The sequence below is a fragment of the Botryllus schlosseri genome, chromosome 7, assembly GCF_051294905.1.
Source record: "Botryllus schlosseri isolate E-star chromosome 7, Bs_hap1, whole genome shotgun sequence".
Lineage (NCBI taxonomy): Eukaryota > Metazoa > Chordata > Ascidiacea > Stolidobranchia > Styelidae > Botryllus > Botryllus schlosseri.
The window spans coordinates 26339598-26411686 of NC_137242.1; the positions used below are offsets into that span (position 1 = coordinate 26339598).

A 72089-nucleotide genomic window follows, 5' to 3' on the forward strand; every position below is an offset into this window, starting at 1 on the left:
CTGATATCCGGATATAATTCTGCCGGTTAACCGGATAAAAAAGTATCGTTACTAATGCGTTTCGCGCTTTTTAGAAAGTTTCAATAAGTTGTATTCAGTACGAGAAGCGAGGCGAGAAGCGTCTGCACAATGTAACGCGGCGCGATCTCCTGCTGAGAAGATCGTTAAACAAGGTCATTGCCGCGCGCTCGGCTGTCGCCTCTAGCCTGATTTATCGCGTCTTCAACTAACCTATAGTTCCGGTGGATTGAGGAATCGCATCTGCAATAGGCCCTGTGCATTGTGCAGTGTGCACACTATTCCATCGCAGGCCTGTACAATCGCTTCTGAATTGGCTTGATGCTAACGATATTATCGCTGACCTACACAATCGCATCAGCAATAGACCTGCAAGTGTATTCTGATTAGCGATTGTGAGAGTGACATCGCGAAACTGAATGACATCGAATGTTCGCAAACATGTGCGTGCGTACAAGTGTAATTGATTTCCGCTGATACTTGGTTCGAAACCCTCATTTTATTTCAAACACCCCCCCCCCCCCTTAATTTTCGGCTGGCTGCGTGCCTGATCGCGTGAATTTCTCACGGAGGAATTAGAGCGAGGTTTCATGCCGGCATCAATTCCAGTATCAGCTACTCGTCCTATTAGTACCCCAAACCTAAACAGAAGAATGGTAGAAAGGAATATAAAGTTGAAGTTTCCGGGAAACGACCTACCGTAAACCGGGGTAACTTTGGACAATTTTCAACAATTCCGCTTTGTATCTCGGAAATGCTGGGGTGTAGGGGAGGCAAGTTTTGTGTTTTTTATGGGTCATGGAGCATAGATTAGAATTACCTAATCCAAAATCTTCATGGTCAAAAATAAGTACCTTATTTTTGTAAATTATCCGTGTCCAAAGTTATGACTGCATGTGGGGTAACTTTGGACAATGTATTTTTTTTTGTATGCCTTTACACTCAATTGTTTATGAAACCTCGTAAATGTGGCTTATTTGGTAAGAGTTGATGAGAGCAGTGGCTAAAACTGAAACAAAAAAGTATATGTCTGGCCTATTGCATGATTTTAACCTAATCCCCCCCCAAAAAAAAAATAAAAATAAATAAATAAATAAATAGGTAGTTTATGAAGGCTAATGGGCCCTTATTCATCTCTTATCTCAATTTTCCCTCATGCCTTCACCAATTGGGACTTATAAATAACGTATGGTGATAAGGGATATCCCATTGGCAGTGTCAGCAATCGACAGCGAACGTTAAACATGTTAACGTGATTTATTGCCGATTTCAAATATATTACTGTTCTTTAAAAGATACACTTTCCCTTTCCTATCTCCTCTGATGGATATATTTGTGGTCATTTACGATATACCATATTCAGCAGGCGCATCTTTAGGAGTATGTGATAAGTTTTTGAAGTAGCTTACACCAGATTACAATCTCTCAGCTTATTGCCTACCCATTTTTTCATATTTTGGCAAACTCTAATTTATTAACCTTCTCATTCTATTTTAAAACGCCATCAGGCCGGTAACAAGGAATACAGTCGACCATACACTTTGACACAGATGAAGCAGCCACTTTCCAGAGCTCTAAATATCACATTTCCCACTGTCCAAAGTTACCCCTTTCTGTTAAAATTTGACGGGGTAACTTTGGACATCACATTTTCGTGTATTGATCTAAGGGTGAGCCCACTGAGATTTTTGCCATGGATTAAGACTGCTTAGAGGTATCTGCTGCCAAGTTTTCAATCTATGAATCACATGCTATCTATGTTGGGTTGTAAGAAGTTTAATGGCCATTAATTTTGATCAAATTGACCCCCGCCATTAATTTATCAATGTTGGGTCAAGTTTATCTGGTAGTGAAATGAATCCACCTTCTATTGAGACTACTTGTGGTACTGTTGCCACATGAAAAAGAATTGGACATCCAGCGGCAACCCTTTTCCATCAATAACCATTTAAATCTTTTACTGCTTAGTGTCCAAAGTTACCCTTAAGTCCAAAGTTACCCCGGTTTGCGGTACCAACCTTTAGACTCTCTACGAAGCGCTGCTTACTATTCAGTCCACTTCTGTGGAAGCTGAATAAGCATTCAATGCATGTGAAAATTCTGGTCCCGGCTACAGGATGCCACAATTGATGCATTGTGTTTTATAAGGATGGCGTTGCAGAAGCAGTTAAACACTAAATCTGCGTGGTTTTTCTAGTATTCGCTCGTACTGCGCGTGTGCGTATAGGTCTACTCTACAATAACAGTAACGATTTTGCGATCAGTTTTTCATGCAGACCTCGTGAAATCGATTGTCTCACTTAGCAGTTATTATCCGGTTAACCGGTTAAAACAAATTCCAAATATCCGGATATATCCGTTATCCGGATAGTGAGAATTATTGATATCCGAACTAACCCTAGTTGTGGGTGCTAGCTGCTAGGCTAGGTTAGGGTCAAGGTTGAGGTAGGATATCCCGAGATTAGGGTTGGGAATATTGGCATCTTCACCCCCAACCCTAATATTAGGATATCCTAACCCCATCCTTGACCCCTAACCCACCCTTACATCCCCATCCCTTATCTTAGGTTAACCTAACCCACCCTCATCCCTAAGATATCCTAACATAACCCTAACCACTCTAATTTCCCCATCCAGAATCCTAGGATATCCTAACCTAACCCACCCTAATCCGCTCCCCCCATCCCTGATCTTAGTATAGTATATCCTAACCCCAACCTTGACCCTAACCCATGCAAATATCCCCCTCCCCATCCCTGATCTTACGATATCCTACCCTACCCTAATATCCTCCGCCCCGTCCCTAATATCTCCCGACCCTAATCTTAACTTATCCCAACCCTAACCCACCCTAATGCCCCCTTTCCCTAATATCCGTCCAGCCCACCCCAACGCGAAAAACAATTCATTTTGACGTTTATAAATTTTTCTGTTTATGTTCATGGGGAAACATCTATTGGTGTCATGGGGATCATTTTTTCGATGTGTGGGGAATAACGAAGAAGTGCCTTAAAAGGCATTACCCGAACAACCGGAATGGAATTGGTGGCAACGTCACGCAGGATTTTCTGTTTATTTGCCTAATTATTCTATACAGTAAAGCATTCATCACGCAGGATTTATTTTTAAAAAATGAACCGAGATTTCATATAGGAAGCAGGCATTGCTATTTATAGGCATGTGTCAAAATAGTTACGGGAATCTTTCAGAATTTTGTAGGCATTGGAATCAATATATTTAGACTCAAATTTATCGTATAAAACGTTTTATTCCGGCAATTTCATGAAATAAAAAAACGTCTGTGCACTCCGTGCCAGCAAACGATTTCAAATATTCAAGTCAAACGATGCTGGAAAGCGAAATAGCTCGAGGCAAAATGTCTGACTGTGCTTTACAGTATCTGCCAAAACTACCGACATACACACCGTGACAATATCCATATCTATTGATCATTATGAACTCAAAGAGGTTGCTGACACTTTTGGATCACAACCTTCACCAATCGACAGTAAGGAGTACCGGTAACCATGACTTCTATTTTCTATTTATTACGAAATTACATCCACCCTGCAATAAACGTTTCGGAAAGGTATTGAAACTAGAAGAATCATGATTTTTCCAACAGAAAAATGTCTATTCATTGTACTATATTCACAGATTATGGTTCTCATTTGCGGATGCAGGATTTTGACTACCATGATGTTAAATTTTAGGCCCTGTTTTTGAGATTTTTGTTATTCCTTGATGACCCAGAAGCTACAGTCTCAGTACCCCAGTTCAAGATGCACTGTTGTGCACACCGAATGCTTTTGTAGGTTTGAAATGCGACTTACTCTATGTAATTTTGAAAAATTACAAAAATTCCTAATTTCAAAAAGTCTGATTTTTTGTATTCTAACTATTTTAATTTCGGGATATGACTCCCTAAATGCCAATCACCCAATGTAACTATGTGCTCCTAATAAGGCTTAGTTTGTTGTCTGATCTGCGATAGAATTGCATCTCTTGGTAGGTAAAATAATATTTTATAGTCATAATGTGCCTTGGAGAGGGGGGGGGGGTAGGCTTCTGTCAAACCTGGCATGACTTCTGATTTTTACGCCATATCTGATTAGTTCAGAGATCCAAAAGTGACTTTTTGCTCAATGTTTCAAGTACCGTAACTCAATATTGTGTGAAGATCTGTCTCTCAAACCTTGCGACCTTTATTGATTGCTACTTCCAACTAAGATTTATGTAGTATGATTTCGTCTTGCTTCACCATTAGACCATTTAAAGACATCATTTGATCGCTTAATTTGCAAAAGTCATCAAGTGATGAGTCAGACTGTGTTTCTTTCCATTAATACCGATTCAGTGTTTAGTGCATATTGTAATTGAGACACACTTATCTACTTGGTCATGATCTTAATTTTACCGATAGTCAGCCAGACTTGTTGTAGTAGTGTTTTTCATACCACCACATATAATGGCTCCTTATGTCGCATCTTGATTGCGTCTGCTATGAAGGAGCCTTTTCTTGAGCTTCTGAATATACCTACAAGTGGTTTGTGCTTGGTGTTGATTAGATCTGTGGTCCCCTGCAATATAGTGATGAAAGAAGGGTTGGTGTGAGATGTTTAAAACTCAGATTTGGGTCATGCTCTTGACAGTTTGTTTTTAGCCCTTTCTGCATCAAAAACTGTCTTTTAAGTAGGCTAACAGTTTACGAGCTAGGCTACTCGAACAAGGGAAATCAGTTAACAAGAATACTGTATTACTACTGAAAAGCAGAAGTACTTTTCTTCCGATTACCTATGGCTTGGAGGGGGCGATGAAGATGTGTCAAGCTGAATAACGAGGCGATTAGTCAAATGAGCTTGGTAACCACTAATCTAGCTAGTTCCCTGCGTGCGGTATCTCTTCCCATAGTCAGCTTTCTGTGATGTGTAAGCATGTAAGACAGTTAGTGATTGATTCCACTGACTTCCTCGTCCAGTAATAGGTCTACCGGTAGCCTAATTGATGGAATGTTGATACAAAATTTAGAATGGAAATATTTGTTGCCTTTCTCACTTGGCTGACTTTACTTATATAAAACTTATGTTATGGTGAAATAGATCAGGAAATTTAAGTTATATCATGCCGTTCCAGTAATTAGATTTTTAGTAGCCTACTCATTTTTACAATACTTTTCATCATGTTTCTTGAGGCTTTCGTGGGCCGCCCAAAATGTCGTAGGGTGCTGTAATTTTCTCGTAGACCTCGCAGATCATTGGTTCTCAACGAGGGTTTAATGAGCCAGTCCCGTGTGTTCCACTGGAGGTCACGACACATGCTCCCCGTATAAATATGATTCGTCATAACACGCCTGTCTTGGCCATCTTTATGTGCAGGCAATTAATCACGGGTGATATGTAATCAAAATCAGTAATCTAATTGTGAATGTTGTTGTGGTACGTAGTATGTAGTGGTGAACGCAGGGGAGGTTGAAGTTCAAAATCGACACCCAGTCATTTTGAAATCCAGATTCCAGGTTGTAATGACTCGGATCAAGATTTTTGAATGTGTAACATGACTCGAATCGAGTCAATTTGTGCTTGAATTTGACTTGAACCAAGTCATATGACTCAAGACTAGGACAACCAAGAGAGATATTGCATTGCAACTTCGAAGAATAGTAAATGCACCAAATGATCGGTATTCATCAATCAGTCCTGATATCTGGAAAATAGGGCCAGAAACTGTTACGGGCTCAGGACCAATAAAAATATCGGTATTATGAATGCAAGCCATTCTATAGGCCTATCACTCGATAACCCTCTACTCACTGACTTGGACTCGTATTTGACTCGTTGGTGAATTAAAAATGACCCAAAGTGACTCGAGTGAAAACTTATAAAAATGGGATGGACTCGCGACTCGGAACATTGTGACTTGGTTACAAGCCTGCTAGATTCAATCACCAAAATTTATCAGCTCATTTGCAATTCAGTGATCGGTATCACGCACGCTGATCAGACTACTAAAAAGCTACTTAGCTACTGCAAATCTAGATAAATTCGGACTAACTACAAATACAGTTAGTTGACGGCAATATAAGTACCGTAAACCGGGGTAACTGTTGACTTGAGGGTAACTTTGGACTCTAAGCAGTAAAAGATTTAAATCGGTGATTCCCAACCGCGGCCCCCAACTAGCCTTCTTGTGGCCCCCACAAAAATATTGAGAAATCGACTTTTGCTTGGCTTGGAGTCTGGAATTTTCAATTAGGATTGCAGGAAAGTTTTGAGTAGACTGCTAAGATTACTTCACTGCTGTTTCAATGTAATGTGCGCTAACTTTTCTGTTGAACGAGCAGTACACTACAAAAAAAATTAGACAAATTTGGTCTCAAATTGATTTTTTACAAAAATAAGTCTTGAAGACCAATTAGTCTTACCAAGTACTTTATGTCTCAAAAGTAAGACAGAAATTGATCGAAAATAGTAGCAGTGCCTTGGGAGCATCCTTTTCAATGTTAGGGGTCTGAGCGAAGGGGAAGGATGAGAGAGACCAGAATTTGCAGTGTTGAGATGATACTGTACTCAGGAGTTTACAAGATATTCACTAGATATAGTTATCAAGGTACATGTCACTTACTACTCACATGTACTATTCAGATCAATATATATATGGTCGTCTGAGTCGAAAATAGCATTCATTGTGAGTGGGTAAAATGAGACCAAAAATACTGCACAATTCGTCTTAAAAACAAGACCAAAAAAACTAAAGCATCAAAAATAATCTCGATAAGCTAGCTGTGTCTGTGAAGTCCTTCGATAATTATTGTCCCATGGTCTCTCTCACTCTCCCCCTTCACTCAGAACCTAACATTGAAAAGGATGCCTCCAAAACAGTGCTTCTATTATCGATCAAGTTGGGTCTTACTTTTGAGACAGAAAGTAGGCTACTTGGTAACACTAATTGGTCTTCATGACTTTTTTTGCTAAAAAGACGATTTGAGACCAAATTTCTCTAATTTTATGCTCTTTGCCCATGTCAACTTTACGGTCTCATTTTCAAGACCACAAACCATGTTGTTTCTTGATTTGCAAAATCCGACTTGAAAACAAGACCAAAAATACTGACACATCAAAAACTGTATCAATAAGCTTGTTATGTCTTAGAGCTCCTGACCCATGTCAACTTTCTGGTCTCATTTTTAAGACCACAAATCATGTTGTTACTTGATTAGCGAAATCTGTCTTGAAAACAAGACCAAAAATACTGACACATCAGAAACTCAGAAACTGTCTCATTAAGCTAGTTATGTCTTAGAGCTCCTGACCCAAGTCAACTTTCCGGTCTCATTTTTAAGACCACAAATCATGTCGTTTCTTGATTAGCGAAATTTGTCTTAAAAATAAGACCAAAAATACTGACACATCAAAAACTGTCTTAATAAGCACAATATGTCTTATGAGATGCGTTTTATTAGTCTCATTTTTAAGACCAAATGATTGTGACAAATATATATGGTCTTAAACAGCTGAATCAGTCTCAATTTTAAGACCTCAATTCATCAGTGAGACTGAAATTGCTGAAAATGAGACCAGATCATCCTCATTTCTTAAATTTGAGACCAAATTTGTCTAATTTTTTTTGTAGTGTACCTATAGCCAAGTATAGATATATAGGTATTGACGACGGTAACTGCCGCATCCAAGCCCCCCAATTGGGGAAGCGAGCTCGAAGGGTGCCCAAAATTGTTTAGTGAACTAGCATAAATTATAGAGTATTTTATTATGTTTTATGCAACTTTTTCAAAAAAATTCGCCCAGCGCTCAATTTCAAATCTCGAAATACCTTAATGCAATTGCCGATTGTATTGACCGATTCAATCATGAATTATAAGAAAATTTCGCGCGATCAGTCGAGAGAAGCTGCGTAAAACGGACACCCGATTTAGATGATAAATAGAGGTAATCAGCCATCTGGCCTGACGGGGGGCTTGGGGGCTTCGAAGTTCGGGCATTAAAACTACTCGGCCAGGGCATTAAAACTACCCAGGAATAGCCGGCAAAGGTTGATTGTTCTGAACAACGGGAGCACGGCAACACAATGGCCAATGGCGTCAAGCGAATGATCGGAACAATGCCAATTTTCATATTTTGGTGACTATCTTGGGTTCCTCTCATTGCCCTGGTATTCGTGCGGCCCCGACCGTACTCTGAAATTCTAAATGTGGCCCTGCCACCGAAAAAAGGTTGGGAACCACTGATTTAAATGGTTATTCGTGGAATAGGGTTGCCGTTGGATGTCCAATTCCTTTTCATGAGGCAACAATACCACAAGTAGTCTCATTAAAAGGTGGATTCATTTCACTACCAGATAAACTTGACCCAACATTGATAAATTAATGGTGAGGGTCAATTTCATCGTAATTGATGACCATTAAAATTCATACAGCCAAACATAGATATAGCTTGTGATTCATAGGTTCGTAACTTGGCAGCAGATACCTCTAAGTAGTCTTAATCCATGACAAACATTTCAGTGGGCTTACCCTTGAATCAATACAAGAAAATCTGATGTCCAAAGTTACCCTGTCAAATTTTGTCGGAACGGGGTAAATTTGGACACTGGAAAATGTGATATTCAGAGCTCTGGAAAGTGGCTGCTTCATCTGTTTCCAAGTGTATCGCCAACTCTATTCGCTATGACCGGCATGATGGCTTTTTAAAATGAAACGAGAAGGTTAATAAATTCAGAGTTTGTCACGCGCTTAATGTTTGCTGTCAATTGCTGACACCGGACACAGATAATTCACAAAAATAAGGTACTTATTTATGACCATGAAGATTTTGGATTAGTTAATTCTAACATTTGCTCCATGACTCCAGAATAACACAAAACTTGCGTCCCCTACAGCACACCCTAGCATTTCCAAGTTACAAAGCGGAATTGTTGAAAATCGTCCAAAGTTACCCCGGTTTACGGTAGTGTTTTTTTAAGTCGTTCTAGTGATGGATTTCAAGAATTGAGTACCGGTACTTCGGATTCTAGTTCTAGATGCCGATTTTAAAAGTAGGCTAATTGGCTTGCCTGCTGGTAGTTTCAGTTCTATTTGTGCATTAAAAATAGGTATATGCCGCTGTTTGGCGTGAATCGTGATAATGTTGTTCTGTTGTGCGATGTCCTTGCTGAGGACCAGCAGTGACGTAGCGGAAGGTTGGTTGGTTGTAATGGTGGAAACGGTCCCATTTTCGCTGCTTCGATGCCGATAAAATATTTTAATTGAATATAGTTGGTTGCGTTATAGTTAGTGAGTGGCGGTTTTTGAAAGATCGTTACTCAGGGTTGCCATACAGTCCTTAGTTCTAAGATTTGTCCTTATTTTGAAAGACCATATGTCTTGAAAAACTCTACTGTCCTTATTTTTAGGAAATGTCCTTGTTCTCGACTTGCGTCCTTATTTTGTCGTATTTTCAACAACTACAGAACTTTGATCGTTTCCCTCTGGTATCGGTGCTGCATAATATTCTCAAATTATGCTTTTGAGTCGTGATTTTATGACCATAAATGAAAGCAACTCCCGCGGTGCACAAGCACATACCACAGTATTTGACTTCTAAGTGGTGAGATAGCTGGAATGGCAATGAATGGTATAGCAGTTTCCCTGTACCAAACTATCCCGGCTAACATCATTTAGCACTGCTGTTTAGTCTACAGCAGAATAAGCTGTGCGGAAGGCTGCATTTAATGTGTGGTGAATAGTTAGCAGTGCAGTCGACACTTGGTTTAAAAAATAGTAAAGCTATAAATCATTGATAAATTTATCTAAGTTTGTACATATAGTTTTAGCTACTAATAATGCTAAATCTGATTAGCTAAAAGGAGCAAGCATAAAAATGTTATTCGTGACGACTATGAGAGTGAGAGTGAATTCAAAAGTATCAAACGAAACTTGAAGCGTGAGTGTTTTGCCCATTACAATATTTGCAATTGTGACATTAACCTGGAGCCCATAGGAAAGACCGGTATTTCAACTCACTTAGAGTATGTACAAAAGCGTTTTTTATTGCGAATCTAATTTTTCGACTGTCCTTATTTTTGAGTCCATGTCGATGGCAACCCTGTCGCTAGTGATAGTTCTAGTTGCACATTTTAAAAATACAGTAGTTTGCACAAGGCTGACACTGCTGCCATTCGGCTCAACAAGACAATGGCTCTTTCTGAGGTGAAAACCAGGGATATATATCCTTGGGTGAAGCATTTTTAACTGGTCTCTGAAAGAGAATATCTGAGTTCCAATCTAAGTTATGTTTACGTGCAGTCGTTACCAAGGGTTTTTACGTCTAACATGCTGCCAGAGTTTGTTTTTTGACAACTTTGACTAGCAACAGATGCATCATTTATTTCAACAGCAATTGAAGTACAGCAGGTCATTGCATCTCAACCTTTTTTCCTCTAGCGCCCCTTTTCAAAAGTTGCCCTGCACTAACGCAGGATTGTCATAAAAACAATGGCTAAGAGGCTGGGGCGTAATAGCACTTCGTCAGACACCAACCCCAAAGCTAGTCTTGACCCCGTTTATAGGATGATAAACCAAGCTTCTGGCGGGCTTCGTTCCCAAGACCCCTCCGTCGTGAGACTTGGATGGTCACCAAAGTTTATGTGGCCTGATCCTGCCAATCGCGAAAATTTTCAACAATACTTGAATCGGTCAAGAATAAATCGCTATAAATTTTTATCCTCACAGCCCAGGTAATCAAATTTACTGGTAGCGCTTAGTGAGGTGTGTTGTCTTGGAAAATGCAGGGCACATAATTAATAATTGAACATATTCGGGCGGGCCCGTAGGTACAATTACTTCATTGCATGTTTTTATTTTGTGACTTCCTGTCCTATGTGCAGCAGTGTTGGGATCAAGTCACTACCTTCGAGTCATTCCGAGTCATTGCACATTTTGACCCGAGTCAGATCAAGTCAATCGATTTTCAAGGGTGACTCGAGTCAAGTCAAGTCACTCGATTTTTAAAGATGACTCGAGTCAAGTCGAGTCAAGTCAAGTCACGAGTAAAGTCACAATTCAAGTCAAGTTGCCTTTTCGAAGTATGAGGCATGATTACGTCATTGCATTTTGCTAAGTTCTGAAATACAGATTGAGTGGTCATTGATTCTGAACCGAGATGAACGAATATATAATTAAATGCAAGAAGGCGTTGTATTGCTCACATATACGTAGAACTGTTAAAATTGAGAAACGAATTGCTAAGATGCAATACATTACCCATTGACATATTGATAAGATAAAATTCGAGCCTGCGCCAAATGTTTGAGGAGTATATAACCATATTCGAGTTAAATCCCAATAAAACAAGAGGTTTGGCTAAAGTAAGAACAGAGAACAGAAATGGATATTTTGGTATTAAATTATTTTACTATTAATTTACAACAACGTCTAGCTGTAAGCTTCGATCACTTCGTTTGTGACCGATTTATTTATGAGAGAACAATGGAGGCTCAGCAAAACACACGATCATTGAATGATTGGTCGGTCTCACGGGTTACATGAGCGTTTCACGGACAATCCAAACATATGGAAGATACAGTGATTTTTATCGACACCGATTACTTGATGACTTGAAATTGACTCGTGAATTTTGCTCCGAGTCACGAGTCAATCCTCTTTTCTGAAGCCTCGAGTCAAGTCAAGTCAAGTCATTTTAGCAAAGTGACTCGAGTCAAGTCAAGTCAGACGAAAAAGGTGACTCGAGTCTGACTCGAGTTGAGTCAAGTCATGACTCGAGTCATCCCAACACCGATGTATAGTCCAAAGATATTGAAATCACATAAACGCCCTATAGCCTACTATAAGAACACACAATTAAAATTGGTATTACTTCACTGGCAAATAATTTTTCTCTGGCAGATGTTATTTGTTCTGTGGGGTTCAAACTCCCACTGCAGGATTATTCGACACGAGCCATGTAAGCACCTATGAACTATTAGACACATTCAAATCCAAGTTTACGTTCTACAGGGGAATACTTCTCGGTTGCGTTTTCCCTCCGACGATCTTTTTGGCTCACTTCTCGAGGTCCAATATTGGCCCAAAAATGATATATATTTGTGGCATGCGTGGTAATGGCCGACCCCTAAATGTATACTTCTAATTTGTATAAATCATTTTTTCGTGGGCGAAAGGTAAGGGAGACCGGGGGCAAATGTAACAATCGATCTCGCCGCTAGTAGTGGATAAATCGCCTTGGTATTTTGAGTGCGCACGTAATGGTCAGGTCTCCAACCATACCTGAAGTTACGTTGGACTACGATGCGGTACCCCGGAATAATCTGAATAAAAAAAAGAAATATTGGTCACTTGAGTAAATATTTTCAGGTATGGAATAATTTGCTCACAAGAATAATACCTCAAGTGGTTACAACGTAATATGTCTAGAACAATGTCACCCTAGTGTACCGTGTTGATAGGAAAACTAGGACTTGCATCGCCGGGAAGGTACCATACTGAGACACTAAACATGGTCGAGCGTGTCAGGGGCAATTGTAACACTCTGTTACTTTTGCCCCGTTACAATATCTTTGTTCATGTGTTGGTATAACCATTTATCTACTGCAGAGGAATCTTACAATAGCCCCAGAAGTTCAATAACGGAACAGAGATGCTACCTTTTGATACTAATACCAATTCTAATATGATCATATGTCAGAACGGCTATACAGAAGTGATGATGTGAATCCTCGGGTTTGGTTATTTCCGTGATTCAACCACCCTTTCTCATGTTAATCGACTTCCGGTGTGTCCGTCTTCATGGTTGCTTAAGAACTTTCCCTGTGACTGAATCTTCATCGCCCGTCTTTGAGCATGACCCTCTTACATTTCGTTATTTGGTGTGAACAATTTATTTTAATTTTGTACACAACAGAAAAATGCCATTAGCTTCGATGCCACACAATGTGGTGTCCTCGTCTTGCTACATCATTATCGACGCACTTAGCGAAGCTATTTAGCTAAGTCGGTTTTGCAATATCGCGGGTGACCGTATGCCCAACCCACTATGCACGCTGAACAATAGCACCTTGGTGGCAGAGGCTGAATATGTGTAGGCCTGTTGGGAGATGATGAAATTTTTGTGTTCTTGTACACTTTGAGCTCATAGAGAAGGCACAAAGGGTGATACTGTATTTAGATGCCAAAAATGCAATGGGCGTTGCCGGGAAGCGTTCAAACCTTTCTTTCTTTAGTTTAATGCAATAATACAATGGGTGCTCTCGTTTTCTTTGTTCATTTCAGTTGTTTATAGTTGTAAATAACACCGTTATAATTGCCCTGCATAGGCAGTACAATTGCCATGGGTACGAGGCGATTGTTACATTTAAGCGGCGATTTTTGCAACCAAAAATTTCCATTGTTGATTGAGTTCCATTTTAGTTTTTATATCAACTATCGAGTAGCTGTCTTCCTTGTATAAAACTAATGACATGTGAATTGCTTTTGCCGACATCTAAATTTAAGTCATGCTTTCCGGAGTAATAACTCCATGGAGTATTTTCGATACTTTACCGGGATCTTCCCCTTGGCTTTATTGACTGGTCAGTGGTCAGACTTGGAGGATTTTGCTTGTCATCATTTTTTTGTTGCTTTCGCCATGCAGTTCACAAGTTCTCAACCAGGGTTTAACTCAAGATGATGACCTTTTTTTCTCTGTCTCTAGTCACCATTATATCATACTTGTAGGTGGCCTAAATCGCTGCACATCAAATTTGGCTCAAATCAAAAACTTTCTCGTCTTACAGCAATCCTTCTAATCTACGGTAGAGGTTCTAATTTTGTCAAATTTACTGTGCTGCGTTTTTTTAGGCAACCTTACACTTTTATCGAGTAGCCAGTAAAATTGAAAAAAAAGTTATTTTTACCAGAGTTGTAGGACTCCGCGAACTTTTTTCTGTTTCCGAGGATATCACAAGGTCAATAATGTTGAGAAATACTGGTTTAGAGTGATGATGCTATCTACTCGCCCCAATTCACGGTTAGCAGAGTTTTTACTCTGGCAAATCATTGCTTTATAATTTGGATGAAGAAGGATTTTGACACTTCCCAGTCCTAATATTTCTGCGTTCTGGGTGATGCAAGATAAGATGAATCAGTCATGATACATTCAAGCCGTAGGTCTATATTCCATTCCTCAAGTCGACCCCGGGATTTTTGTTTGAGCACCCTTCTTATACAGGGGTCACTTTATTTGCTTTGATTTTCATGTGCTCTTAGTACAGGGGTGGGCAAACTTTTGAGCTCGCGGGCCGCATTCAACATATGAATCCATTCGGGGGCCGCACTAAAAAATTGGGATTATAAACCCAAACTCAACATTGGTATTTGATGATATAGCGAGGACATGGAGATGATATGTATGCTTATTTAAAACAATCCAAGCATTGCTTTGATGATATCGTACAGAAACAGTGGCGAGATTGTATAGGTTGGTCGACCCCAATTACTCAAAACTATAGAGATGGAAGTCGGTTGTCCTGATTCTTAGAACAGGATTAAAATTTAAATCTGTGCGGCCATCTGTTCATAGATTTACTAATTCCACTTTTGGATCAGTTCCAGGACACACAATGCTGACAGCATATTAACCATGTTAGCTTCCAACACGCTTCTACTAGGTGTTAATAAAATATAAATACCCTAATTCTACGCATGCAAAGAACGAATCTATGACACGCGCGAATTGTTTTTTATAAGCATATCACTGAAATAATCAAAACTTTAGTGGCCAATCTAAAATCACCCTAGTGATCCGAATTATATCAATCTCGTTTAGGATTTCTGTGATGTTTAGCAATTGAAACCTTTCAAACTGCGTGCATGGGCCTTGAGATGGGGCTGTCGCTCCGGAAATTAAACATAAAAAATAGATAGGAAGTATTTACCTTAGAATAGTGGTTCTCAAACGTTTTAAAACACACCCCCTGCATGATGATAAAAGAGTCACCCCCTATGGCCATATCACGAAACGCAACCTAATGGATAGTTGGAAGGTATGGAAGGTTACGACTGCGGATGAGAGATTTTTAAACATGAAATTCAGAAAAATACTAAGCAATATTAATTAATGGGGCGCGAAAATTTTTTTTGGTTGACCTCAGCTTCGTGCTTCACTACATATGCTTTCACGCCCCCAAGGGGTGTGTGCCCCCAGTTTGAGAACCACTGCATTCGAATTATCATGGTGAAATATACTAAAACGGGCCGTAGTTTGCCCACCCCTGCCGTGGTATATAACACATTCTGGGTATCATCACTTTTACAAATCAATTTGTGTAGGTTACGTTGTCATTTTATAGGCAGGGTTGGACATGCCAATTTGAATACTGGAAAACAAGTGGCACGTTGCTTGACATGTGTGTGCACAGTGCCCAAGAAGGATTTTCATGTCTTGTATCCTTCTTTTGTTGACTGATTACCACTAAACACAGATAGTGCTTTTAGTACTATCACAAGTCCCATATGCTTCTTGATAGTAGCGTTAAGAATCGTAAAGACATAATTTGTCGTAAAACATTTTCACAAAAATCTACCTTGTTCCGACATCTTGCTTTCTGTGCTGTTCACAAAATCAAACACAACATTTGCAAGTAGGAGATGGTCTGAAACTTGCTTGGTGACAAATAGTAACCAAAAGGCATAGTTTTCACCAACACGGGATCATATTTGGGACTGAGAGAGATGAAACTGTTGATAGTCGTCGTTGGTTTTTATGATAATCAACGATATCATTCTACTCATTGACGTTTCTGTGTAATGTATGTCTATGCTGGCATTTGTTCACTGTCCGCAATTCCTCTGTTTAAAATATGGGCTGCATAAATTTAATGATGCATTGTTTATCCAGACACTAATTAATATATTTCTCATCACCTAATCATTAATCAACGGCTTGGACTTCAAAATTGAATTGAACTTGTATGTTGTGGGCGTTTTTACCATCCAATTTTGCCTGGAAGGGTAGCGTGAAGACTCACATGCATTCTGGTGGCAAGAATCATACCTGTGAAGTTTGTGGAAAAGAATTTACTCTGAAATGGAACCTCAAGAGTCACATGGACATTCATTCTGGCGTCAAGGGTTACAAATGTGATTTTTGTGGGAAAGGATTTTATCAGAAGTCTAATCTCAAGTCTCACTTGATAATGCATTCTGGTGTCAAGAATCATAAATGTACTGTTTGCGGGACACAATTTACTCATAAGAGTAGCCTCAAGACTCATATAAATTTGCATTCCGGTGTCAAGAATCACAAATGTGCTCTCTGTGGGAAGGAATTTACTAGAAATAGTAGCCTCCAGACTCACATGAATATGCATTCTGGTGTAAAGAATTATAAATGCCATGTTTGTAGTAAAGAATTTACTAATAAGCGTAACCTAAATGTTCACATGGACATGCATATTGGTGTCAAGAATCATAAATGTCATGTTTGTGGGAAAGAATTTACTTACAAGACAAGCCTAAGGTATCACAAGACTATTCATTAGGTTTGTTTGTTCCAAAATAACTTTTTTTCCGGATTCCAGCTATTAACCGATTGAATGGTCAGGTTACCAGTGTTGAAATCAAGCCACTACCTTCGAGTTATTGTACATTTTGACTCGAGTCAAGTCAAGTCATTCAATTTTCGTAGGTGACTCCAGTCAAGTCGGGAAGTCGCAAGAAGACGCTCTATCACTCACATATACGTAGAACTGCGGAACTACCGAAGTAATTGCCTAGCCTCGGTTTATAGTTACCTGCCGAAATGAGAATAGAGAAACGAATTGATAAGATGCAATGAATGCCTATTTACAAATAGATATGACACAATTCGAGTCAGCGTCAATGTTTGAGGACTATATAAACTATATTCGAATTCAATTTCAATAAAACAAGAGGTTTGGTTCGACATTTTTCTATTAAATCACTTTACTATACAAGTTTACGACAACGTAAGCTCTAATTTCGATCATTTGGTTCGCGTTCAATTTATTAGTGAGAAAACAATGTAGGCGTAGTAAAACGCATGATCATTGAATGATTGGGCGCTCTCGCGGGTTGCACAAGCGTTTCGCAAACAATCCGCGTATATGCAAGATACAGTGATTTTTATCGACACCGATTACTTGATGATTTGGAATTGACTCGGGAATTTTGCTCCGAGTCACCAGTCAATCCACATTTCTGATACGCCGAGTCAAGTCAAGTTCTTTTAGCAAAGTGACTTGAGTCAAGTCAAGTTATGACTCGAGTCACCCCAACACTGCAGGTTACATTGAAAAACGCCAATCAAGGATAATGTGAGAATGATCAACGAAAAACTCAAATCACTCCGCTTCTACTTGTTGGAATTGAGTCAAATTTGTTGTACACCGTGTTTAAAGAAAACACAACAATTTCATGGGGTTGACAGAAAAATTTGAATTTTCTTCCTGATAAATTCAAAATTTGAATCGGCTCTGCGGCGGCTCATACTTGTTAGAATTGAACCAAATTTGGTGTGCAACCTTTTTTATGGTAACCTGACAAATTAATCAGTGATGGCTGAAATCCGGATTTGTATACAGGTGTGAAGAATCATATGTGTGATTCAAGCTCGTGTCAAAAGCCGTAAATGTGATGTGTGTCGAGATTGAATAGATATTTCGATATTCATATTGATGTCAGAATAAAGAAAAATGTTTCTGCACACGGATTTGCTTGAAATGTAGTTTACTTAATGATCTTCCTTGAACAGGATTTTTAATATTGATGTTTTTGTTGAAAATTAATAAATACAATCCGCCTGAGACTTCAATCTATATTCAGATATCTAGTAAACATGTGGACATTGATCTCGCCAAGATTTCGTGTTACTCTATCCCAATTCGTCATGTTGCACAAAATTGATGGAGAATTGACCACCGGATTTAAGAGAGAGACATTTTATCAGAGCGGCTCCACCAGCGTTGTGACATCAATGGGCTGCCGGTCCAAGTTCGGTCGAGTTCTACCATAGGTATATTGTTCAAGCGTATAGAGGATTTTTCGGTCCGTGCTGCGCGGCAGTTACCGTAGAGAAGATAGTGGTCAGAGATTAATATGAATTTACCGGTGGCATGCAAGTCATATGGTTCACGTTGAGTCTAGCAGACACACTGTTTCCATTACAAGCTTTTCTACTATTCGCAACTGACATTTCTTGTGAAAGGTAGACAAAGAGAATGTGGAGATAATATTACCCGGGCCAGGATTTCTTTATTATTTTTGCTAGTCGGGTTGGATCTGGATTCCAAAATTGCGTCAATGGTCGACTTTAGCAGGATATTTTAGCGTAGGCCGACAAATACTATGCCGCACCGAACGTTAAAATTGATATCAGCTCACACCTAATGAACCAAATTAAATATACAATGCGCTATATATCTGAGGTGGTCTCCAATTAAAGTTTGTATTGTGAGAAATGTTTTCTAGATGCCATTTTCGATATCTAGCGACCGTATTCGAACTGCAGCAAAAAGATTGTCACGAGTGGTTCTATTGCACTTCATCAATCTCTGTGGTATTGAGGTCACTTGGCGTCGCGTGACCTCAATACCTTAGTATTTTGCCTAAGAGGCTAGGCTACCCCTCGAATTGGGAATCGGTCATACACCCATAGCTTTGATACTGGTGGAGCAATCTTTCTGAAATTTGGACAGAAGGTGATTTTTTGTTCTTCTAACTTCGGTGAAAGTGGTCAACGTTTTTCTGACTTTTACTAGATTTTATGATTTTTCGAACTAATTTTTTGTGAATTATTTTCTGGCGAATTTTTTTCATTGAAATCTTTTCTGGGTGGTTATTATAGATCCTACATACCCCAAAGCTCCGGATGAAACTATTTTTTTATCCCCACAACTGTTATTCTCAGTAAAAAAATAATTTATTCCAAAAATTTTATATTTAGCAAATTTTTTACCTAAAATGATCCCAAAGGGAGGGACCCCTCACTTATCATCATTGGTTTATTAGCAATTTTATCAGTTCAATACACCACAGAAATGCGATACAATGAAAGATAGGAAGGTGTCGAAGCGACTTGGAGTAGTCTATTAAATCGGACACCCACCTTGGCTTAGGCGATTTTGTTTTGGGGTATTCATGGTGTTTGTCGACTACAATGCTCATTTACACCAGGACGAATTCTTCTTATTTTCCCCAACTGCCGATTTATAGCGCGGTCCACCTCTAGGCACAACCTCTAAGTACAACACGCGCGCTTTTGATTCCGAGGTATAAAAAAAGTCATGGAAATATTCGGGGCAATAAAAATCAGGGTTGTAACCAAGTCACATGGTTCCGAGTCACGAGTCAGTCTTACTTTTGTGGTTTTGACTCGAGTCAAGTCGAGTCATTTTCAATTCATCAATGACTCGAGTCCGAGTCCAAGTCACCGTTTAAAGGGTCAAGTCCGAGTCATAGTGTTATGACTCGAGTCGAGTTAAAGTCACAGTATTGAAGTCATGTTCAGCTCATGTTTTCAATCCTGCATGGGTGATATATCGAATTCTTAGCTTGGCAAACATGCTCATTTTCTCCCTATCAGAGTTTTGGCACGTGTTTATTTAGGCAGTTAACGGACAGGCCTCATTTACTGATGCTACAGATAACTTCACTAAGTTAGAACGTAAAATCAAATATCTGTCTTGTCAGTCTGATACATCACCAATTCAAGCATTCGGTTTTTATGATAAGCACATCGACCATAGCTCATAAATTGCTGATAGAGAACCAACAAGTTCACGGAGATACCAGCTGATAGAGAATCAGATGCATGTTTATGTAGAGGTATTTACACCAAGACAGCATGCTGTAAAAGCGTGCATGCAGCGATGTGCATTGTGCAGTGACAAAAAACAGATACCTTTTGATATTACTTAAGGTTTTCCCAATTGCATTACAGACTACATCCCAGCATCAGCATTGGAGAAATAATTGTACAATGGGGCTGTTCGAAAACATTTTTTCAAGTTTTCCGGCTACTCCTTAAAATTGTTAGACTGCCCAAAAAAATCAAATTTGGCTCAATTCCAACCAGTAGAAAGCAATGTTATGAAAGAAAATTTTAGAATAATTACAAATAGAGATTTTCGAATTTTACCGGCTATCTCATGATATTGTTACATTGTGTGAAAATATGATTCATAGCAAATTCCAACTAGAAGAAATGAAGTTATTAGAGTAGAATATTTTGGATATGAAAAAATAGTCGGCTTACTACTACTATGTAATTATATTACATGAAAGAATTTCTCACTAAAATTACTTCATTTATTTTCAAATCCAAAATTTTCTCCTATCATATCATTGATTCTCCCTTTTAAAATTGAGCTAGATTCAATGTTCTTTTTATGCAACGTAATCAAGTAGCCACCGAGTAAAATAAAAAAGAAGTTACTTTTGAACAGTCCTATTCTACAAACATCATACAGCATTAGCCATTCATTATTACTCACGTGCACAATGCATATACCTAGCAAAACCTCAAATAGACAGATGGTATTGTGTGTTTTCACAGACAGCAGATCACATCAATGATGAGTTACACTTTAAAAATACCAAAGTGGAAAGGAGATCCTCCGATATATTAGAGCGCGGCATGACCTTAGAATAAATCCAGCTCTACTGAATACACGTTGCCCTGGTGCACTAGTTGCAGGAATTGATAAGCATTATTGAACCATACTGAAGGGCATATAGGATACTCATTCTTTCGAGTCGCCCAAAAATGCAAAGAATCATCGCTTTCAAATCTAAACATAAGCTTATCGGTCTCTTCCAATTATTTGACTATCTGAGTCATTGCGTTGGCTCTAATTGAACTTTGCTTCGATTGTTTGCTTGTATAATTGAAAAGTCCCAAATACTTTGATTGCGGAGGATCTAGTACCTCGTCGTTAGATGATTTTGTACCTTGGCTGGTGATCCTCTATGAATGAGTGTCAGGCCCAGTCATCATCAATTCGATTATTTTCTGCCGCAGTGATATTCGGGATTGTTATGAGTAATGTAGATCCATAAGCTAATGGAAAGCAAATTTCGGATCGAACACGCATGATGTGAAGAAGATGGTTTCAGCAAACGGTTTGGGATTGCCGATAGGCCAATCCAAAGACCAATCAGTTGTGATCATGTTCACATTTACAAACACTCCTGCAAAACGCTTTAAAATAGAATTTTTCAATGCTTCCACTAATGCGTGCAAGTAATTGACAGTGATAGCGTGCCAATTGAATGGTTGTAGAGTGAGAGAGAGAGCAGGTTTGGTAGTTAGTACCACCCTGATTGGCATTGGGACGCAACAATGCTGTCTGGCGAAACGAGAGAGTAGGTCAAGAGCAAAAGAGCCAGACAGCATTATTGCGTCCCAATGCCGATCTCCATAACAATGAAAAATCCGAGGCTGATTGTGGGGGTTCCAGAACCACGAGCGGAATAACATTTATCTTTTCGTAATCAGTGCAGAGTCAGCTTTCGATTGATACCCGTTTTACCAAATTTAATGCTCGCCAAGCCGGTCGAAAATGACCGTCAAATTACCTGTAGCAAAATCGAAATTGTGGCGTGAATCAATTTCTGAGGCGTGAGATTTGGTTGTGTCGACGCCATATAGCACACTATGGTACCATTGTCTGTTGTTTTTACGGCGGCATATCTGATATCAGACGAGTGCAACGAAAGCAGTGGTGACAAATAGAGATGTTGGCAGAATTCGTCAGATGTGTTGAAATAGCCATTACGATTCGCAAATTTATTCATCTTCAAGTCATATAAAATAAGCCGAGTCATTGACTTGGGTCGAGTCATGCGTAATGACTCGAGTAACAAGTCGAGTCAAACCAAATATTGACTCGAGTCGAGTCATTTTCCCATTTCAAGAAAATGACGCGAGTCAAGTCGAGTCACAAAAAAAAAAACGTGACTCGAGTCGAGTCATGACTCGAGTCATTACAACCCTGATGAAAATAAACAGTTTCATCCGGAGAAGCACTCCGAGATACCCATATATCAAGGTTGTAATGACTCGAGTCATGACTAGGGCTGGGCACAATGATTCGAGTACTCGAATCTGAATCGAGTATTAATTGTGATGATTCGAGTCGAGTAGCAAAATACGATTTTTTCGAGTACTGATATTATACGCTCATCGCCACTGGAAGTTAATTTATCAACCAGAGTAGTAGTTTCGACAGTAATTTTCACTGTTGAAGCCTTGAAACCTTGATTGACCGTATCGTAGCATACGAAACATAGTACATAGCTACGAACGTTACCGGAACTAGCACATTTCCGAAGTCATGATCGTCCCACAACATTGTCACCAAGTGCAATAAAATCGGAATGGTCGAAAAATCACCAAAGTATCTTTCATGTGATGAATAACAGGCCTTCTTTCTTTGTGGTGGCATAAAATATACATATTTGAATTTTCAAATATTACGTTATGTTATGACGTCATAATGAGTGATACTCGATTACTCGACTCGACTCGAAGCATATTACGTGATTCAGAATCGAATCACTCACATACTCGAATTTGCCCAGCCCTAGTCATGACTCGACTCGAGTCAGACTCGAGTCACGTTTTTTTGTGACTCGACTTGACTCGAGTCATTTTCTTGAAATGGGAAAATTACTCGACTCGACTCGAGTCAATATTTGGATTGCTCGACTTGTACTCGAGTCATTACGCATGACTCGACCCAAGTCAATGACTCGGCTTATTTTATATGACTTGAAGATGAATAAATTTGCGAATCGTAATGTAGGGTTGCCATACGTCCGGAATTTCCCGGACATGTCCGGAATTTCACTGAAAAATCTGCGTCCGGGAGGAATTTCTAAAATATGCCTAAATGTCCGGAATTTTGAAGGCTCGAAGCAGGTTCAAAAGTTTATCGTAAATCAACATAAAAATATTACTTTCAAGCAGATTTATGCTGTTCAAAATTGTTCTTCGCGCCGCGCCCGAGTTAATGCAACGTATAACGCAATTATAAGCTAACGGTATATTCCTAGAGTTGGTTAAGGCCGATTGGATGCTTCAGTCACAGACGGTGGTTCCAAATCTTGGGGTCGGTAGCCTTTATCTGGGGATCGTGATGATGTTGGACGTAATCAGCTTGCTAGGCCGTGCGTGAGTTTGGGCAAGCTGAATTATTTTAGTTATCACCTTATCAAATTTTTAGCTTTGCCAACTAACATTTTCAAGTCGGAAATGAGGTTGCGACCATAAAAGGTCGGAAATCACCGGATGTGCAAACTGCTGGTGTATTTTATAGTAGCCTAATATATGGAAGAATCAATATTATTGACAGAATTCATACATAAAATTTAACAGCCAAATGCATATAGTAAGTGCCAACAACAACTTACATCGACTACGCTATGGTGACCCAAAGACCAGTGCTTTTTTTGGGCGGAAGGGGGCAGAAAAAAATGATATTTCGGACCTGATTACAACACATAAATAGATGGCCACACCACATGACAGGCCAGACACGGCCCGCCAGATGATTTCCTCCGTCCCATGGAGTAATCTATTGCAGACCCTAGCAAGTAGCAATCTGCAGAGCTCACATTAAAGATGGCCCAATTCATGACCTATGTTCCACTCCATTCCTGCATAGTGTACACAGTCGATGGGCAATACTTTGCAAGTGTGACGTCATATTGACCGTCAATGTGTTACCCGTCATTTTCAAATCCGCTAGTGGGCGCTAAAGAGTGTCCGGAATTTACTCCAGAGAAATATGGTAACCCTATCGTAATGGCTAGTTCAACATATCTTACGAATTCTGCCGACATCGCTATTTGTCACCACCACTTTCGTTGCACTCGTCTGATATCAGATATGCCGCCGCAAAAACAACAGACAATGGTACCATAGTGTCCTATATGGCGTCGACACAACCAAATCTCACGCCTCAGAAATTGATTCACGTCACAATTTCGATTTGGCTAGGGGCAATTTGAAGGTCATTTTTGACCGGCTTGGCGAGCATTAAATTTGGTAAAACGGGTATCAATCGAAAGCTGACTCTGCACTGATTACGAAAATATAGATGTTATTCCGCTCGTGGCCCTGGAACCCCCACAATCAGCCTCGAATTTTTCATTGTTATGGAGATCGACATTGGGACGCAATAATGGTGTCTGGCTCTTTTGCTCTTGAGCTACTCTCTCGTTTCGCCAGCCAGCATTGTTGCGTCCCAATGCCAATCAGGGTAGTACCAACTACCAACCCTGCTCTCCCTCTCACTCTACAGCCATTCAATTAGGCACACTATCACTGTCAATTACTTGCGCGCATTAGTGGAAGCATTGAAAAATTCGATTTTAAAGCGTTTTGCAGGACTGTTTGTAAATGTGCACATGATCACAACTGATGAGTCTTTGGATTGGCCTACCGATAATACCAAACCGTTTGGTGAAACCATCTTCTTCACATCATGCGTGTTCGATCCGAAATTTGCTTCCCATTAGCTTATGGATCTAAATTGCCCAGAACAATCCCGAATTGCACCGCGGCAGAAAATAATCGAGTTGATGATGACTGAGCCCGACACTCATTCATACAGGATCACCAGCCAAGGTACGAAATCATCTGACGAAGAGGTACTAGATTAAGGTTACCATATTTTAGCGAAGCAAATTCCGGACACTCTTTAGCGCACACTGGCGGATTTTAAAATGAGTTGTAACTCATTGACCGTCAATATGACGTCACACTGGTAAAGCATTTTCCATCGACTGTATACACTATACAGGAATGGATTGAAACAAATTGCACCGAAAGCCTGCAACTATTTACCAAACTTCTCTATCACATCAATTGCAAACGCTACCATGGTAACCATGCAGTGGAAGATTCACTATTTCGACACATTTCCAATTCATGATGACAAAACCTGACCCTTAGACGATTCGTGACTGAAATTTGTGAGTAGGACTTGGACGCGACCTTTCTTGGAATTACTCAGACTCGGACTAGCTCGATGGCAAAATGAAAATGACTCGAGTGCACTTGGAGTGACTCGGAATGCCGTGAATTTGTTGGAACCATGGACGCAACAAACTAATCGCGTATCAGGGGAATAGTAATAGATCTGAAGGTCGCAGCTTGGTATTTCGCTAACTAAGCAACTAGTTATGGCAAATATTGGCAATCTGTCAGTTACATCTTTGGTTATCAAGGCCACTTACAGGTATCGATTACCGTAGTGGTACGCTCCTACGATGTAGCAACAATGGGCCGTTCGGCGTTTCGACATTTCAATCACTAGGACACATTCATTAATATATTTATATTACATTTATATTTGTTTCTGCTCCTGTATTTGAAGATATTTGGCCATGAGATTAATAGCCTACTTATCAGAAGTAGCCTATACCAGAATCCTGGATTTGAATTACAATGCTCAACCTAAAAATGTTTTGCTATCAGATCAGTCTCTATTATCAATCTGTTCAATTCAAAATATTCATAGTAGCTGCAAAATTATAACCCGATAGCTTTTATGATGGCATAATACATTTGTCCGCCCATATGGTGTCTATATGTCAAGTACAACAACAATTCTATTCAAATGGTTATAAATGTGATGATTCTTTTCTGGTCAGGCCTAAATTTATACAAGAGTAAATCACATTTTGACAATGTGTGTTTACTGATAATCTACTGGATCGGCTCACTTTCAATAGGAAAATTCATTCCCGCCAAATAAGGCTTGCTTGGAAAGACATAGAATACCCCTATAAATGATGCGGCCCGCGGTGTCGCCAAAACTAGAAAACTGGCCAGCGGGCACATTTGAGTTTGAGGCCTCTGTGCTAGGGTCTACAATAGATAACTCTACGGGCCGGATGAAATCATCTGGCTGGCCGTGTCTGGCCTGTCAGGATTGTGTTTGGCAGTCCTGCTATACTGTTAGGTCGGTATCTGTATATGTACGTACATCTGTATATGTGTTTTAATCAGATCCGAAACAACGTCTTTTCTCCTCCCCCCTTCCGCCCTAAAAAGCAATGATCTTGGGCCCACAATAGGATAGTCGATGTAACTTGCTGGGCACTTACTATATACATTTGGCTGTTAAGTTTTATGTATTAATTCTGCCAATAATATTGATTCTTTCATATTTCTTTCCCACTTGAAAATGTTCCGTGGCGAAGCTCAACATCATCGCGATCCCCAGATAAAGGCAAACGACACCAAGATTTGGAACCACTGTCTGTGATAGAAACATCCAATCGGACTTAACCAGCTCTAGGAATATACCGTTAGCTTATAATTGCGATTACAATCAGACTTATTTCAGTAAATGATCGTTATTTATATTACTTTTGATTGCATTTTTGGAGACGGTGGTACCTGCTGCCCATACTAATATCATTATACGTTGCATTAACTCGCGCGCGGCGCGAAGAACAATTTTGAATAGCATAAATCTACTTGAAAATAATATTGTTTATGTTGATTTACGAAAAACTTTTGAGTCTGCTTCAAGCCTTCTAAATTCCGGACATTTAGGCATATTTTAGAAATTCCTCCCGGACGCGGATTTTTCAGTGAAATTCCGGACATGTCCGGGAAATTCCGGACGTATTGGTATGGCAACCCTATACTAGATCCTCCGCAATCAAAGTATTTGGGACTTTTCAATTATACAAGCAAACAATCGAAGCAAAGTTCAATTAGAGGCAACGCAATGACTCAGATAGTCAAGTAATTGGAAGAGACTGATAAGCTCACGTGTAGATTTGAAAGCGATGATTCTTTGCATTTTTGGGCGACCAGAATGGATGAGTATCTAATGCTCTTCAGTGTGGTTCAAAATTGCTTTTCAATTCCTGCATCTAATGCACCAGTGGAACGTGTATCCAGTGGATGTGGATTATTCTAAGGCCATGCCGCCTCAACATATCGTGATCACTGGTAATCATTGGTTAAAAGTTAATCAACGAAAGTTGTTGGATTAACTTGGTGATCAGTGATATTACACGATAATTTGCGGCGTTCAGTGGTAGGCCTACTGTTGCGAGATGTATCGGGTGGCATTGTAACTGAAGGTATACGGGAATTATATTGTTGTCATCTAGCAGTTGCTATCCTGAAACCTATGCGGCGGTTTTGAGACTGTCTACTACCTTGCGGGCTCGCTCTTCGACATGAATATTTTGTAACTATAAAATGAGTACCAGTAGCAAACGTTTCGAGGGTTATTATTTATTGTGAAAATAAGGCAAATGATAGACCAAAGGCGATCACAGCCTCGGGAAAGAAAAGGGATTCCTGCCTCCAATCGGCTAGGCTAGCGCAAAACAGATTTTACGCAAAAGTCGTTAAACTGAAACCAGGAAAGTATTATGAGTGTAATACAGTGCAAGCATGCAGTTTCTACAAGCCAACAACCAGAGCCAAAGAATTACAAATTCGTGTTCGGAATTATGGGAGAGCGGAGACGTTTCAGTACTTGATAACATTCCGAAGTAAGCACCACACAGCCGCGCATTGCAAAAATTCAGCAACTGCATAATGACGTAACAAACGGCCCAGCGCCGTTTCCTAGGCGCCTGCGTCAAATGCGTCACTAATCATTGATTTACAGATTGACAGTGAATCAGCATCCGTGGAATGCATGATGGGATATGGTCTAATCACTGATTACTTATTCAGTGATTAGATGATAATTTGACCACGATCTGAGGAATCGACCCTAAATGAGCTTCAATGCACACCACTGGAATATAGTATGAATAGACATGCACTGTTGGTACACATTGACCATGACACCGCGCAATTATGATCCGTTGCATGCTATTAGGCATTACGATATTCAGAATGGAACTGAATTTTCACAATTGCTGAATATGTTGCATCATTCATTTTTAATTTTCAATCTTGAATTAGAGTAAGCAATTAGTCCATATTTGGTTAGTTGATACACAATGCTGCATAGTATGACACCAGACAAAATTTTATACTCCTTGATTCTTCCGATCAGTTGTTCAATATGAATACGTTGTCTCGCCATCTTTCTTGTTGTGGAACAGTCTGGCTCAGGCCTTTGACGGTGTGCCAAATCATGTCCAGGAATATTTAAATCTAGATTCAATTTCTTGATTTCAGACTCAATAGTGAATCCCTTTTCTGCCATGATAGCATTTCCTGGTTCACCATAGCTGAACTCCATAAGTTTCTCACATTTCTTGTCGAATCCACATATTTCACTAATATTTCGATCTGAAAGGTCCCTTCCTTGTGAACAGTTCATAAAAGTAAGTCCCCCATAATCCATCAATCCTTTCGAAGTTGCATGTGATTTATTGACAGTCAATATTCATTCTAGTTTTGAGAAATCATTAACGAATGCAAATGATGCATTTTTAAGTACCACATATCTACATGGCCAAATCGAAATTTAATGAAGCAGTTACATACGGTTGACCCAAAGGTTTAATACTATGCTTACAGCAATACTATAAATTTGACGTCAGCAGGATAAGTAGGGCAATTCGGACAGAATGTATTGTAGTCTAGCATAAAATTTCAACTTCTCCGCATCTTCTGACATTATGATGCTTCTCTGAGAACTGAACTTCACTAGCAATAATTGTCCGTCAATTTGAAATTTTCCTTGATGAGTTTCCTGTTTTGTGCTTCTACTTCTTCCAGAAATTTGATTTTCTTGCGTTTCATCCATCGACTTCCTCTTTCAGCAGCTTCATTAAAGATATCCATCAAGCCTGCACAAAATATATAATATGTTTATTTTACAGAGCAACACTGCTGTACAGGCACCTATCAAGGCGTACTCGTCCGACTCATGCGTATCACCGCTATTATTGAATATATTGCTCTCAACACGCCATCAAGCAGATAAAATGGAGTGGAATAAAACGAGACACACACCAAGTCGATTGTGGCATCAAGTGTTACTGCATTTCAGATTGGACTCATTTTGAAACACAGAATTGTTTCATCTAAATTATGCCACGATTCAATATGTTTGGTACGATAATAGATATGTCATTTTATTAATAAAATGAGAATTCAGATGACTACAAGGAAGTCCACATGCATTTATCCAGATTATACATTCTTCCATGCATGTTATTGGCTCTGGGTAAGGTACAAGCGCACACCAGGAACGGTCTGGGTAGCCATCAGGGGCGTAGTCAGCCGAGATAAAAAGGGGGTAGAACTGAATAAAGCGGGCAGAATGAGCCTCTATGCGTCATACCTTTAGCGATAGCGACTTCTGTATTCCGTACGCTTTTCAAAGCGTAACTAATTGGCGGATCTAATTACTGAAAGCGAGTTAGCAATCAACAGCTTGCACGAGGATCGTGTGAGCAATCAACAACTTGCACGTGGATCACGGATCATGTTACGATGCGCACGCGCTCTACCCGTGACAGTGCAGGAGATCTTATTTGTATTCAAATAAGTGATCGACCTTGAAACAATACCAGAACAACATTTCACGACGAACAATCTATACAGCGCAGAATCTGTTATATCTTCATGAATTTTCACATGATTCAATTCGCGTGTAAGAGTAACGTCTTCTCGGCGTTTTAATTCCATTCATTTCGAACATGGCGCATAGGCTATACTAATTGTACCGGCGTGTGAATAATGACTTATTCGCAAAGCGGGGGAATCTCAAACAAGTTTCGGCGCGGCTATTGAAGGCTGAATGCGTCCCGGTGGGATACCGATCACGAAAGGCATAATCTAGTATGACGTATAGATGGTCATTGAGGTCTAGACAATGCACAACAATGGCGTCAAAAATAAAATGCGAATCGAATGTATTGTGTCTTCACGCTGTTTCGGGGAACAGGCTTGAGTTCGGCAAAGCACGAATCAGATGCGATTGCTTTAAAACATGATTTCACTCAGTTATAAGTTGTTATTTTCATGTTATTAATGTTCGTTATCGTTTACAATGAACTCTTGATGAGAAAACAACGCGTTGAACGACGCGACAAATGTTATTATTGCTCGACGACCGCATTCAGAATAAAGGGATTAAGCTGATCGCTAACCATCGCCAAGAGAAAAATGTAACAATGCCCTTTCACGCTTGCATAGACGCGCTTCCATAGACGAGAGATCGACGAGAAAAAGGCATGTAATCAGCGTCGGCGATCGGCGTCGCGCGCAGCAAATTGAAATTACGCGATAACGAGAAGAAATGTTGTTATTGCAGTAGCGTTGACTTGGGATTTTCGGGATAGAATCGAGCATGGAAGGGGGTAGAACGTTCTTCAATTCTACCCCCCTGGCTACGCCCCTGGTAGCCATCTCCAAGTTACACTGGCTATTAGCACAGTGTTTATCCGGCATTTGTCCTGATTGATTCAATATACATGAGCTAGAACAAAAATTGACGATTTCAGCTCGGAACAGATCATATTGCCTAACATATATCATATCCAGTGTAACAGTAATTTGCTAGATAATGATACAGAATGTACACTGTATTATGCCAAGCCCACATATCCTGACTCAAGATTAATCTAATACATGCAATTCGGTACGACAATCCTACAGTATACGACTAAGGACTAAGGATAATACAGCAATAGTTGCTTCATCCGAAAAGTTGTCAGAAATCCATTCATTTGGACATACCATGCTGATGAGTGCTTGCCACCATTCATGTTTATTGTCGGTTAGAACACTGCAAATACATAATAGCTCTACGTTATTACCATTCACCAAAGCCAGCTATTGCCAATTCAATGTAATCTTGCTAAAAACCTTCATTTTTCAACCCTTTTCCATAAGCGCTCATAGTAAGCTTGCCCGGCCTTGTTCTTTGTTTACATCCTGCAGCAACCTGATTGGTTCGTGTCAAAGGTCACGTAAGTGTCTATTGAAATTGTAATTGAGCAAAATGTTTGTCAAGTTACAATTACAATTACACAAAATAAAAATGCTCTAATTACAATTACATTACAATTACATTGAAAAATGTAATTATTACATTCAATTACAATTACAAATTACAATTGATCCAACTCTGCAAGAGAGCACACTATGATGTGACGTTCGTGGGGAGGAATTTAACTAGGACATGGACATCGCGCTCAAATATATATCCTGATATTTGCATAGATGCCAAAATAATATGAGAAATATTTCTGCAAAGAATTTGCTGGAAATGTTGATCTCAGGATCGTATAGATATTCTTGTCTATGACAAAAATCTTAGCGATGGTGTTTGTGAGAATCATTTATTCGCAAGAGTAACGTAAAGAATCTAATGATTATGTATTCTGATTTCGAATATCATGAACTTGGTAATCTATCTTGGATAGGCTTTTCAATATTCATGCTTGTATTATAAATTATTCAATGTAATCCACCTGAGACGTTTATTTATATTCAGATATGTAGTAAATGTAAGGATATAGTGATCTCGCCAAGATTTCGTGTTGCTATGTTGCTCAAAATTAAGGTAGAATTGACCAGATTTCCAAGAGATATCTTGTCAAAGCGGTCCATCATAGTTGCGATATTAATGGGCGACGGGTTCCAGTTCGACCGAGCTCGGCCATATGCTTATTGTTCGAACTTCAAGAGTATTTCTGGGTCCGCATTGCGCAGCAGTTACCACAGATAGGATTGTTGAAACGTCGTAAAGTAACATGAAATTAGCGCTGGCATGCATGTTATGGAATTCATGTCGAGGCAGTAATTGGATTCCAGTAGACGTACTGTTTCGATCACCAAGTTTTCCAATATTCGCATCCAACGGGTTTCTAGTCAACGATAGACAAATACAATACAGAGATAATAAGACCCGCATTTGGTCGGATGCCCGGATTTTTTCATTTTCACGTGGCTGGTTGGATATGAATTTCGAAAGGCAGCTCGCACCTCATATGCTAAACCAGTAGCCTACTCGATGTGCTATCGGGTGCCGTGAACTATTTATCCCTGTTTGAGGGTGCCGCGAGGTCGAAAAGGTTGAAAACCACTAGAGGGCCAATGCGTTATATATCTGCGGTGCGGTGCGGTGATCTCACATTAAAGTCGGAAGTCATCGCTTCCGTCAGTGATGAGCATAGGAAGGACTCGGATAGGGCTCGGACCTGATTTTGCACAATTTTGAGACAGTCAGATCGGATTCAGATTTTGCGGCAGATTTTGTTTCGATTATTTTTGGATAGTTCTGACCAGACGTGACATAGGAAAATGGTGTCTACCCAAATTATCTAAAAACTGCCAGAGTTGTCCCTAGTTACATCAGAGTTGTATCAATTACATTATGTCAATTCACTTAGAATTACTTCATTGCATGTTTCAATTACATTACAATTACTCAATGCTAAAAATATTAAATTACTGTTAAACTGACATTGATTAATTATGAATTCAACTTCGGTGGAGAGGTGCTATTTGACAGCCATCGCGACGTAATGTTTCATTCATGACACGTAGAATACCCATTAATTAAAAAAAACTCGAACGTTTTCGAACTATTCCTAATCATGAGGACTGAAAAATACAAACACAGATTATTTTCAAGCAACTGTTAACAATCAGAAGTGTGAGCGACTGGCAACGACTAACAACGAATAGGCTACAAGACAGGCAATGAAATGTAATCAAACGAATACATAAAGCTGAGTAAGGCAAATGAACTGTCATTGGAAAGGCGTCAGCCATAAGGATGATAGCGATGAGGTCCGTAAAATCAAAATAAATGCAAAAGGAAAGAAGCTCTTGATAAGTACAAATTGCAAAATTTCAATTCGCATTTTCATTTTCACTTGCTCGAAAAATGATGGATTGCATTTGATGAACATTAGAGTGTGAAAATTTTCTGGCCCAGTAAATTTCTTGCAGTATATAAGTTACCCGGAATTGAGAATAATCTTTTTATGGGACTGATGTTGCTGTTAGTTCCAAATAATCCTTGGCTAAAGTAGCAAGCGTGGGAAGTTTGGAATTATTCTTGCGGGATATTAGGGTAACGGGCGCGGGATGTTAGGGTTGGAGGTGTTTGGGGCTACAGTTGGGGTCCCGATTTACGAGAGACATTTTATCAAAGCGGCTCCACCAGCGTTGTGACATCAATGGGTTGCGGGTCCCAGTTCGGCCGACGAGTTCGACCATAGGTATATTGTTCAAGCGTAAAGAGGATTTTTCGGTCCGTGTTGCGCAGCAGTTACCGTAGAGAAGATAGTGGTCAGAGATTAATATGAATTTACCGCTGACATACGAGTCATTTGATTCACGTTGAGTCTAGCAGACACACTGTTAAAGTTTGTATTGTGAGAAATGGTTTCTAGATGCCATTTTCGATATCTAGCGACCGTATTCGAACTGCAGCAAAAAGATTGTCACGAGATGGTTCTATTGCTCTTCATCAATCTCTGTGGTATTGAGGTCATGTGGCGTCTCGTGATCTCACCTTAACCTTTTCCCTAAGGGGCTATTAGGCTACCCCTCGAATTGGGAAATCGGTCATACACCCATAGCTTTGACACTGGTGGAGCAATCTTTCTGAAATTTGGACAGAAGGTGATTTGTTGTCCTTCTAACTTTGGTAAAAATTTGGTAAAAATGGTCAACGTTTTTCAGACTTCTACTAGATTTTATGATTTTTCGAACTAATTTTTCGTGAATTATTTTTTGGCAAATTTTTTCAGTGATTTTTTTTTCTGGATGGTTATTATAGATCCTAAAGACCCTAAAGCTCCGGATGAAACTTTTTTATCCCCACAACTGTTATTCTCAGTAAAAAAATATATTTTTTAAAGTTTTATATTTACAAGGTATTTAGCTAAAATGACCCCAAAGGGAGGGACCCATCACATATAAACGAGAGATCCGGAGAAGCACTCCAACATACCCATACCTGGAAATTTTCATGTTGATTGGACGATTTTTTCTGCCTCAAAAATGACTCATAGCATCAAAAATCAAGTTTTGAGAAAAACGCCTTTTAATTTCAAATACACAGTAATACTCACTTCCTTCATCACATCGGCTTAAAACTATCTTATATTCACTGCTTGATATCGTGGAGAACTTGCAACAGCGAAGTATACAAAAGCGATCTAATTTTTCCAATGAGATCAGGATTTCGTGGCGGTTAGTGGTAGACTAGAGTTTAACGTCGATATCATTGTTAATCCTAGACCTGGAGCAATATTTTCCAAACCGTTTTTGACCACGGGATGATATTCCATTAGTGAAAGTTTTCCGGGACTCATGAATGGAAATAAAGAAGTTGTACTGCCGCGGTTCTCAACGATTGTGACCTCGCGGCAGGCGGCACCCGGTGGCAGGAATGAATACTTCGAGCACCCTTAGTGCAAGATTCGGGGAGTTGAATATTGAAAAATGCCACAGTCACAGTGGAGATAGCGTAGTGGTGAGCGTCGGCGTGTCGGAGGTTATTATGCGCTCCTCGTCCCCATGTCGCTGATTTTACGGCGACAAAAAAAGCCAAGTGAAAAAGACCCGAGAAAGATCGAAAAGAGCTTATAAAAAGGGCCGACGAAGAAAGATTAACACCGAAGAAGGCTGTTACATCGGGCACAAGGTCGAGGTGGATGCCAACTTAAGAGACCCACGGTCGTTCGGCATCCCCCTATCTTTCATTACATCGCATTGCACATTACGTTTGTGTCTTGGGCAGATGAAAATATAATTGGACGATTCATCCTTAATGGCCCTAACCATTCTCACATTTTTATGGTGGCGAATAGAATAAATAGGTCACAAACTTTGGCAAAACGTCAATATCAAGAGTAAAACCCTTCGTTTAGTCATCGAATTCATCCGTTCTTGAAAATAGGGTGAATATCATCCAGGTGAAAATGGAACTGTTCGGATTAATTGCCGTCTGTTTGTTATTTATCTTGGTTGGATGAAAAAAAAGACTCTCTCTCTCTATATATATAGGCTTACCATATTTTGGAAATCTAAAAGGGGGACACTTTTTCAGAAATTCAAGACTTGCAAAACCGGTGAATTTTTCCCACTTCGTGATCGGTTGACTAAAAAAAGGTCAACTTTCCGCTCAGATCTCAAAATACCATTTTTCTCTCCACATTGCCAGGTGAATGACTAAAAAAAGGTCATCTTTTCACTCAGAGCTAAAATAATCACCGTTTTTCGCTCCGAAATGCCCGCTGGAGCGCCACTTCGGTGCCAATTTGCGGTATATCACTCGCAATTTGCTCTAAATGTGACCTAAATTTTCAAACAAGAGGACGTATGGTAAGCCTATACCTCATCATCATCATTGGTTTATTAGCAATTTTATCAGTTCAATACACCACAAAAATGCGACACAATGAAAAGACAGGAAGATGTCGAAGCGACAAGGAGTAGTCTATGGAATCTGACACCCACCTTGGCCTAGGCGATGGAAAGAGGAGGCATGCACACTGAATGAAAGTAGACAAGCTAGTATAGAAAAAGAAAGCGACAATAAACAGGGCGGCTTGTCATGGGAAGCGAGATCGATAGGTCAGTCGTGGTCCGGTAATCTTGAGGATGGACTGTATTTATTTAGTAGTAATTGCTTGTATTTCGACTTGAATGTGGACATGCTCGTCGACTGTCGGATGGCCGGCGGGATACTGTTCCACACATCAGGTCCGGCATATTTGATAGAGCGATGATCTTTTCGGTCGATCATATGATATTTGGACGACGTGGACGCGCGTGTGTTGTATGTACTTGTGCGCTTTTGATTCCGAGGTAAAGAAGTCATTGAAATATTCGGGGCAACGACCGCAGTGGAACTGATACATAAACTTGGCGATTTCTAGTTTCCGCATATCTTCTATGTTTAGGACGCCGAATCTCTTCAGCAGCGACTTGTTTGATGGGCAGCCAGGCCCCTTTCGGGCCCTAGCTATGATTCGGAGTACTTTATGTTGTAGTTTTTGCAGTGGCTTGAGTGCAGTTTTACTGGCAGCCCCCCAACAGAGGATGCCATAGTGTACCTTCGATTGGATTAAGGATTTAAAGAGTATCAGAAGAACCCATGCTGGCACAAAGCGCTTAAGGCTGTAGAACAGGCCGCACTTCGGTGATAATTTAGTTTCTAGGGACTGAATATGACTCTTCCAGGACATGTTCGAGTCCAGTAATACCCCGAGATATTTGGCATTATCTGTGTTGGAAACGGGCTGACCAGCGATATTAACGGTTAAGTTATTTTTTGAATTTACTGTCAGCAATTGCGATTTCGAGGCGTTTATACCTTACGGCCTTAAAAAGCGGGACGTTTGGCTGACTGGTCGGGACGCCGGGACAAGACGTTAAAAAGCGGGACTGCCCCGTCTAAAACGGGATGTATGGTAAGCCTCTGGGGCACGAGCTAAAACGGTTATGAAGCAGGAACTATATGACGCTAGATGGCGTAAACGTATCACTGTTGATGTCGGGGATTTCCCGCTAGAACACAAGGCAGATGATGATTTTCACAGTCAAAGCTGGTTCTGCACAACAAAGTCACCCAACTATAGTTGTCATATAGTAGTCATAGTTGAGTGACTTTGCTGCACAAGGGCAGATATGTCAACAGATTTTCATAGGCAAAGCGGTTTCTGCGTATTGTAGATTAGAGTAATTTTCTCTCATGTCATTCAATCATATGCAGATTTCAGACGAGGCATTTGGATTCATTGCCCTAATAAACAGGCATAGTTATTTTAATCATGTGTCAAAATAAGCAATATTTCAGATTTTATTTTTGACACTGTCATAAATCGAAATTTGTAGACTTGAATTATCACGTAAACGTTCCTTATAGTCTTTATTTTCAAATGGAAAGTACAAAACGTGCTGCGGTATCCACTCAGTGCCAACATACAATATAAGGAAATCAAATTGACGATGTAAGAGAGAGAATTCGCACAAGACGAAATGATTGACTGCGCTGACTGCTATGCGTGCCTAAATTACCATACACATAATAATACTTTTGAATCACCGCCTGCATCAATCGCCAGTAACTGGCTTCAATTTATTACGTGAAAATTTATAAAAACCTTTTTCACCCAGTATAGTAACTGTTGCATTGTCAAAATTCTACCCAAGTAGTTGAACTGTTATCAAACCTGACATGATCTCAGCTCGTTACGACTAGTTTGTTTAGTTCTGTAATCAAAAAATGACATCTTACCAGACTTGATGTACTAGATAATTCTAATTTGAGTTGTCTAATTGAGCGAAATGCCGGTATTCTAAATTCTAATCTAATTTGATGAATATTTCCTTGTTCTAGTTCTAATCTATTTTGTGAAATGTTTCTGTCTCTTACTGTCACTTCAATTCTATTCTAATTTCTGGTTTTCCTAAAAATGCCACAAGAGAACTGTAGGCTGTAGTGCGAAATGATTCCAGCTTGTTGTACAGAGATTTGCCATTCTCATGATATTAACTGAACTTGATTCATTTTCCAAGTTTTCGTGAATTCAGTAATTCGAATTCTAGTATAATTTGAAAAAAGTGTGTGCTATAAATCTAATTTTAATTTAATTTTGAAAAGCTGAAAATTTTCTATTTCTCTGGGTCTGCTTCTTACACGGCCTTTTAAGTTACTCAGTCCTAAGTACATCCTTATGACCTTTCTCAGTTGCTACTTCCAACAGAGCATAGGGCAGGGTAGCAAGATTTTTTCTTGCTTCTGCATTGGACCATTTCAAGTTCTTTGAATAGTATCATTTTGTATTGCATTAGACCAGTGGTTCCCAATTTTTTCGACTCATCGCCCCTTTTCAAGTTGCACTCCGATCATCGCCCACCAAATATTGGGAACCGAAAAATGGGCATAAAAACTGCAATATTACCGGCGAGTTGACTAAAAAAGGTAATTTCTCTGACTTGACTCCAATATAGCCATATTAACGCGCTATCGCCCCCTTCGTCCGTTTTCTCCCCCTATCGCCCCCTTTGTTCGCCCCCTAGACCGCCAAATATGGCCCAAATTGGGGGTGATATGGCCCACATTGGGAACCACTGCATTAGACCATTTTAAGACGTCATTCAATTGCTTACCGATTCAGTGTATGGTGGATGTTGTTATGGAGACACACTTACCCCTCCCGTTTTTCGCATCTCCCCTTAGTCATGACTTGGTGCCGATTTTATTGCATCGACATGCTGTTACCGACAGTCTGCCGAATTTGCTGAACTCTTTTTCCATACCACCGCGAATGATAGGTCCTGATGTCACATCTTGATTCTGTGTATTCTGATGGAGCCTTTTCTATGCTGCTTTCAACCTTAGTGGCTTGTGGCTGGTCATGATTTAGGCCTGTGGCGCTCTTGTAATATAGATACGAAAGCAACACAGTCCAAAGTCAATCGCCGTTGCTTCTAGGTATAGTTGATGGCATCGAATCTACTCTTGGCCAATGTCATTACCGATATCTTAAAAGTTTGAAGATTTTTGGCTCAAGCCTAGATTTTGGCGCAGGTATTTTGCCAGGTTCTGGCCTGAAAGACAGATTTGGTCTTAATTTCTTGAACAAATATTTTAGGAGAAAGTTTTAAAGACCGATTCGTGTCAAAACCAAGATATTAATTGCTTGGTAAATAGAGCCTCGTGCCAGGGTATCCTTCGCTGCATTCCATCCCATGTGGTGTCACGATATTACTGTGCAAAGTCAGTTATAAGATATCCACTTCCTTTACATAACATTATCAAGGTATATGTCACTTACCTCTCAATAGTTGAAGGGTCAGAACTACATACACTGTAGGCTAAGTGCGATACTAGTATTTGTGGTGGGCGATTGAGTTGATATAAATTATAACAGCAGGAATTTGCTAAATAAATAAGTGGTCAATTTCGGGTCTTCTAGCCAAGAATCGCACCATGTGTAGAGATAGTTGATACTAGGGATGGTGTGAACGGGAGGTTCACGTTCGCGTTCTGTGTGTGAACCTCGTAAATTTAGAGGTTATCGTTCACAACAGAACCTTGGTAGGTTCTGCACTGTGAACCTTCAGGTAAATTGTAATTTTCACTCTGTTGTAAGATCTTTGGCTCAAACTTGTTGCATTTCAACTGTGGGCCACTCCATGCATGGTGCTGGCAGCATAAAAAAATCAACGCTTAACGAGCATGCACCATGCACCTCGACAACCTTGAAAGTTTTAGTTGCTTTGTTGCAAATATTTTCTCGGAATAACCAACTTTCCGTTTGTGAATATTTAGTGACTCTCTGCTGTGAGCTTGATCCGCGATCACACAACATCACGAGCGATATACGTAGTCAGCGAATGATGCTTATTCAACCAATCAATGACATTGATATCGTCTTCTGATGTGAAAAATCGAACGGGCGTACCGGGTCAATCTTGACTTCATATCTTTACTGTATCATTAAAACCAAATCCGTGCGATTAAAGTGCTTGCTACTGCTGCATAACTTGTTGTTGCTTGTGGTATCGGTGGCGAGTATAGAAACCCGTTGTACACTCTGCTCAGTATCAATGTAGCAATACTCAGACTCTGAACAAATTGTCCGGTCTGGCTAAGACCGTTAAGGCGTAAGCTTATATTCCTTGGTAAGTCCTCGTCGAAATTGTTGGCAAAGCGAAGGAATGTATTGATTTTACGCAATTATTATATCCTTTGATTACCGCTTTTGATACATTTAGCGACGTTTAAAACGCCGATATGTACTTCAGCATTGTGGCATTATGTGGACCGAGTCTTCGCTAGGTATCGTGTACATTAATATAGAGGCTATCACTTCATTGGAAGATAGGGTTGAAATTAGCAATATGACGTCACGTGACTTCACGAGGTTCACGTTCGTGTTCACACAGAACCTTTCAAAAAGGTTCGCGTTCACACGAACCTGAACCTTTCAGAGGTTCACACCATCCCTAGTTGACACTACTTGAATAGAATACTGAAGTATTTTCTGGTAAAGGTAAAATAGTTTCCCACATTGCTGCTATTCAAGTAGAATAATATTTCCTGGTAGAGGCAAGATAGTCGCGCTCACTGGCGCTATGCAAGTATACAAGAGAAATAGTTCCTGGTAGATTGGAGATAGGTTACGACATTATCTTACTCTTATATCCTCAAGTATAGGCCTAATAGTTGTCGAACTTGGAAACGTTGACAATATAGATACACCCTTGACCATGATGTTCTTTGACTAGCAAAATTCATATTAAAATAAGACCAAAGAAACTAAATGAGTCACAAATTGTCTCAACAAGCTAATTATGTCTTGTGCACTCATTTCACCGTTGCTTTCCGGTCTGATTGTTGTGATTTAGACCACAGACCACGAGGTTTCTTAATTAGAAAAATTCCTCTTGAAAACAAGACCAAAAAACTGATGCATCATTAATTGTCTGGGTAAGAACGCTATGTCCCGTAAGATATATTTAACGTTGATTTATTTGTTTGATTATTACAACGGCACCGCGCTCCAACTGTGATGTGGTCCCAAATTAAGGAAAAATCGGGTAAACCAGCTATTTTCTTCAGAAAGTTACTGTAATGGAACTGCAATAAATGAAGCTTTCAAAAACGCCCCGTTCCATTCTAGCTGGCGCGGCTGCGCATGTTCGCTTCTTGCCCCGTTGCGAAATTTCGAGCAGGATATCTTCTATGTTGTACTTGCTCGACCCAGGCGGTCTCATTTCTTCAAGTAGCCTAGCACGTGAAAAACATATGATGCGTCGCTCACTTTGCTTCTACATGATACAACATCACAGACTTTCAATGCCACTTGCAACGAATGTATAATCAATTACCATACTAGTCGAATTTCAGTTGTACACTACCGGTACTGTTCTGTCTGCTGTGCAAAAACCTTCTGATCTAATAAGGAATTAATGTAGATGCATATTGAGTATTGAGAAATGCACAATCCACCAGAATGATATATAGTGAAGGTAGTGCCGGTTGTGCCTCGTTATTATTGATGTGAAATGATAGTATTTTGTAGTGCATACTGTACTGCGACAATATCCATTAGCCAACAATCTATTTGGTGACTGTAAGTTCATTCGGTTGATTTCCTGAAGACGTCTCCTTGTATTATTTATAGTGAATCTAAATATGTGCTTCAGAATTTTCAATCGTGGCTAGTATTATCGGAACAAGTGGAACAGCGACAATATTGTGCCAGAAATTTCGCAACGGGTTGAGAAGCGAAGACGCTCAACTGCGGCAGGTAGAACGGAACGGTCCGTTATGGAGAAATCCTTTAATTCCAGTTCCATTATGATGTCTTTATGAAGAAAATGGATGCCGCTGATATTCTTTTCCCGATTTTATCTATAATTTGAGACCGCATCACTTTTAGAGCACAGCGACCCTTCGAAATCTAATAATCGTGACAATTCAGTATGCTCTTGAAAAGCTCAATCAATCTCAATTTTAACACCTCACTTTATCAGCAGCACTGAAATTATAAAAATGTCAGGCCATATCATTTTACCGTCTATAATTTGACACCCATAGCTAATTATTTTTTTCAGTCCGATAAGGTATCTCATTTTTTGAGGTGCATTTAGCTCGTTACTGGATTGGGGTCGTTCCTGCCAGAACAGTTTCTGGTGCTTTTATATGCTCTTTGCCGAATTCGCCTGCAATGATAAAGTTATAAATCATCATGTGTGACATGGACTGCTTTCACATTTGCGAACAGTGGCATTTATGCTTTATCAGTTCCATGGATGCTGGTTTTGCTTCCATAGTCAGCTATCTATATCGCGTAAGCTGGTGACCCGCATGGAAGACAGTTTCTGATTGATTCCTCGTCTGGTAGTAGTTAAAGACACAGTGATTTAAAATGTATCTTGTTAAGTACTGAATCGCGGACAATTTACCTAAGAAGGGAAATGTTTGTTGCCCTAGTCCAGGGGTGGGGAACCTGCGTCCGTAGGATGCATGTAGCGGTAGGTTTGAACGGCCGTGACCATGCAATTCAATTAGTATGTGTTGGCGGCCGCCGGCCTGAATATTGAATTTACGAATTAACTCCCGAAATTTTGGGAGATTTAATGGCGCGAATCAATGCGACTTCATTTTTCGTTGCTACTATCGCCCTTTGCAATCTGTGCCCCAGAGTACAGATGCGAACAGCGGTGGAAAATGATGTAGGCCTACCTCATATAGAAATACCAACTTGGAATCGTTTTCTCCAAAAAGAAAACTGTTTCAGGTACGTTTGGGAGATTCCAATATCTTACCACTATACCGACAATCCTGATGGAAGGTGAATGAATAACAGCATGCAACAAAGTGACTTATATGACAATTGGCCCACCCAAATATACATCATCATTTACAGCTTGCCATAGATTTTCGAAAACACTCCCTTCATCAACTGTACCGATGAATCTGATCACATTGGCTGAGAAAGGATAAATATCTCATAGAAATATCTGAAACTACTAATATTACTGACAAAATTAATTTGTGAATCTGTAATTATTCTTGCATGACCAGTGACCACTAGCGATTTCAATGCGTATAGTTAGACAATTTCAAAATGTAGATTAATCCGGAGTTCACCGGAAATGGACAATGGATATGGACAGTTTAACATGGGTATTTGGTGACCAGTAGGGCTACTGGCTACTTGATAAAATTCTTAGATTAGTGACAACAACGCTGCACACCAACTTTGGCGCAATTCCAACCAAGTCTTGAATTTATTTAAAAAAATCCAAAAGTTGTCGGTCATTCCCATAAAATTGTTAGGCTACCGTATCAGTAGAGATGATGCTCACCAAATTTGGCTCAATTCCAACCACTAGAAGCGACGTTATTGCAGTAGAAAAATTTGGATTAGAATGAAATAGTATTTACGGTGACTAACTCTATAATTATTTATTATGAAATCATGGAATTGGAAATTTTTCTACTGCAATAACTTAGGTTTTAGTGGTTGGAATTGAGTTAAATTTGGTGTACATCATATCTACTGACAGGCTAACAATTTTATGGGGTCAACAGAAAAATTTTAAAAATTTTTTGTTTTTCGTTTTTAATGATAAATTCGAAGCTTTCTATTGTAAAAAAACGCTTCTACTGATTGGAATTGAGCCAAAGTTGGTGTACGGCGTTGTTTTCACCAATCTAACAATTTTATCAAGTAGCCAGTGAAATCTGAATTTTTTTTTTTGTGAACAGCCCTAGTGTCCAGTTAGTTCATTGCGACTATATCCTGGAATGCAGTCGTAGGCTACACCAGTAATCGAAATGCGGCCGTGAATAGCAAAAAGGTTGCCCTCCCCTGCCTTAGTCGCTCGACTAACTCCTCTAATATCAGTGAATCTTAACCGGGACTCCCTGAATCAGTCTCGTGAGTTCTGCTGGAGATCAAGACACATCCAACTCATGTGTAAAATGTGTATGATTCGTGATGACAAGGATGTTCCGGTCATCCATGGCTGCGGGCAATTACGCGCGAATAGTTGTCAAATATGGACTGTTGCGTTGTTACGTTGCTTGCATTGGTTACTCCGGAGAGGTTGGGGTCTGAAACTGAAACACAAAATTCTGAAATGCAGATTATTATATCTAATATGTATTAGTTCATTTGCAATTCAGTAACTGGTATCACGCTGTTCAGTGTTCAGACTTGTACAAACTGCGAATTGAGTTACTGGGACGGAAAGGAAAGGACGTAGTTTATTTTTGTCCTTGATGTTCATTTTGCGGCATATACACCGACTATATATATATATCGGCTTTCAATTAAATAAAAGGGCAAAAGAAAACAGGAAACAAATGAACATCAAGATAATGAGTTTTGGGCCCTTATTAAGCGCCTCCATCGTGGGCGGTCGTGGGCGTCTTCGAGCGATAGCCCGCGTTGCGCTAGCTCGGTCTCTATTGTTGAGCGCCATGTGGTTCTATTCCAGCCACCTCTGCGCCATGGCTCCGTCGGAATGTGGTTGATGATGGCGGCATCTGGTTGATCGTCTTGATGCCGCACTAGATGACCGATTAAGCGTAAGCGTCGTTCAGCAGCCAGCAAACGGCATGGGACTGTTTTTGTGAGTTTGCGCAGAGCATTGGTGGATATGTGCTCCGGGTGGTGGATGCCGAGTGCGTAGCGGAGGAGTGCATCGTAGTTGGCGTTGAGTGTCTTAGCCAGCTTTTCTGTCAGCGTGAGTGCTTCTATTCCGTAGAGAAGAACCTGCTCGACAGTGGCACGGAAGATGCGGGTCTTGAGCTGGGTTGAGGCACTTGAATGGAAGAGGCTATGTAGCCGTCTTGCCGCGCCCCAGGCCTTTGCTCGCCTCGCCTTGAGCGCTTTTCCAGAGTCAGCGACGTCAATACCGAGGTATACAAAACTCGTTACATACTTGAGATCGATATCTCCCAGTTGAATTGGTGTCGCGTTCGCCGGTAGAGCTGGTATGGCCAGAACCTCAGTCTTCTTAGCGTTGATCTGGAGGCCAACAAGAGCGGCGGCGGCCTCTAGCTGGTTAATGAGACGCTGTGCCGATACGGCGTTCGGGGCAAGCAGGGCTAGGTCGTCTGCGTAGGCAAGAATACCTACGTGGATTGCCTCGCGAGTCGTACGCGTGCGCGTTCCTTGCCGTGGCCGCCATTCAAAGAAGTTCGTAGTATCCGGGAAGGCCGTTCGTAGCACGAAGTCAAGGATGACCACAAACAAGAATGGTGCCAGGGTGTCACCTTGAAGCACACCAGCCGAAGTGTTGAAATCTCCGCTTGGGCCGTCATCTGTTCGGACTCGCGCTCGTGTGTCAGTGTAGAGGGCCATAATGGCGTACGTTATCACCTCAGGAATTCCATAGAATCTGAGGATCTCCGCCATGGCTGGGCGCGAGACCGATTCGAAGGCTTTCGCGAAATCAACGAAGACGGCCACAACATTCTTTTTGTGTGAGCGGCAGGTGTCAATGATTGTGCGCAGTGCCAGGATGTGCTCTGTTGTACCGCGGGATGGTCGAAATCCATTCTGAGCATTCAAGAGCTTGGTAGAGAGTTGCTCACGTATGCGAAGGAGCAGTACTCGGTCGAACAGCTTGGCAGCGGTCTGCATCAGGGAGATGCCTCTGTAGTTCGCTGGGTCACTCGCAGCGCCTTTCTTGTAGATAGGGACGATTTCGCTCTCGAGCCACTCGGGGGGCACCGGGCCGCCTTCGAGGACGCCATTCATGACGTCGAGGAGCACAGGTGCAACGCCCGAGGTGTAAGCAGCCGTTGGGATGCCGTCCGTGCCGGTGGCCTTGAATTGTGGTACTCCACGCATGGCTGTCTTGAGCTCACCTAGCGTGATCAGGGTTGTATTGATCGCTAGAGGATTTGCTGCTAGTGAAGGCGGTGCAACGAGCACAACGATGTCTGGTGCAGGTGTAGATAACAGGGTCTCGAAGTGTGCTGCGAGGTCTTCCGTACAGGCCTTCACGCGGGTCCTCTTGAAGCCAACTAATTCACCGATGGCTTTCCAGGCTGCTCTTGATCGGCCTGCTTCAAACTCATTTTCCACGGAAAGGGCAATAGCTTCGACTCGTTCCTTGCGATGACTCGTTCCGACACCGACTCATGGTACACATACACACGATCTGCGCATATGCATACTATGAGTGCATGATGTGCATATGCCGCTGGACAAGGAAGTACGGATATAGCCTTTACGGCTTTCTAAGTCATGCACCACCCCTCCATGCTATCCAAGTAATGCATGAGCGCCAAGCAGGGAAGCCATGGATACCAGTGTTACTAATCGGGTCTTTGGTCTGACCTGGCCGGGAATGGAACCCATGACCTACCGATCAAGAAGCCGGACGCTTAAACATTACGCTATCTTGTCGGTATTGGTAGTTGTACTGGTAGTTGTCAGTCAACTAACTACTATGTCTTGAGTAGTTCTAGTTGTAGTTGCGGATTTCGAAAAGTGAGTACTTCTAGTTGTGGTTCTGGAAGTGAGTAGTTCTAGTTCTAGTTATGCATTTAATAAAGAAATAGATGCGGAACAACTAGTAAACAGATGCCTTTGTTTTACTTGTTACGTCATACCACTGTTCGGTTGTGTGACGTACTTGCAGCCATTGCTAGCTCAGAATCGTCACTACTAACATTGTCGTAGCCAGGAGTTTGCATGATTTTATAGAGAGAAAACCCTGCCATTTCAGCCGATTTGATTCCGATGAAATAAAGATCATTGAGTTGAATTGAGTATGCCGGTAGTTGTGTTTTAGTTAGTCAGTTGCGGATTTTTGAATTACGTTAGCTCAAGTCTTAGTTTAAAAGTGAGTAGGTCTAGTTGCACATTTTAAAAATCTGTTAGTTTGTATCAAGTCTTAACTTGTTGCCATTTGACCCAAGAAGATGACGGCACTTTCTAACTGGTCTTGGAAATGCAATAGTCGAAGTCGCACACATTTGCAATAAATATTCAATATACTGTTGTCATTTTGTTTGGAAGTCATATTTTACGTAATTGTTTTGTCCATTTAACACCCTGTTCATGTGCAAGTTTATTTGGTGCAACGGTAATCTATAATCGTGTATTAGATATGTTTTCAGGTAGGTTTTTGATATTTGCTAACTCAGCAGCAGTTAAGGCTCCCCAAAGTCTTGCAAATTAGCACAAGGCAGGGGTGGCCAACCAATGCCTTGTGGGCCAAATTTCACCAGCGAGAAGGATTCGAATGGCCCAGGTAATAATTTCTGACACTAGTTATATTATAGGCGCAAGCGCAGTACACTGATGCATTGCAATCGGAGCACCGCGGTACAAATGTGACCCGCAGTATATGCAAGTACTCTTTCAAGTCTTATAACTTATATTCTAAATGTGTTGTATTATCTTCGCTCAGAAAATCGATCTTGAACGATCATTTTGCTCATCATGCTGTTGAGCAAACCACCAATACAATGTTTGTAAGTAGGATGTCTTCTTGTAACTTGCTTTCTTACTTGTTTGACTCATAGATATAGTTTTCACGAACATGTGGATCATATGTTGGACTCGAAGATAAACCATTGAAAGCCATAATTAGTTGCTTATGTACCTATTGATCAATTATTCATCTTCTTAATTGCGTTGTCAGCAAAGGGGGGTTTGTGGGTCGAACCCCTCTGTTGAAACGTGAAACCCCGTCCTTTGTAATTGTCATTCTGACGCTATTATTTAGTTGCGCGCAACCAATCAACGAGAAGCGTGTTGCCAGTTAGCGAGATACGTCTGTGCATCGCTGGCCTACACAATCGCATCTGCAATAGACCTGGTACGAAAAATATCATCGCTGACCTAGCTATCGCGTCACATGCTTTGGCACCTATCTGTCTGTGGCTTGGAGACAACGTCGTTAATTGTATGCTGATTACACTGGTCAACAAAATGAAAATATAAATTTGGGAAGAACATCTGAGAGTGGTTTCTGGGGTTTTCGAAGTTGCTGATTACGAATATCAAATTAGTTTTGCCAGATTTGCTCTTGTTCAGGGGATATTTATGCCCCTCAAAAAGCCCCAAATTATTGTATTACCCCTGAATATTTCACTTGATATGAAGCAAATCGTAGTTTTTTCTAATTTTGTACTGCGCATAAATAGATAATTGACTATGAAGAACCCTCATGTCGTTCTCAGTCATTCTATGAATATTTAACATGACCTGGTGCGAAATATTGGTTTGTCAATAAAGCAGTTTGTCAAGCCTAAAAATTGTACTTTTGCACAATTGAAATACATATCCTCCTGTATCAATTGACCATTCCACCAAGATTAAAGAGGAGTATAAAGCTATAGATTTTGTCGATGAAAAGCCTAACTACAATACTCATATGCGTTTCATTTCTTGCGACTTGTAAAGGGATAATTTTCCGTTGAGTCAACAAAGTGGGTACTGGGTATACCTATAGTATCACTATCAAACGAGAAGCTTAAATAAGGTATCTTTCATAGTTTTCAGATTCGAATACGAATGAAAGATTCCAATTTCATATTAGGAAGGAGTTCGCTGCATGGAATTTATCCTAAGATGTAGTAAACAAAACTTTTTAGATGATTACGAAGCACCCAACTTAACTACAAACAGTTGGTCCGAAAATTCGTATCTGCATATGGAAAACGTGGAACAAACATGAACAATGAACATAAAAGTTCACTTCCTGTTCAGTCATCTTGATATATATCCCGATGATCTTGTTGATTAGCAAGGGGAGAGGTTCAACCAAGACATCAAAACAACAAAAGAAAGATGTTAGGGCAGATGAAATGGACATATTATGGCAGACCATTGCTAGAATATTTCGAGAAACTACACTAAATTGCTTACAGGTGAAAATCGTACAAAAACAATTGTGCTTTAAAATAAATGAATAATGTTATATTCCAACTGATTATTTCAAATTTACAATATTTGGTTGACATAAAACTGATTGAATTAATACCACGTTATTTGAGTATCTAGGTAAATACTTATATACATGACTGGAGTTCATATATGTACATTATATCCGTGAAAGTCTATAACTATGATAAATGTAATACCCCTAAATATCGTGATGTTGCTGTATTTTGATTTAAAAGAGTCTTCTGTATGTAAAATGAAGAGTAAAATGAATTTCTAAACTTTATAGTACGACTGAGCCGATTTTCTATCTAGCCATTACAGCGAAAATGGGAGATTTGGGTCGAAATAGCTCCATGGGTTTTCTCTGAAACAAGAGCCAATTTCAAAAAAAACTAAGGTCATATTTGGAATCAGAGCTATTCAGAACCCACAAAACCAGTCTTACTTTGTCTGCCTAAAATATGTGTTGCCCAGTGTTATCGATGGTGAAAGAGTGGCATCGCGAAACTGAATGACATCGAATGTCCGCAAACATGTGCGAGCGTAAAGGCGCGATTGATTTCCGCTAACACTTGAACATAACCATCGAAGACGTATGTCAAGGCTTGAGTTATAAAAGGTGAGAAAAGTTTAAACCACCTCAAAGCGATGTCATTATAGAACAGATTCCCTAACAACTTGACTCGGGCATTTTGAATTGCGCATATCGCCGTCGAACCTACGTAATACGCCTTCGTCAGCGCATATTTAATTGTTCACGAGAGATCGTTGACTCGCTAATTGACAGTACTTTCAGACTCGTTAGCAAGCTTATCATAAGCGTAAGTTCATCAACACGGGGAGATTGTATGATCGGCATTTACGCAATACGCATGTACTTGTCCCTTATAAATTGATGTTATTTGGTAAAACCAAAAAAATTCGATCCCCCTTTTATTTTAACCCCCGCCCCATTATTTTTCAACAGGCTGCGCACATTCATCTTTCTACTCATTCAGGCATTAGCATGAGCTATTCTGTGTAATCTATGTTGGTGTCACAAATATGTTGACGTCAATTATTTGTTTATTTACGATATTCTTCTGTGGAAAATACTATGTAAACGAATGATGCATAATTAACCCAGTTTTCCAAAATATATTAGGTTTTCGGCACTAAATCCATAAAGTTGTGGCATCACATGAATATGCATTCTGGTATCAAGAATCATAAATGTGATGTTTGTGGGAAACAATTTACTAAGAAGTCGGGCCTGAAGACTCACATGATTATGCATTCTGGTGTCAAGAATCATATATGTGACATTTGTGGGGAAGAATTTACCTGGAAGTGGAACCGAAGCCAGCACATGGATGTTCATGCTGTTGTCAAGAATCATAAATGTGATGTTTGTGGGAAAGAATTTACTAAGAAGTCGGGCCTGAAGACTCACATGATTATGCATTCTGGTGTCAAGAATCATAAATGTGACATTTGTGGGGAAGAATTTACCTTGAAGTGGAACCTAAGCCATCACATGGATGTTCATGCTGGTGTCAAGAATCATAAATGTGCTGTTTGTGGTAAAGAATTTATGCGAAAGTTCAGCCTCCAGTCTCACATGAATACGCATTCCTGTGTCAAGAATCATAAATGTGATGTTTGTGGCAAAGCATTTACCTGCAAGACGACCCTAAGGGATCACATGAATATTCATGCTGTTGCCAAGAATCATAAATGCGATGTTTGTGGGAAAGAATTTACTAAGAAGTCGGACTTGAAGACTCACATGAATATTCATGCTGGTGTCAAAAATCATGTGTGCTGTGTTTGTGGAAAAGAATTCACGCATAAGTTCAACCTCAGGAGGCATATGAATATGCATGGCGGTGACAAAAATCATAAATGTGATGTTTGTGGAAAACAACTTGCTCAGAAGGGTAGTCTCGAGGCTCACATGAATTGGCATTTTGGTGTGAAGAATCATAAATGTGATACTTGTGGGAAAGAATTTACTGAGAAGAGTAACCTCAAGGCTCACACTGTCGTGCATTTTCGTGTCAAGAATCATAAATGTGATATTTGTGCGAAAGAATTTACCTACAAATCGAACCTAATGAGACACATGAATATTCACGCTGGTCTGAAAAATCATGTATGTGGTGTTTGTGGAAAGAAATTCACGCATAAGTGTAACCTAATGAGACACATGAATATTCACGCTGGTCTGAAAAATCATGTATTTGGTGTTTGTGGAAAGAAATTCACGCATAAGTTTAACCTCGAGACCCACATGAATATGCATTGTGGTATTAAAAATTATCAATGTGATGTTTGTGGAAAACAATTTGCTCATAAGCGTTGTCTCAAGACTCACACGAAACACACCTGAATTGGCATTAGGTGTCAAGAATCATAATTGTGATACTTGTGGAAAAGAATTCACCTACAAGACGCAACTAATCAGACACATGACTATTCATGCTGGTCTGAAAAATCATGTCTGTGGTGCTTGTGGAAAAGAACTTACGCAAAAGCCTAACCTTGAGACCCACATGAATATGCTTGGTGGTATCAAAAATCATCAATGTGATGTTTGTGGAAAACAATTTGCGCAGAAGCGTAGTCTCGAGACTCGCACGAATCGGCATTTTGGTGTCAAGTATCATAAATGTATCGTTTATGGAAAAGAATTTACTGAGAAGAGTAACCTCAAGGCTCACACAGACGTGCATTTTCGTGTCAAGAATCATAAATGTGAATCCAAATGCAACCAGAATGTTTGAAATCCAAATGTATATAAGGTAGTATGGCCGTTGAGATACTACTCAAATATGGAAATCCGACTATACATGGAGCAATGATTACGATCTGGAGGTGAATCGCGCCAAGCGCGAAAGAAATTCCAGTTTAATATTTTGTTAAAGATAATCATGTGCTATGTCGGCACATAGCACACAGATATTTTAGCGATTTTGGTGCCTAATCCCGTTTATTACCCCACTCAAGCTTAACTCAAACGTTCCTGTCCAGTGTCCATACACTAGAAATGGCACTTGCAGCTACAGTGTCACATGTCGAACATGTCGAAATTTATAAACGTTAAAATAAATTGCACGGCCCTCAGTTTGAGAACCACTGAACTACAACATCGCACTTCAATAGATGTCTGAATATTCACAATGATGTCAAAAACTCAAAATCATGTTAGAACTATTTCTGTACCAAGAACTTGCTCGACATATTGATCTCAGAATCGTATGGATGTGCTTACCGGTGTGTGTTGTGAGAATATATTTACTTAACGGAGTAATCAAAATACCCTTATGATTCTGTCTTCGAATATCATGACTCTGGTTTGCGTGGGAAATGATTTGCTTGATTAACTTCCTCGAACAGGCTTTTTGGATGGTTATATTAGAAATTATTAAATGCAATCCGCCTGAGACGTTCATTTATTTCGAGACATGTAGTGAATATTAGGATATCGGTCGCACCAAGATTTCGTGTTTCCGTATCCCAGGAGATAGTTCGTCTACTTGCATAAACTTGACCGAGAATTGTCTCTACTTCCTAGCGGTTCCACCGGTGTTGTGACTCCAATGGGCTTTGAGTTCTAGTTCGGCCGAACTCGATCATAGACATGTTGTTCAAGTGTTTGGAGGAATTTTAGATACGCGTTCCTGCGCAATGTGCGCACGCAGTTGCCACATAGAAGATTATTGGAACGTAGGAGATTATTATGAAATCAGTGCTGGCATGCAAGTTATTAGATGCATGTTGAGGTAGTTATTTGACACCAGCAGACAAACTGTTTCAATTACTAAATTTTGCAACACCCGCATCCTATGACATTTCTTGTGAACGACAGAAGAATACAATGCGTAGATAATATCATCCAAGTCTAATGCAGATGGCAGGATTTTTAATATTGGAATAGCGGGTCATATATGAATTTCAAAATTGCGGTGAAAGTCGACGACAGCAGGATATTTTAGCGTAGGTGGACAAATTCTATGCCTTACCGATCGGAGTATTTGCCACCAATAAAATGGATGTTACCTCGTATGCTAAATTAACGGAACACTGCGGTCTACTGTCGATCAAAGCTGTTCCAAATTTCTTTCTTCAAATTTTTCCGGCTTCCTTCAAAAATTGCTCGGTGTTTAAAAACGTTGCTCCCTTCGGCTCAGTTCCGACCTATAAAAGCATTGCGATAGAAAAAAAAGTTTTGCATTCATTTAATGAAAATAAATATGGAAAGTTTTCTAATTTAACTGACTACAACAGTGGTTCTCAACCAGGGGTCCGCGAAGCATTTTCAGGGGTTCCGCGAAACCTTTTAATTTCAAAATGATTGACAACCTAATTTGTTTTGTTTTTAATAATTAGGGAATCATGAGACAGTTTCGCTCCACTTCCGCTAAAACCACAGGAGTCGCATCACCAGAATGTTCGTCTGAGTGGAAATATCCTTTTGGGTAATGCCATTTCGGATTTGAAGTCGTTTGAGATAGAAATTAGGGATTTTTTTCCTATGGTGTCCCAAAACCGTCGCTATTGCTATGTCTAAAACGCGAAACAATCCTGATAGAATTTTTTTTTTAATTTTTCCGTATAAATTAAAAATTTTAATTGGATCTGTGGAGCCTTATACTTCTTGGAATTGAACCGAATTTGGTGTGCAGCGATTTTAGGGTAACCTGACAATTTAATGAGTGAATGGCTGGAATCCAGAGAAATAAGTTAATATTTGTGGTGTAGCTTAGCTCAGTGGTTCCGAACGTGGGCGATTTGGCGGTCTAGGGGGGCGAAAATGACGAACGGGGCGAAAATGGACAAAGGGGGCGACGGGGGGCGAAAATAGCGAGGGGGGCGATGACGCATCAAAAACGGCTGACTTTTTTTTTTTAGTCAACCCACGTTACAGTTTGTATGCCCAATTTTCGGTACACAAAATTTGGGGGGCGATGATCGGTGTTGACCTTGAAAACAGCGCGATGGGTCGAAAAAGGTTGGGAACCACTGGCTTAGCTGCTTGGGTCGAACAAATGATTAAGAAAGACTGCAAGTCCCGCACCTTGAATACTTGACTAAGTGCATGTAGACTAGATATATGCTGTTTGACTACTTCCTAAATTTCGTTTATGACCAATTTCTATTAGTAGTGATAGTGTGTGTGCTTGTAATCAGTACAGTGTGTAATGAGAAAATTAGTACACTTCGATTGTTTAATTTAAATTTTAATTATACATGATGGGATATATGTCGTGTTTCAATGATTCATACATATTAGGTTATTAGAGAGTCCATGTTATAAAAACTGATAAAATATGAAAAAGGAAGGATTTTAGAAAGGCAATCTTTCATGCATAGTGAATAATTCGAGCTGTGCCACAATGAAACAATTTTGCATGCCATCGTTAATCATATGTTTAATGGTTAGATGATAAGAGCTTCTTGGAGGTACAGAACTTCAATATACAATTGAAAAACAATTGATTTCTGCGGTCAGTAAGTGTTACGACACAGTCAAAACCAATGTGATTTCTACGACTGCGCAACTGCTCCCTTCAACACGCAAAGACGTGCTTCCTGCACTTCAACAAAGTAATGTAGTGTACGTAGGGTTGTGTTTAAAACAAAAATCAATTCAAAACACACATGTTTAAAACATTTTTTTTCTACCCATGATATCATAATGATGACGAATACCTTCTAAAATGACGATACAGTGATTACTGCGACTGCACGGCATGGAATGCTCGAAGAAAATTCTTGTATTCAACGAATATTTTATTGAAATAAAAATCACTGGGTGGCTTCCACGGCACACTGAGCAGCATAGAGCAACAACTGCTTTACTTTTACGACATCATCGTCAATATTGTCCATAAATATTTAAGTCATCCTGCATCATGGACGGAGTTACGAAATCTTCCCGCCCTTCAAGTCGACTGAATATACCATTTACACGACTCGAAAGAGTCGTAGAGTATGTATCATCATCGTCAGTTTCGCTGGGTACTTCCTCGGCTTCGCTGATTTCATCGATAACCTTCTCAGATTCTTCCTCCGCAAGTATTCTATTAAACTTTCTTATTAAGTCTTTAGATTTCTGACAGTCAGACTTTCCAAGCGAATCGTGACTTTTAATCTTCAGAATAATTTCTAGACTTCCACAACTTAGCCTATTTCTTGACATGGTAACGGTGGCAGCTGCTGCTGACCATAGTCGTTCACACGAGGCCACATGCGGTGAGCAAGATAGGAAAGGTCTTGGCTAACATAGAAATGCCCGGTGCATCCTCATGTACGTATCACTCCAAAAGATCATGAGATTTGCTGTAATGCAGGGTGCGAAAACTGAGCTGTCTCCATGAAAGACACCTGTTTTCATATCATAGGCCATCCATTGCGTGACAAATTCGTGAGAAGTCGATCGCAAAGGATACAAATCCTTGAATAGTTGAAGCGTATATGGTCTCTTTCGCCTCCCTGACTGATTTAAGCTGCATCCTCGCGCTCTTGGATCCAAAGTCCACGACACGAATTGGTGTGGCTCAATGTAGTTGGTCCTTCGTTTCATTTTATCAACCAATGAATCCTTCTATCATTGGGGTGCAGAAACGCACTAGATGATGTGCAACTCTTCAACCATGCAGGTCCAACTGTCCAAATGAGCCCTTCGGATGCATAATCAATTTATGACAGGCTCGTGATCACGCAGTATGGTTTGAGCAGTTTGTATATTTCTTGTGTGTTTCGCCAGAACGATTCATCATAAATTATTGATTTCACACAGGTGACGCTTTTACTTTGTAAGTACGGCTTTCCTCGTTCCTCGACGAACAAAACTTGAATTGCGGTTTGTAGCCTATGTTGAGAATATGTTCCAGCGAGGTCGCAAAGGAGTACCATCCTGACTCGGTAGGCAGCCACATCGGGACGGTTTCTCGTCCGTAATATTTGCACAAAGCGGCTCGAACTACCACCAATTTTCGATTATTTTCCATACTCCTTCAATTTTCATCAAGTCCTTCACAAGAAGGTTTGATTGATGCGCCAAACAAGCTCCAGTCAATGTGATACCTGAATCTTTATTCTCTTTTAAAAGGTTTCTTGCCGTGACATCGACACTTGCGCTGTCAGACACAAAGTGTATTTGCCCACTCGACGAATCAGACATCTCGTTCAGGGATTTCGTCATTCTCATCACATCAAGAGCAATGTCCTCGCTCTTCTTAGTTGGGCATGTTTTCTCTACGGCGAGCACTTCCTTTCCGCCATTTTCATTTATTATTATCCAACACGAATAATTTTGACAAGACGGACTTGTCCAACTGTCTGAAACCATCGTCAGATGCTTCGCCCTGTTGACGAACGATTGGATAGATGCATTGGTTTTTGCATGCAATATCGGTAATACCGACAAACAAGCCTTGCTTCTTCTGAGTCTTTTAAATTCTGGCTGTATCGAGAGACAGAATTATTGGAAATGATCATTTTTCAAAATATTCCACGGAACATTACCGCTTATCAGTGCAAGAACTAAGTGCTCGTAAGCAGAACTAGTAGCAGCCTGATTAAAAGCACCCATGTAAAACTGATGCAATGCTGTTTGACTGCTGCTCCCGACGCTCGAGCTGCGTTCACTTTCATCGTCCTTTTCCAATTGCACTGGACGAGCGAATTTGCATTTGCTGCTAATATGGGTCCTGTTGCACTCCTGATTATGCTTCATCATCCGCGAAATTTGTCCTTCAAATTCCCTGGCACAATAGTTACACTTAGCCTTCTTTCGTACCTGTACGTGCACTCGAAGAGCTTGTACAAACTGTTTGATATAAACTCCAGAGAGCATGCTTTCTCCGTCTGCTACGCATAGCATTGTACTGGCTGCAGCGAAACAATATCCAGTATATTCACACAACAGAGAAACACAGCCAGACCTGTGCCTTTGTGTTCGTTAAATGTTGGCCGTCGGACTATTGTTAAGACTCAAGAGCGTGACAACATCGCTTTTAATTTCACTATATGAAACAATGAAAGTCGGCGACGATCACCGACTGAAGTATTTATTCGGCCTATATCAGGGGCGGGCAACTTCTCCAGTTGGCGGGCCGGATATAGGAAAATTAAGTAGGCCTACTTGGCGGGCCAGATTGCTGAATCGACACATTATTCGCCCATTTATCCACATATACAAGGAATAAATAGTATTTAATGAATGTATTTCAACACCAATAGGGTTAGCATACGTCCTCTTTTTTGACTTTTTTAGAAAGTGTCCTCGGTGGGCGCCTTAATGTCCGCTTTTCTGAGAATTTTGGTTAAATATAGGGCAAAATGCGACTTAGATACAGAAGTAGGCACTAAAGTAACGCTCCGGCGGCTATTTCGGGAGCTGAGCCGGAAACCTGACTTTTGTTTAGTTAACTAGCGGATAATGTGAAAGAAAAACTGTAATTCAGGGTTTGAGCCGGAAAGTTGACCTTTTTTTATTAGTTAACCGAACACGAAGTGGGAAAAATTTACCATTTTTTCAGGATGTCCCTCCGGTATTGTAGGACTGAAAATTTTTAAAAATTGTCCTCTTTTCAGATTTCCAAAATATGGTAACCCTAAACGACAGCGATGTCATTTCAAAGCCAATTTTCGTCGATGATGATTAAGACAATGGTTATTTGAGAACAGCATTGTGATACAGGTGCCGCTATGTCTGCTTCTCTCTGATCCATCAACACACGGTGCAAGATTTAAAGGCGCTCGATAAACGCGGTACCCCAAATTTACCAAGATATCAATTCATTAGGGTTGGGTAGGTGCATGGCGAGATAGCGTAGTGGTGTAATCCACAGCTACAACACCAATGGGTTCCTAGTTCGAGTCCGATCCCGATCGAGGTCCACTCCAGAATTCCTAATACTTAAGTGTTGGAGGTTTATATAGGCCCCCCTCGCCATCTCATTTGTGTAAGCCAGAGGTCCCAAACTCAAATGTGCTTGCGGGCCAGTTTTCCAGTTTGGACGACGCCGCGGGCCGCAGCATTTATAGGGGTATTCCATGTCTTTGTAAGTAGGCCTTATTTTGCGTGGAATGAATTGTCCTGTTGAAAGTGAGCCGATCCTCCAGACTGACAATAAACACACATCGTCCAAATGCGATTTACTCTTGTATCAATTTAGGCCTGGAACGAATAGAATCATCACATTTATAACTATTTGAATAGAATTGTTGTTTGTAATATAGTTCAATGTATTTAAAACGTTTCAGTAAAAACCGCACAACCAGTCCTCTCGCCTTCGAGCCCGTTCTGTCGATCGCGTGACAGGAGCGTCGGGAGCACACACATAATAATTACGTTAATCACAATCACAATCCCAGAATTAACAAAGAAAAACTGAAATAACTCCACTTCTACGGCTTCGAATTGAGTCAAATTTGTTTTCCATCGTTTTTGAAGATAGCGCAACAATTTCATAAGGTTGAAAGGAGAATTTGAAAAAAAATTTTTTTGCATTTTCAGGCAAATTCAAAATTTTTAAACTCTACGAAATCCGCGAATATTGGTTGGAATGAATTAAAATTTGATGTGCGTCGTTTTTTAAGGCAACCTAACGATTTAATCACGTAACCCGCGAGATTCAGGAAAAAAAGCTATTTTTGAACAGCCCTAGTGTACACATATCGATACATCAAATTGAAAGTTAAATTTCGATATAGAAGCCTGTGATCTATATTGACGGGGACGGGGAGTCATTCGGTCTTCCTACCCCCGTGATCTATTGATCACTGAACAAAATTCAAAGCTTTTTAGTGTAACCCCGCAGTGTAGCCTATATAAGACTTGTCTGGCCAACGGGCTAATTCTGAACAAAATAACACGCGTCGTTTGCTATTAGAAGCACACAAAGTGTATCACACAACTAAAACATACTGGCATACAAGAAACGAAAAACTGCGGTGTGGGTGTGCTTCAAACGAAGGACGAAAGCGATGATAACTGGAATTTGTAGCATACAGACTTCGTACTTGAAGGCTAAAACTTGCATGGTATATGCAATCATCACAAGGCATAAGCATTACGCGCGAACAAATCAAAATGTAAAAAATCACTCATTCTTATTAGAACAGATACACTCAACATCTAGCCTACATAAAAATCAGCCAACCATTGTGGCGGCGCTCGATCCCGATTTGGTCGCGAATGTTCAGAGTTATTTCTCTCAATATCTTGGTCGACATTGTCATCACCTAGCTGAGTTATTCCCATGGGTGATATTCTCTTCCGTACCGACTGGACCATTAGCTTCACCCAAGTTACCGCTGTTTTCCGTATCAATGACATCATCTCCTCTGCTACAATTCAAGTCGATTTCGCGTGTCGTAACACTTCCTGGTGGGTTAAGTAGATCCCCGACGGCGAGTCTAACGTCAGAAAGATGTCGATTCATCCCGTCAACCTCGACCACCACGTCGGCGACAACCTTGGTAACGACACCTCTATTCCATGGAGTAGTACATCGATCATTTGGTGGCTTCACGAACACTACATCACCGACTCGGTATGGGTTGGAACTATTTTGTCGGTCCAATCTCTTTCTGCTTGCGCGGATCATTGAAGATGGCAAACCAGATTCATAGCGAAACACCTTATCCGCAGGCACAATATCCTCCGAATTCGGAATGTGATTGTACCAATACACCATTCGTTCAACACTACCTCCAGATCTCGCGGCCATTCTTTTGATAGTTCTGTGATTCCGCTCCACAATACCGTTTCCAGAATGCCGGTAGGCGCAGCTGAACACATGTTCCACCCCCCCCCCAACTGTTCAAAAACTGGCGCATTTTCTAGCTAGTAAAACAAGGTCCGTTATCACTCAGAATTTCACTCGGGGAACCTCTTTCCGAGAAGACTTGTTCGAGGATCTGGATGATTTTATCGGCCGTTTCATTTCGCACCGCCCGCCATATCGCAAATCGACTAGGCCCGCAGTCGATCAAACTCAGGTATGGTCGAGTGTTGACGTAAGTAATGTCAAGTGCCAGGCGCTCCCAGACAACGGGAACGGAAAGCTGCCCGTGTTCCCATCTCATGGGACTCGGATCAATTCTGCGACAGATGTTGCACTCATTGATTACTCGTTGAACAACATCACGAGTAACGGCTTCGCCGATGCTTCTTTTGGCCACAAAAAGCGTCCGAGTCACACCTAGGTGATGCACGTTATGAAGAGTCCGTACCTGTTCAATCACGCTCTCATTACGCCGGTTTACTCCAAGACACACCTTCTTTAGCCAGCGTTGCGGTACTCTCGTTAGTGCATCTGCGAGATTCTCCGACGATGGTACCCAACGGATTGTGACCATCATGCAGTATTCCTGAAAGAGCTGTGCGATAATTCCCAATCTTCTTTTAATAATCATTTCACTTAGCCCACAGACTCTAGGTCGGCGCGAATCTTCCAATATTGACGTGACCCAATGGAACACACTGACCGAGTCGGTCACAACTTCCACATTTGTGAAACCCCATCTCAGCACCAAACCCAATCCCTTTACGACAGCGTCGAGCTCCGCGACATTTATATGCGTTCCGTCGTCCTCTTTCCTCATCCATGCTACATCTTCGACAACCTTCCCATTTACTGCCAAACAGCATGCCACCGCCATATTGCTCGCATCACACCATATTTGCGCTCTGCCATCACGACATACTCTCCAGTCACCTCTTACTGGATCGCTCTCTCGTACCTTCGTCAAGATTTCTTCAGCCAAATGCCTAACTGGATTCGGTATTACCGCATCCCACGCTATCTCGTTAGTAAGGCGTTTTACATGACTGCAGGCAGTTCTCAACCACCCGGCCACGGGATAATGCCCTGTGAGCATGCCGAACACAGAAAATAGCAGGGTTGTAACCAAGTCACAAAGCTACGAGTCACAAGTCATTCTCACTTTTAAGGTTTTGACTCGAGTCAAGTCGAGTCATTTTCAATTCACCACCGAGTCAAGTCCGAGTCCAAGTCATCGAGCAGAGGTGCGAGTCCGAGTCATGGTATTATGACTCGAGTCCGAGTCCAAGTCATTGTGTTGACTGCTCAGTTTCCAGTTAAAGTCTTGTTAAACTCACTTTTTACAACTCTGTTTGGTGATATCGAATGGTTATGATATGATATACTATGATGATATATGATTATGATATATCATTTATGATTATCTAATTTTCCTAACTTTTAACAGTTTCTGGTCGCATTTTAAGTACCAGTACCAATAGAGGTTATCCCAATAGGGTGGTTACTTCACTCTTCTTCGAAATTACAATGAAATGTCGGTCTTGGCCGTCTGAGTCTCGAGTCATATGACTTGGTTCGAGTCAGGCGCAATGACTCGGGTCCAAGTCGAGTCAATACACAGATTGACTCGAGTCGAGTCGAGTCATTTCCGTATTTTGAGAAAATGACTCGAGTCAAGTCGAGTCATCAAAAAATCGTGACTCGAGTCTGACTCGAGTCGAGTCATGACTCGAGTCATTACAACCCTGGAAAATAGCCCTCTCTTCGTCATGTGGCCGTCCAAACTCGGCAGATCACCATCTCTCCTCTACTCCAGTACTCCACTCCACTTCGCTCCATCAAATTTTGCAGTGAAATCTTTATCGTCAATTTGCAACTGTTTATTCGTCCCGACCACCGCACTTGCTACACACACCTTTGCGCCAAACCACACGTCCAGATTTGGATCAACGAATACCCCGCCCAGTTGCTGGATAACATCAATACCGAGAATCAAGCCAGCAGCACATACCAGCTCGGAGGCCACCAGGCATCGCACCCTGATGTTGGTCTCGCTTACAACCATCGTTACCATGGTCTCTCCGTAACAGCTAGTACTCTCTCCATTCAGCATCTCGGCAATCCTTCTAGGACCAGAAGCGTTATATCCCATACGACGACACACGTCTTCAAGAACGACGGATTGCTGACACCCAGTATCCACCAGAGCCTTGGGAGGTTTTCCACCAATTACAACTACAACAAACGGAAGCACCTTTTTCGCTACTTGTGAATACGGGAGAACGCGTCCGGTGCTGACGGTTCTCCTTGGTAGTTTTCCTGCTGCGGTTCGTTACGTTCATCAGCTCTGCATTGTCGGGCTACATGGCCAAGCTTCCTGCAGGAAAAACATCTTGGTTGTCTCCTGACCGTTTCGTTACCGTCATTTCTCGGCTCTTTCATGGGACATTCTCTAGCAAAGTGACCAAGCTTCCCGCAGAAAAAACAGTTGTACTTCCGCTGACGCGAGCCGACCGCGCACGATACACTGAAGCTGCTGCGGACCGACATTATTACTCGTGCCAGTGCAACAAGATCACTCAAATTCATTTTGTCCAATCCTGCTGCAGACTTTAACTGGCTTGAAACTTCTGATGGGAGTCCGTTTACAAATGCGCACCGAATTAACGCCTCGGATGCATCCGCACCTTCAACCCAATCAACAGCGCCAGCCTTTTTAGGTCGGAAAGGTACACATCGACAGGCTCGTCATCCAGCAGTATTCTTCGCTGGAATAGGCTATAGGCGTCGTAACAATTTACCCCAAACGCATTCAAAATAGCTTCTTTTGACTTGCTGTAATCCTTTCTGTCCACCTCTGGCGACTGCTTGAACACTGCAAATGCAGCACCATCCAATAGCAATGGGAAAATAGTTGGCAATTTGTCCGTCAGTTGTTGAAGCTCGGCAACCAGTTCTAGTTTCTCAACCCACACCCTCAGACGTTGGATGATCTACGTAATTCCTCACAATATCACTTAACTTCATATTCGCCATTGGGCCGCGATAGCTTGTAATATAGTTCAATGTTTTTAAAACGTTTCAGTAAAAACCGCACAACGAGTCCTCTCGCCTTCGAGCCCGTTCTGTCGATCGCGAGACAGGAGCGTCGGGAGCACACACATAATAATTACGTTAATCACAATCACATTGTTGTACTTGATATGTATTAATTATAAGATATAGACACCATATGGCGGACAAATGTATGATGCCATCATAAAAGCTATCGGGTGAACATTTTCAGCTACTATGAATATTTTGAATTTAACAGATTGATAATAGAGAGTGATCTGATATCAAAACATTTTTAAGTTGAGCATGTAATTCCAATCCATGATTCGGGTATAGTTCTGATAAGTAGGCTATTAATCTCATCGCCAAATATCTTCAAATATTGGAGCAGAAAAAATATAAATATATTAATGAATGTGGCCTAGTGATTGAAATGTCGGAACGCCAAACGGCCCATTACTGTTACACCGTTGGAGCGTCGCACTACGGTACTTGATACCATTATGTGGCCTTAATAACATGGTTTAGCGACCAAAGATGTAACTGATTGCCAATGGTTGCCATAACAACTTGCTTGGTTAGCGAAATACCAAGGTGCGACCTTCTGATCTATTATTATTCCCCTGATACGCGATTAGTTTGTTGCGTCCATGGTTCTAACGGATTCACGGCATTCCGAGTCACTCCAAGTCCACTCGAGTCATTTTCATTTTGCCATCGAGTTAGCCCGAGTCTGAGTAATTTAGGATAAGTCGCATCTAAGTCCAACTCACAAATTTCAGTCACGAATCGTCTAAGGGTCCGGATTTGTCATCATGAATTGGAAATGTGTCGAAATAGTGAATCTTCCACTGCATGGTAGCGTTTGCCATTGATGTGATAGTGAAGTTTGATGAATAGTTTGAGGCTTTCGGAGCAATTTAAGAGGGAATTTTCACTTTATTTTCACTTTATAACCTGAAAAAATATATGTGACAAAGTGACACTTATATATTGTCAAATTTATAAAAATATAAAATGTCGTCGCGGGCCGCACAAAATGCTCTGGCGGGCCGCGTGTTTGAGACCTCTGGTGTAAGCGGTGTCTTATAAAAGCCTAGAAGTGGGCCGTGCTACAAGTCGGCGGTTACGGAATCAAAAATAAGAAGAATACCGGCCTGGTGTAAATGACCATTGTAGTCGACAAACAACGTGATTACCACAAACAACATTAGGATTGAGAAATCGTCTATGCTGATGATGCAAGTCTTCTCGCTTCGACGAACTTACGCGTGAGCTGGAGCTTCACTCTCGCACGCTGCGCACACCAGGGACGTGCGGTCCAATGAGGCAGGTGAGGCCGTGCCTCACCTGTCGTCAGGGTAAGTGAAAATTGTGAAAACCCTCCATGAGTCGATTATAATTGATTTTTCACGTGGATGCTCATAAATAACTAAATTTGAACATTTTTCACCCAACATCATCGATTTACATAATTAGGCTACTATTCAAAAATACAGAGTGAAAAGAGAGGTGAGGCACAGGTGAGCGGGTCGTGCCTCACCTGCGACAATGCAATTCATCATAAATAGCTCGGAATTCATAATAACTGGTATCAATTAAATGCTATCGTCACACTCATTCCGAAAATCAAAATATTAACAGTGTCAGAGCACTAGAACCCTCCCAAAATTGCGGAGGAAGGTGACATTCGGCTTTGTTACAGACAATGCCATCGCAGAGAAACAATACCCAGGTGAGGCACAAACGAATCTGTCTCATGCACTATTCGCTAACGATTGGACAATCGCAGCACAGTGAAACGCGCTATCGATCATATTTTGCGATACGATTGTTGATATACAATGTTCTTTCCAATTCTCTACTAGTTGCTGACGATTACCCCTGACGAGTGTCAGCCGAAAATATTCGGGTTCATTTCAATATGAATATACTATTAAACGGTCATATGATAGTCATTTAACCGTTACCATGGCATATAATTTTCGAAGTAAATTGGTAATACTGTTGGAGTTGGGGTTGGAGTAGGAGTCGGTACGCTTAAAGACTCCAGAGTCGGAGTCGGTCCAATGAAAACGTGTCGAGTCGGAGTTGGAGTCGGTGGTAAAATTTACCGACTCTACAGCCCTGGCCAGTTTTGTATATATTGTCAGCTGCTAACCGTAACCCACATACTTACCGTGTATACTATCGCAGATTATCGGACGCAACAAACCTCTCACACAGTTCAAGAGAGCTCAACTGGTTGGTCGTTCGGCATTCATTAAGTGTCTTCTATATCACAGTGTGCATTTTGTGTGTGTCTTCCGCAGATGAAAATATAATCTGACGATTGATTGATTTACGTCTAAATTGGCGCGCTACGGGTTTCAGGGCCAAGAACTTAAGTTGATGAAAACTTACCTCAATGGACGTCAACAAATGGTTGCAATCTCAAACACCTTGCCCTCTCCTCACCTGGAGACCTGTGGTGTACCGGCGTACCCCAAGGCTCATGACTTGGACCGGTCCTCTTCACCTTATATGTCTACATTTTTTAAACCTCCTCATTGAACACCGCACTGTCCGCTGATGATACTCACCCCCTCTCTTCCGCATCTTCGACGGCCGAGCTGGATGCCCTGACTAGTGACCAAATGCCGAAAGTGCGTGAGTGTACGAAATACCCTTTGCATAAACGCCTTGAAATCTCAATTGCTGAGAGTTAATTAAAAAAATAAATTTACCGTTAACAGCGCTGATCATCCCGCTTCCAACGCAGAAAAGGCCAAATACCTCGAGGTTTTACTGGATTCGGACATGTCCTGGATAAGTCATATTCAGTCTCTAGACCAGACCTGGGCAAAGTGCGGCCCGCCAAGCTATTATGTGCGGCCCGCGAAAGGTTGCTTGGAATTCAGAACATAAAACGTGCATTTTGAATGACTAAAACCATAGGCTGTATCAAATGAACAGGAAAATCGCATACTTTGAAGCCTGCCACGATTACGCTGCCTATGTACCTGTCATGCATAATCCAGATTCGAAATAAAGGCAATGTGGCAAAGTATGAGTAGCAATTGAAGTCACAAGAAATCACTCTTTCCATATAGTTTAGTTCAAACCTGCCTTGTTGCCATTGCCACATTACGTATTATACGGTATGTGTTTCGATTTGTTACGTGATACGTCTCCAAATCCCTAATTCGTAAAACAAGTCAATCAGTGCTCACGATTAGAGCCCGACCGATATTGGATTTCTGAGCCGATACCGATAAAACCGATATCCAGTACCTTCACCGATAACACCGATATATTCAGCCGATATTCGAAATATATGGAATCTAGCTCAAGGCCCCTATTTAACACCTAAAAAGTATTTATTTCAACACCTTCACAGCCATTGCTATGCTTGAACATGAAATAAATGATCTAGGGGCTATAACAATATATATATTACCAGTCTAGTAGTTGCAGATTACAGTTCAGCACAATTTCTCGCCCCTTTGTCCTAGGAGTGAACTTCTGTAGTCTTCATAAATGATTTATATAGTGCTAAACACAGTGAGCAGTCTTTCACTTGGTACCATAGCTAGTGGCACAGCAAGAATTGGAAATCTTTCTTCATTTCGGTTCCACCGCTCCCTTGCAGGGAATCTTCCCTTCAATGGTTTCACCAAGTATTGATATTCTTCTGACAGTGCACCTGGAGCCTTCAGCACATCATTAACAAATAGCTGAAGAGAATGTGCAAAACAAATTGTTCACGTCTGCTACTGTTCCACCCATCCCCTTGGGCCTTGACTACGACCAGCATTTCAACAATCCACTGATCAATATTTTACGCTCTTTTGTCAGAAATGGCCCATGTCGTCATGGAATGAAACATTTTCGTATTAACTTTTGTCTTCACTCCACTTTTGCTTGATTTTCTTGCACTCTATGCTCGCATATTTCCTATCAGGGTATCCCTCAGGCCTCCGTCAGATAGATGACTTCATACATTACTGGTATAATTTCGCTCTGTTGGTACCGAACCTTGGCTTGTCAGCTTCTTACACAGACACCACCAGCACTATATACAGAAAATGCTTCGACGCGACGTTCTTCTCTATCATCCCGAGGGTCAGTGCAGCATGAATGAAGTTCTCATTTCTCTAATCGATTGAAAAATCTTCCGCAGACAACTATATCCATCCAGCTGCTCTCTGCCATTGGTGATCGATCAAACTACTACCACTGTGATTCTAATAGAATTCTCGGGAATTATATATGTTCATGTGAAACACAAAAAAAAGCAGGGGCATCATGGTATTTTTCAGTTTATAATTTTTACCAAAATTCAAAAAACCACTTGCCAGATTTTACAATATTTTTTTTGTGACAGGTTATCGGGATACCTGATCAAGAATGCGACTCAATCAGTAAACACAGGTGCCGAACTGTAACACAGATTTGCAATAAAAATGGTTTGAAATAACTTAGGAATATGAACAGACCAGAATCACAACCAATTCGACGAAATATCGCGTTGTTCAATACATAGACACACTTGAATTTCCGACAAACTCGATACATATATAATTGAAGAATTACCCATGTTAGGACCCTAAAGGAAGACATTCATCCCCATTAGTGGACGTGAGTACCCCTAATAATGATTCATTCACGATCATTAGGCTTCGGAATAACTCAGGAGCAGAACAGAATCGATTTAAATTCGGTTGAATATCGCGTCTTTCAATACATAGATACACTTGAATTTCCGACAAACTCGATACATATATATTAGAAGAATAACCCATGTTGGGACCCTAAAGGAAGGCATTCATCGCCATTAGGGGACGTAAGTACCCCTAATAAAGAATTATCCACGATCATTAAGCTACGGAATAACTCAGGAGCAGAACAGAATCGAATAAAATTCGGTTGAATATCGCGTCTTTCAATACATAGATACACTTGAATTCCCGACAAACTCGATACATATATAATTGACGAATGACCCATGTTGGGACCCTAAAGGAAGATATTCAACCCCATCAGCGGACGTAAGTACCCTTATGAAATAAATATTGACAAACAATAAGCTTCGGAATAACCCAGGAACAGAACAGAATCCGATCGAATCCGGTGGAATATCGCGTCGTTCAATACATACACAAACTTGAATTTCCGACAAAATCGATACATATATAATTGAAGAATTAACCATGTTGGGACCCTAAAGGAAGATATTCAACCCCATCAGTGGACGTAAGTACCCCTAATAAAGAATTATTGACGATCATCAAGCTTCGGAATGACAAAGGAACAGAACAGAATCCGAATGAATTCGGTGGAATATCACCTCGTTCAATACATAAACACACTTGAAATCCCGACGAAATCGATACATATATAATTGAAGAATTACCCATGCTGGGACCCTAAGGGAAGATATTCAACCCCATCAGTGGACGTAAGTACCCCTAAAAAAGAATTCTTGACAAACAATAAGCTTCGGAATAACTCAGGAACAGAACAGAATCCGATCGAATCCGGTGGAATATCGCGTCGTTCAATACATACACAAACTTGAATTTCCGACAAAATCGATACATATATAATTGAAGAATTAACCATGTTGGGACCCTAAAGGAAGATATTCAACCCCATCAGTGGACGTAAGTACCCCTAATAAAGAATTATTGACGATCATTAAGCTTCGGAATGACAAAGGAACAGAACAGAATCCGAATGAATTCGGTGGAATATCACCTCGTTCAATACATAAACACACTTGAAATCCCGACGAAATCGATACATATATAATTGAAGAATTACCCATGCTGGGACCCTAAAGGAAGATATTCATCCCCATCAGTGGACGTAAGTACCCCTAATAAAGAATTATTGACAAACAATAAGTTTCGGAATAACTCAGGAACAGAACAGAATCCGAATGAATTCGTGGAATATCGCCTCGTTCAATACATAGACACATTTGAATTTCCGACGAAGTCGATACATATATAATTGAAATATTACCCATACTGGGACCCTAAAGGAAGATGTTCAACCCCATCAGTGGACGTAAGTACCCCTAATAAAGAATTATTGACAAACAATAAGCTTCGGAATAACTCAGGAACAGAACAGAATCCGAATGAATTCGTGGAATATCGCCTCGTTCAATACATAGACACATTTGAATTTCCGACGAAGTCGATACATATATAATTGAAATATTACCCATACTGGGACCCTAAAGGAAGATGTTCAACCCCATCAGTGGACGTAAGTACCCCTAATAAAGAATTAATGACAAACAATAAGCTTCGGAATGAATAAGGAACAGAACAGAATCCAATCGAATTCGGTGGAATATCGCGTAGTTCAATCCATAGATACACTTGAATTTCTGACAAAATCGGCACATATGTAATTAAAGAATTACCCATGCTGGGACCCTAAACGGAGATATTCAACCCCATCAGTGGACGTAAGTACCCCTAATAAAGATTTATTGACAAACAATAAGCTTCGGAAAAACTCAGGAACAGAACAGAATCCGATCGAATCCGGTGGAATATCGCGTCGTTCAATACATAGACAAACTTGATTTCCGACAAAATCGATACATATATAATTGAAGAATTACCCATGCTGGGACCTTAAAGGAAGATATTCAACCCCATCAATGGACGTAAGTACCCCTAATAAAGAATTATTGACGATCATTAAGCTTCGGAATGACAAAGGAACAGAACAGAATCCGAATGAATTCGGTGGAATATCACCTCGTTCAATACATAAACACACTTGAAATCCCGACGAAATCGATACATATATAATTGAAGAATTACCCATGCTGGGACCCTAAAGGAAGATATTCAACCCCATCAGTGGACGTAAGTACCCCTAATAAAGAATTATTGACAAACAATAAGCTTCGGAATAACTCAGGAACAGAACAGAATCCGAATGAATTCGTGGAATATCGCCTCGTTCAATACATAGACACATTTGAATTTCCGACGAAGTCGATACATATATAATTGAAGAATTACCCATACTGGGACCCTAAAGGAAGATGTTCAACCCCATCAGTGGACGTAAGTACCCTTACGAAATAAATATTGACAAACAATAAGCTTCGGAATAACTCAGGAACAGAACAGAATCCGAATGAATTCGTGGAATATCGCCTCGTTCAATACATAAACACACTTGAAATCCCGACGAAATCGATACATATATAATTGAAGAATTACCCATACTGGGACCCTAAAGGAAGATGTTCAACCCCATCAGTGGACGTAAGTACCCCTAATAAAGAATTATTGACAAACAATAAGCTTCGGAATAACTCAGGAACAGAACAGAATCCGAATGAATTCGTGGAATATCGCCTCGTTCAATACATAGACACATTTGAATTTCCGACGAAGTCGATACATATATAATTGAAATATTACCCATACTGGGACCCTAAAGGAAGATGTTCAACCCCATCAGTGGACGTAAGTACCCCTAATAAAGAATTATTGACAAACAATAAGCTTCGGAATAACTCAGGAACAGAACAGAATCCGAATGAATTCGTGGAATATCGCCTCGTTCAATACATAGACACATTTGAATTTCCGACGAAGTCGATACATATATAATTGAAATATTACCCATACTGGGACCCTAAAGGAAGATGTTCAACCCCATCAGTGGACGTAAGTACCCCTCATAAAGAAATACTGACAAACAATAAGCTTCGGAATAACTCAGGAACAGAACAGAATCCGATCGAATAATCCGGTGGAATATCGCGTCGTTAAATACATACACAAACTTGAATTTCCGACAAAATCGATACATATATAATTGAAGAATTACCCATGTTGGGTCCTTAAAGGAAGACATGCATCCCCATTAGTGGACGTGAGTACCCCTAATAATGATTTATTCACGATTATTAGGCTTCGGAATAACTCAGGAGCAGAACAGAATCGAATAAAATTCGGTTGAATATCGCGCCTTTCAATACATAGATACACTGGAATTCATGACAAACTCGATACATATATAATTGAAGAATTACCCATGCTGGGACCCTAAAGGAAGATATTCAACCCCATCAGTGGACGTAAGTACCCCTAATAAAAAATTATTTACGATCATCAAGCTTCGGAATAACTCAGGAACAGAACAGAATCCGAATGAATTCGGTGGAATATCGCCTCGTTCAATACATAGACACATTTGAATTTCCGACGAAGTCGATACATATATAATTGAAATATTACCCATACTGGGACCCTAAAGGAAGATGTTCAACCCCATCAGTGGACGTAAGTACCCATCATAAAGAAATATTGACAAACAATGAGCTTCGGAATTACTCAGGAACAGAACAGAATCCGATCGAATAATCCGGTGGAATATCGCGTCGTTAAATACATACACAAACTTGAATTTCCGACAAAATCGATACATATATAATTGAAGAATTACCCATGTTGGGACCCTAAAGGAAGATATTCAACCCCATCAGTGGACGTAAGTACCCTTACGAAATAAATATTGACAAACAATAAGCTTCGGAATAACTCAGGAACAGAACAGAATCCGATTGAATCCGGTTGAATATCGTGTCTTTCAATACATAGACACACTTGAATTTCCGACAAACTCGATACATATATAATTGAAGAATTAGCCATGTTGGGGCCCTAAAGGAAGATATTCAACCCTTATGAACGTAACTACCCTTATGAAAGAAATATTGACAAACTATGAGCTTCGGAATAACTAAGGAACAGAACAGAATCTTATCGAATTCGGTGGAATATCGTGTCTTTCAATACATAGACTCACTTGAATTTCCGACAAAATCGATACATATATCATCGAGGAATTACCGATGGTGGGACCCTAAAGGAAGACATTCATCCCCATTAGTAGACGTAAGTACCCCTAATAAAGAATTATTCACGATCATTAAGCTTCGGAATAACTCAGGAGCAGAACAGAATCCGATCGAATTCGGTGGAATATCCCGTTAGTCAATATAATAATACTTCGAGTTACTCCTACAACGTGATATGTACAATTCATTTATGTTGTTGTACATGATAACTAAGCAAATTGGCGCCGGCTTTGCATCGAACACAATTTCCTTTTTAAAACAGTTTGAGTATAGCGAAAAGTAACGATATAGCGTATGAAATTGTGTTTCCAAATGTATAGGTGGAGGGGGGTATATTCAGTTTATTTTCGTCTACTCCAGTGGTTCCCAACGTGGGCGATATCGCCCCCCAGGGGGCGATTTGGCGGTCTAGGGGGGCGAAAATGACGAAGGTGGCGATAGGGGGGCGAAAATGGGAAAATGGACAAAGGGGGCGAAAATAGCGAAGGGAGAGATAGGGGGGCGATGACGCATCAAAACGGATGACCTTTTTTTTTTTTATTTAGTCAACCCACGGTAATTTCGTTACAAAAGTGTGTCAAATTAGACATCGAGCCGAAAATTTGGCCTTTTAGTCAACCCGCCGGTGATTACAGTTTGTATGCCCAATTTTCGGTAAACAAAATTTGGGGGGCGATGATCGGTGTTGACCTTGAAAAGGGGGCGATGGGTCGAATAAGGTTGGGAACCACTGGTCTACTCCTTCGGTATAATTTACCAATGTAGATGAGAAGGCACCGTTGGTTGGATCACTAGCCACCATTCTATCTAGGATTTCAGAAAACTTTGAAATATAGTCGCTCTTATGATCAAGTATAGTGCGGCGCGGATGGACAACTACTCTGATCTTGTCTTTTCAATTCTCTGGCCCTACTTCGGTCCAACTCTAAGGTCGGATTCTTGAAATGACCGTGATCCTGTCGTAAAACCCCGATATTATTCATTTACTCACACGGCAGTG

General features: G+C 40.5%; 2 protein-coding genes and 1 long non-coding RNA gene across 3 annotated transcripts; 1 reads left to right on the forward strand and 2 right to left on the reverse strand.

Moving 5' to 3' along the window:
- Positions 1-28502: 28502 nt before the first annotated feature.
- LOC145442293 (uncharacterized) lies at positions 28503-30990 on the reverse strand. Its single transcript, XR_013916013.1, has 2 exons — positions 30837-30990; positions 28503-28810 (listed from the first exon to the last, which is right to left on the reverse strand). It is a non-coding gene; the product is annotated as an uncharacterized LOC145442293 (long non-coding RNA).
- An 18485-nt stretch (positions 30991-49475) lies between these two features.
- Positions 49476-51797, forward strand: LOC145442598 (uncharacterized). The gene has a single exon (XM_080320554.1). The coding sequence runs from the start codon at positions 49551-49553 to the stop codon at positions 50739-50741; it is 1191 nt and encodes a 396-aa protein (XP_080176680.1). The 5' UTR covers positions 49476-49550; the 3' UTR covers positions 50742-51797.
- A 7409-nt stretch (positions 51798-59206) lies between these two features.
- LOC145443516 (uncharacterized) lies at positions 59207-60247 on the reverse strand. The gene has a single exon (XM_080321474.1). The coding sequence runs from the start codon at positions 60245-60247 to the stop codon at positions 59207-59209; it is 1041 nt and encodes a 346-aa protein (XP_080177600.1).
- Between the last annotated feature and the right edge of the window lie 11842 nt (positions 60248-72089).

What these genes read in the sequence shown, in the direction of transcription:
- LOC145442598 (XM_080320554.1), top strand. Translation starts at nt 49,551, where the DNA reads ATGAATATGCATTCTGGTATCAAGAATCATAAATGTGATGTTTGTGGG.
- LOC145443516 (XM_080321474.1), bottom strand. Translation starts at nt 60,247, where the DNA reads ATGCTCACAGGGCATTATCCCGTGGCCGGGTGGTTGAGAACTGCCTGC.